Source organism: Phyllobates terribilis, unplaced genomic scaffold, assembly GCF_046119375.1.
Source record: "Phyllobates terribilis strain yellow unplaced genomic scaffold, ASM4611937v1 Scaffold_5__5_contigs__length_657084704, whole genome shotgun sequence".
Taxonomy (NCBI): Eukaryota; Metazoa; Chordata; class Amphibia; order Anura; family Dendrobatidae; genus Phyllobates; species Phyllobates terribilis.
Window position 1 is genome coordinate 399,855,889 of NW_027362765.1, and position 72,089 is coordinate 399,927,977.

At 45.5% G+C, this 72,089-nt stretch overlaps 1 protein-coding gene across 1 annotated transcript; it reads left to right on the forward strand.

The window, feature by feature from the left end:
- Positions 1-14,469: 14,469 nt before the first annotated feature.
- LOC141271592 (forkhead box protein I2-B-like) lies at positions 14,470-15,912 on the forward strand. The gene is made up of 2 exons (XM_073681637.1): positions 14,470-14,965; positions 15,443-15,912. Exons 1-2 carry the CDS (start codon positions 14,470-14,472, stop codon positions 15,910-15,912), a joined length of 966 nt encoding a protein of 321 aa, XP_073537738.1.
- Positions 15,913-72,089: the final 56,177 nt, after the last annotated feature.

Genomic DNA, 72,089 nt, shown 5'->3' on the forward strand with positions numbered 1-72,089 from the left:
TTTACACTCAGTAGGGATAACCAGAATCCCAGGAGGACTACAAGTCCCTGGCAAACCTGAAGCTAGACACCTACGGGACCAGGAACCACGAAGGCCCCGACGTCCAGGGAAAGTGGTTACCAGCCAGAGGTCCTACTTCTGGGCAACAGGTGAAGTAAAGCAGGACACATAGTCTAGGCTCAGTGGCAGGCTGGCCAGGAACATACACAGAGACAGCAACGGATCAGTAGGCCCTATACCCTCTCACTGGGGAGAGTCCAAAAGTGCGCCCTTCACCTGGAGTACCCTGGATCATACCTAACAACAACATCAGTAAAGGTAATGAAGCAAATCCCCTGTCTCTGTCCGTTACTTCTGCTGCGCCATCACTCCCCCTGCACCACAGCGCCCAGCGCAACCTGCATCGTTTTCACTGCCCTGAGGCCTGCTCCACCTGTGGGGAGCCGTTCCATCTCAAGCTGCCCTAACACCTGCCTCAGAGGACTGTCGCAGCACTGGTGATCCTCACCAAACACCACAGGTGGCGTCACGACAAATCCCCTATAAATATCCCCTTTTTGCACTGACCGCCCTGGGTCACGGACCGGGCCAGCCACCATGATCTTCCCCAAACGCAGCCATAAGGCCCGGCTGCCGAGTACCCCACGGCCCTGGGGGCGCGTCACCTGCTCCCCTCCTGGGCCTCTACACTAGGCCCTAGTTGTGGAGCAGAGCTCCTAGTGAGACTCTGCTCCCGGACTGTTCTTCTGAACTGCTCTCCTCTACTAACCTGCCACCCTAAGATGTCTTCCCTATATAAACTCCTACCAAAGTGCTCCCCCTAACTACTTCCTCCACCCACACCCACTACTGGTTCCCCCTACCTCTGGGTCCCCCCCCCACTCCTGCCAGGGTCAAGGTTCAGCAGAAACATACATTGCGTCTTGCCCTTCCAGCCGGCCTGGAGCAGTGTAGTGTTGGATGCAGGTGTTGGGGTTCCAGGCAGCACTCCCTCCTTACCTGAGAGAAGGAGACACCACAACTCTGGGTGAGGTGCAGTACCTCTGTGGCGAGTGAACCCTCAGGGGCGCCACAGCCGCATTCCACAGGTGGCGTCACGAACACTTTCCCAAATCCCCCAATATCTTCCCCTTTTTACTGACCGCCCTGGGTCACGGACCGGGCCTGCCACCGTGATATCCCCCACCGGCATACACCGAGGCCCGGCTGCCGAGTACCCCACGGCCCAGGGGGCGCGTCAAGTGGAGTGGCCATGTGATGACTGCAAGCAGAGCTGAATCCACACAGTGAGTATATTACACGCTGTTCTGATTGGCTACAGGTCAATTCTCCCAGCGCATGCACTGCGCACTTTTAGAATTGTCCCTTGTACAAGTATACAATCTGTATACTTCTGGCCACATTCCGACTAGACGTGTCCAACCTCACTCCATTCATTTTCATCGAGTGAAGCCACGCATGTCTACTCGGCCTGTGACCGCATGTATGCAAATCACCAGCACCAGAGAATCCTGACAGCGTGCAGTGTGCACTGTGAGAATTCAGAAGTCTGCAGTCACATAGAATGACTGCAGACTCATCACAAACGTGGACAACATGTTTACTGCTCCTAACATAAACAAAAATATGAGAATTAGTCAGTATCACAAAAAACATTAACACCCTGGTACCTGATAGATGACATTGTGACTGGAGTCGTTCCCTTTCACACGTGTCACACGTGTCAATTATACACGTGTCTTTCAGATTTGAGTACAATTGAACACTGGGAACTGCTGACTCATGCTAGGTCAATGCTCCGCTGGCGCATACTAGGTCAGTGCTCCGTTGGCGCATGCTAGGTCAGTGCTCCGCTGGCGCATGCTAGGTCAGTGCTCCGCTGGCGCATGCTAGGTCAGTGCTCCGCTGGTCTTTTTGAAGAGTGGAGGGGGGGGGATCTCAGGATAGATCATGCACACCGCGCATACAGCAGTCTGGTAACCTACACCTGCTCTAAAATGGACCAACCAAGAGCTGGGAAAGTGTCTCAGACTCCCATAGCTCAGTGTGCATGAAGAAGTCTGGCAGCTGGCCGACAGCAATTTTATCAAAATGAAAAGGGGACTGGGAATTGGATTAACCGTGCCAAAAAGGGCAATTTATATTTTAACTCTTCATTTTGCATTCATTGTGAATTTTTTTATTGTTACATGAGGATCCTTTTAAGTGGCAGAATACAATTGGACATTGTCTATAATAAGACCATTGACAAGTAAGTAGCCAAGTGTCTGATGCGTAAGTGCATACGAAGAAGAAATTCTATTTGATTGCTGCTATTAACCACAGCACGCAATAAAGTGATTTGGATTCAGCCACCTAATCCCAAAATGAGAAATGATTTTAGATTTTGAACTATTATGATGGATTTAGGAAAGACTTTGAAAAATTGTCAGGTTGTTGTGGGTATGATCCGAGAGCATGAAATAAAATGTAAAAAAAAAAAAATATTCTGAAGGGGAAAGTAAAGCATTGAAAGTATAACATGAAAATCGCCATGACCTTGCTTATTGCCAGACAGACAGCATTCAGGCATATAACCGCCAATAGTGTACATGCCATAGAGGCAGATCATGTAGCCCATGAAGACGGGGGAACAGCCATGATTGATTTATTTTCCCATTCCTATTAGGTGGAGAGAACATGTGCAGCACTTACCTCCCCAGAGAAACGGTCCAAGTTTCTTCTGTGTTTTTGATCAGAATGTCATCAGAGTTTGATCAATGTATCCGTTTTCTCCATCAGAGTTTGGCCAGAGTTTCAACAGTTTCTCCTATCAGTTGGTAAAAAGCGGAGAGCACACAGATGGCATCCGAGCGCGCCTTGATTTTTTTCACTTACCCATAGACTTGTATTGGCAATTTTGATCCGACTCTCGGATCAATATTAGACATTTCCATGTGCTTTTGTGTCACCCTGGCCTGGATGCCACAAAATGTAATAAAGCTGTGTCTGAGAGCAGGGGGGAGGTTCTCTAGTCAGGGGAACATTAGCATGCAGTACCTCCTGTCTCAGGCCAGTAGGGGGAGCAGGCTGCCCCTATAAAAGCTGGTGCTGGAGGCAGGGTTGGGGAGAACTGGATGGCCTGTCTCAGCACTGAGACGTGTCCCGGAGCAGAGCAGGGACAGAAAGTTGTATTGCACCTAAGAGGAAGTGTGGCAGGAGGAGAGCCACAAGCCAGAGACAAGAGGCGAAGTGAGCCTGTCTTGGCAGATAAAGGACTTAATTTACCAGACTTTGGTGTCTGAGGCTGGGAGGATTCCACATTCTCCAGCAGATAACCAGTCCGCAGGGGACTGTATATTCCTTGGCCTAAGAAGCCTGGAGGCCCTGCCACAACAGAAGGGACCAGCAAAGCCGTACAAGGCTGGGAGCAGAAAGGAACCCACGTCGCAGGCCATACAGGTGAGAATACACGGAGAGCTCGGAAACGTGGGCTGTTACCCTATAAGGAGGAGATAGCCAGAAGGAGCACAGAAAGCACGGTAGGCCTACACCCTCACCCTGACCAGGGACAATTTCCCCATTGCTCTCAGACATCCAGGTCCCCTCCTAGCCGGGACTGTTTGTGGGTCAATTTACCTGTTCTAGTAAAGACCCTGGACTGCAACCTGTTGTCTGCGTGCTCCTTGCTCCTCCAGCACTATCAGCACTGGGACTCTCACCACCATCACTCCCACCATCCATTATACTGCCCTGGGGCCGCACTCTTCCCGTGGGGAGTCACACTACCCTAGCTGCACACCTCATCAGCCCCAGCGGTCTGCATGCAGAGGCGGTTCCTAATAACCGCAATCCACGGGTGGCGTAGTCGGACATAATCATCAGCGCATAACGGACTACCACTGGCCTGACCACCCTGAGCCACGGAACCGGGTTGCCACTACTACTCCCATCGTTCCCCTACTGCCCGGATCCGAGTGCCCCACGGCCCAGGGGGCGAGTCAGCTTTGGCGTAGTCGGCAGGATTTTGTGCCCGCAACCACCAGGTACTGCATGTCTGAAAGAGACTTTTGTACTTACCTGTGGTGAAGTTTCCCGCCGTCCGGAGTCGTTTCCCGCCATCGGACGCCATCTTGGGTCATTTCCTGCCATCTTCTGCCGTCTTCCCGCCATCCGCAGCCGCTTCCCGCCATCGGACGCCATCTTCGGGACGCCGCACGGGAAGAAGAGGGGCATGGACGCCGAAAGCGCGCGAGATCCGAAGCTCCGCCCCACGCACTGACGCTGCGCAAGGTCCTGGAAGGGAGGAAGAGCGACCCTGACGTCATCGGAGCGCGACGCCAGGTCCTCTACCCCGACGATTGACTGCGGAGCCGCGGCCTACGGAGCATCGCAAGGTAGGCCACGGTCAATTAGGGGGGTAGAAAGATGTCGAATACAGAGGCGCCCACTACCACCAACGCAGCTGCAGCAGCAGTGATGCCATTTTCCCTGCCCTACATCCCTGGAGCGGCCTGGCTGCCCAAGTATTCAGGTGAGCCCCATGCCCTAACTGACTTTAAGGAAAGGCTGTACAGTTTGTTCCAAGTCTACCCCCTGACGGAGGAACAGACGGTCAGCATATTAACAGGGCAGTTAACTGGCGCTGCCCAAACAGAGGTAAAATCATGGCCCACTGAGGAGAAAAGGACCGTGAAGGGTATTCTGGCCTGGCTGCGGGGTACCTTTGACACACGTACCTCCGCTGAAATTAAAATGAGGTTCTATGGATGTAAGCAGCGGGCACAGGACAGCATCAGAGACTATGCCCTAAATCTGCAGGAAGCCTTGAGGGCTATCCAACAAACTGACCCTGGCAGTGTGCAGGAAACGGATAAGCTACTAACAGAACAATTCATAGAAGGTCTGCTGTCTAGCGCCCACAGGGCCCAACTGCGCCTCATGTTCTTTCAGAACCCTGATCTGACCTTTGCCCTATTCAAGGACAGGGCCATAAGGGTGCTCAGTGAATCCGCAACAAGTGGCGCTATAAACCCCCGGCGCCCTGCTCTCACCTACCACCAGGAGGCGGCGCCCTCCTCTATGGACTCCGTGGGGGCTGATGCACAGGCCCTGAACCAAGCCCCGTCGAAAGATCTGCACCACCAAGTCCAGGAGCTGACCAGGAGCGTCGCGGCGTTGACCAGGACCATCCAGGCGTTACAAGTCGACCCGTCAAGACCCATCGAGCTGGCTTCAAGTCCGGAGGATGTCCCGTGGCATCGACAGAGGAGGATCCCGTCGTTCCGAGGGAGGCCCACAGACCGCTACGCAGAGGATGGACAGCCCATTTGCCGTCGATGCAACCAGCCCGGACACATTTCCAGGTACTGTAATTTAAACGGGTCCAACCTGGGGCAGAGGGCCAACCCCCAGGCATAAGATCACCAGGCCCTTATAATTGGCGTGATAAGTACGTTGGGGGGCGCCCGGTTTTACCCGTGGTGCTGGATGGTATCCCCATGAGCGCCTTGCTGGATACTGGGTCGCAAGTAACCACTATCCCTTATGTACTTTTTAAGCAGTATTGGACTGATGCTGATATCACACGGTATCCAGACAGTAACTTGAGCATCATCGCCAGTAATGGCTTACCCGTGCCGCAGATGGGGTTCAAGGAGATGACCATTAAAATTGGTAAAGTTGAACTGCCGGCACAGGGAGTGATTATTGTGGACATTGACCGTCGTGAAAGTCACCCTAAAATAACTGTGGGTACTAATGTAATTGAAAATTGTATTTCAGAGGTAATTATAATTCTACAACAGGTGGCGGTGAATGCTAGTTCCAGCCAACAGAGAGTCCTCAACAAGGAGATAAAAGCCCTGATGAGACGGCAGCAGGTAGAACTGTCTGGTGGTGAGATCGGTAGCGTAAGACTGAGTGACCCATTCCCCATTTCCATGCCTCCCAAAAGCGAAATGATGATCTGGTGTCGGACAGCAATCGGGTTGAGAGGTAGAGACTACCAAGCCATGGTAGAACCCGTGTACTCAGACAGCAGGCCCACCATTTTGACAGCCAGGGGGTGGTTGATGTCTGTCATGGGAGGGTGCCCGTTTGCATTCTCAACATTGGGGAGAGAGAGGTACACTTACCCAGGTACGCTACACTTGCCAAACTGTTTGTTGTCCAACACAAAGCTATCAGGGCCGTGGAACCCTTGCCTCCATCTCCACAGGCGGAGGGTAATGGCTCCCAGAAACAAAGGGAGGACTGGTGCCAGAAACTCCATGTGGGTGCTGACTCCACTCCCCTGCACCAAAAACACGGAGTCTACCGGGTGGTCCAGGAGTACGAGAGAAATTTTAGTAAGCACCCGCTAGACTTCGGCAGAGTAAAGGGGATAGAACACCACATCCCCACGGGGAGCCACCCACCAATAAAAGAGAGACACAGGCCTGTACCCCCTGCACATTATCAGAACGCCAAGGGTATGCTGTGGGAAATGAAAGAAGCTGGGGTCATTAGAGATAGCTGTAGCCCCTGGGCAGCCCCCCTGGTTCTGGTAAAAAAGAAAGACGGCACCATGAGAATGTGCGTGGACTATAGACAAATCAACCGTATCACCCACAAAGACGCATATCCGCTGCCTAGAATAGAGGAGTCTTTAGCCGCACTAAAATCAGCTAACTTCTTTTCTACTTTGGACCTTACTAGCTGGTACTGGCAGGTTCCTGTGGCAGAGGCTGACAAGGAGAAGACCGCCTTGACCACCCCGATGGGACTGAGCGAGTTCAACTGTATGCCTTTCGGGCTCTGCAACGCACCAGGGACTTTCCAGCGGCTGATGGAATGCTGTCTAGGGCACCGAAACTTCGAGACGGTCCTCCTTTACCTGGACGACGTGATCGTCTATTCGAAAACCTACGAGGACCATCTAAAGCACCTGGCCGAGGTGTTCGAAGCCCTGGCAGGCTATGGCCTGAAGGTGAAACCATCGAAGTGTTACCTGCTGAAACCAAAGGTCCAGTACCTAGGGCACGTGGTAAGCGCGGAAGGAGTGGCCCCCGACCCTGACAAGGTCACGGCAATCAAGAGCTGGCCAAGCCCCTCGAACATCAAAGAGGTGAGACAGTTCCTCGGGTTGGTGGGCTACTACCGAAGGTTCATCCCCGGGTTCACTAGGATGGCAGCTCCTATGCAGGACCTCCTAATCGGACAGTCTAAGTCCAAGAGCCAAAAGCCACCCTTCAAGTGGGATAAACCGGAAGAGGAGTCCTTCCGCCAATTGAAGATGTCCCTCACGGGGGATGAGATCCTGGCCTACCCTGATTATGGTCAGCCTTTTATTCTCCACACGGATGCCAGTAATGTGGGACTGGGAGCTGTACTGTCCCAAAACCAGCAGGGCAGAGAAAGGGTGATCATGTACGCCAGCCGGAAGCTGAGGCCCACCGAGAGGAACCCGGAGAATTACAGCTCCTTCAAGCTAGAATTCTTGGCGGTGGTGTGGGCCGTGACAGAACGCTTCAAGCATTACCTGGCCTCCGCAAAGTTCACCGTGTACACGGACAACAACCCGTTGACACACCTGGACAATGCAAGACTGGGTGCCCTAGAACAGCGGTGGATGGCCCGTCTCTCCAATTATGACTTCGTGATCAAGTACCGGGCCGGCAAAAGCAATGCCAACGCTGACGCCCTATCGAGGATGCCTCACTTACCTGAAGGTGACGAAGACCCAGAAGAGCTGGAGGAGGTAGAACTCCCCGCGTTTAACCGGTATGGAGCCGCTCAATACTCCCACCGCGTGAAGGAGGAGGATCTAACAACCGTGATGATCAATCCCCTACCTCACCACAAGCTGGGCCGAGACCCAAGATAGTGACCCTGCCATCCGCCTGGTGAAAGATCTGCTGACCCAGGAGGACGCCCGCATGGATCCGGATGCTCCAGAGGAAGCCAAGCAGCTGTGGAAGGAGAAGAGCAAGCTGTTCCTCTACGAAGGCAAGCTGTGCAGAAGGATTGTCAACCACCGGACGCACGAGCTGACCTGGCAAGTCGTAGTCCCAAGGTGGGATGCAGCTATGGTCCTGGGGGCTTACCATGACAGAGCGGGGCACTTCGGTTGGAAGAAACTGGAGTTCCTGCTAAGAGGACGGTTCTTTTGGGTCGGCATGAGAGGAGCTGTAGAAAAGTGGTGCAGAGACTGTGGCCCTTGTCACCTAAGGAGGAAGGACCGCACCAGCCAGAAGACACCCTTGAGGCCCATCGTCACCAAGAAGCCTCTTGAGCTGGTAGCTCTAGACCACGTCAAGTTGGCTCAAAGCCGGTCAGGGTACATCTACGCCCTGACAATCGTTGACCACTATTCCCGTTTTCTCGTGGTGGTCCCGGTAAAGGACTTGACAGCCCAAACAGCGGCCAGAGCCTTCCAGCAATACTTCTGCCGTCCACACGGGTATCCGGAACAGGTCCTGACAGACCAGGGTCCAGCGTTCGAGGCTGAAATCTTCCAGGAGTTCTGCAACCTCTATGGCTGTAAGAAGATTCGGACAACGCCTTACCATCCACAAACCAACGGGATGTGTGAGAAGATGAACAATATAGTTATCGATCTCCTGAAGACGTTGCCCCTGGAGGAACGCAGCCTGTGGCCAGAAAAACTGCCGGACCTGATAGACTTATACAATCATATCCCGGTGAATGCTACCAACTGCACCCCGGCTTACCTGATGCGAGCCAGACCAGGTAAGCTGCCCGTAGACCTGGAGATGGGAGTCCTAACACCTGAGGACACCTCCCCGGATGCAGACTGGGATACGGAAAGGCAACTGCAGTACAAGAAGGTACAGGAGAGTGTGGAGAGGAGCCTGGCCCAGGTGAGAGAAAGGCAAGAAAGACTCTTCAACCAACACGCCCCTGCTGGTCCCCTAGAACCTGGTGAGCAAGTCCTAAAGCGAAAAAGAAGGCTACATAAGTTGGACGACCAGTGGGAAAGGGAACCCTACACCGTACTGCAGTCTGATCACGACAACCCGCAGGTGTGCGTGATCACCAAGGACGGAAGAGAAACCACTAGCACCGTCTCCAGAGACCACCTCAAAAGATGCCCCGAGCAACTCCGTAGTGCAGAAGAGGATCAGAGTGACCTTGAACCCGCAGAGGACAAGGACGAAATGATCCGCACCGTTCTCGGAGAGTTCCCTCAGTACTGGACTCGAATAAATGATGCCATAGTGGTACCCGTCCTGCATTTCCTGCAACCGGCACAGCAACAACCAACACCAGAGCGGGAAGGTGAAGATGAGCAAGCGGATCCAGAGGCAGAAGAGCCTGTACCAGCAGCCCAGGAGAGTCAACCCTCTGCTGACAGTGAGCCTGCCATGCCTGCGGTAAGCCAAAGGACCCGCAGACAGCTGCCTGCCCTACCTGTACACCCAGCTGGTAGCTGTACCCCTAACGCTAGTGGGGAAAGCCAGGTCGGTCCACCACCAGACAGTGGGTTAAGGAGATCAACCAGGAGCACAAAGGGACAGATACCCGCTCGCTGGAAAATATAGAGTGTACTAAAATTGTAAATAACCCTGTTGCCAAATGTTGAAATGTTTGCCAAGTTACACGCATGTTTGGTAATTCTATGTTTCAGTTTCTTGCAGCTACCGTAAGGACTCAAAGGTTATGGACTTTTTATAACCGGGACCTTGTATGGACTGCGTTCGGAGCCTAACCAAGGAATGAACTAAGACTGTAAAGGACTTGGGGTAGGACAGACCCCAAACTGGTTAAGGCTCCCCGTTGTATTGGTGATATGGACACCCGGTCACAGACCACACTGTGACCTTAAGAACTCAATTTGTGTGTCACTTTCCTGATAATGTTTTATTGTTATGCATGTTATTCTTTATTTACTGTTTAGTCCCGGAGTACTAAATTTTACTAGGGGGGAATGTGTCACCCTGGCCTGGATGCCACAAAATGTAATAAAGCTGTGTCTGAGAGCAAGGGGGAGGTTCTCTAGTCAGGGGAACATTAGCATGCAGTACCTCCTGTCTCAGGCCAGTAGGGGGAGCAGGTTGCCCCTATAAAAGCTGGTGCTGGGGGCAGGGTTGGGGAGAACTGGATGGCCTGTCTCAGCACTGAGACGTGTCCTGGAGCAGAGCAGGGACAGAAAGTTGTATTGCACCTAAGAGGAAGTGTGGCAGGAGGAGAGCCACAAGCCAGAGACAAGAGGCGAAGTGAGCCTGTCTTGGCAGATAAAGGACTTAATTTACCAGACTTTGGTGTCTGAGGCTGGGAGGATTCCACATTCTCCAGCAGATAACCAGTCCGCAGGGGACTGTATATTCCTTGGCCTAAGAAGCCTGGAGGCCCTGCCACAACAGAAGGGACCAGCAAAGCCGTACAAGGCTGGGAGCAGAAAGGAACCCACGTCGCAGGCCATACAGGCGAGAATACACGGAGAGCTCGGAAACGTGGGCTGTTACCCTATAAGGAGGAGATAGCCAGAAGGAGCACAGAAAGCACGGTAGGCCTACACCCTCACCCTGACCAGGGACAATTTCTCCGTTGCTCTCAGACATCCAGGTCCCCTCCTAGCCGGGACTGTTTGTGGGTCAATTTACCTGTTCTAGTAAAGACCCTGGACTGCAACCTGTTGTCTGTGTGCTCCTTGCTCCTCCAGCACTATCAGCACTGGGACTCTCACCACCATCACTCCCACCATCCATTATACTGCCCTGGGGCCGCACTCTTCCCATGGGGAGTCACACTACCCTAGCTGCACACCTCATCAGCCCCAGCGGTCTGCATGCAGCGGCGGTTCCTAATAACCGCAATCCACAGGTGGCGTAGTCAGATATAATCATCAGCGCATAACGGACTACCACTGGCCTGACCACCCTGAGCCACGGAACCGGGTTGCCACTACTGCTCCCATAGTTCCCCTACTGCCCGGATCCGAGTGCCCCACGGCCCAGGGGGCGAGTCACTTTCATTCTGAGGAATAGAATTGGACATGCTAACTACCCCATAGACTATCATAGGTATGAGTGCAATTCATTAAAAACTGAATAAGCCCCCTTAAGGACATATGAAACTTTCCATTATATAGCAGGAGCATACTTCAGGCGAGCCTAAGGCTATGTTCACACATCATGATTTTTTCAGCGTTTTTTGATGCCTTTTTTTAGGGCTCTTTCCACACGTCAGTATCTCCAGTACATGTAGTGACAGTTTCCACACGTACTCGAGACACTGACACACGTAGACACATTCAAATCTATGAGCCTGCGCACCTGCCAGTGTGTTTCCACGGACCGTGTGTCCATGTGCTCCATACCCTGACATGTCCTTTTTTTGCGGATGCATGGTCCGCAAAAGTGTCTCCCACTGAACACACACGGATGACATCTGTGTATCATCATTGTGACATGTACTGGTGCTTGGGAATCAGTGTACAGTTAGTGCTGTTCCCAAGCGCTGGGTGCTAAACACTGCCCTTATCATGGGTTCCTGCCGCCGCTGCGATCAGCACCTGCAGGGACTATGATAAGGGTAGTAGTGTCTGCTCCCGCAGTGTCCCTGTGTAAAAATACTAATAAAATCCATGTATTCACCTGTCCGGAGATGTCCCCCGCTGTAATCCTCTGAGCGCTGATGCCGAGGAGCTGGGGAGAATGAGCCGCTCCAGCGAGTAGCTCCGGAGCTGGGCGGAGCTCACTGAGTGACAGGACACTGCTCCTGAGCTCAGCGCTGCTCCAGGCCCCGCTCGCTGGAGCAGCTCATTTTCCCTGGCTCCTCCGCGTCACCGGTCAGAGGGTTACAGCGGGGGACACCTAGGACAGGTGAGTATATGGATTTTAATATTTTATTCTTATTTTTACCCAGGGACACTGCGGGAGCAGACACTACTACCCTCATCATTGTACCTTGCTCCTGCTGATCGCAGCGCCGGCAGGGAACCATGGTGAGGACAGCATTCAGCACCCGGCGATTGGGAACAGCGCTAACTGTACCACTGATTCCCAGGTGCCGGTACGTGTGATCCTGATGTGGCACACGTTTGCCATACACGGACACACGGATATCTCCGGTACCGGTTTTTCCAGTACCAGAAATATACGATCTTGTGAAACTGGCCTGATGCAAATTTTCAGCTGTGTTTTACAGTACCAGCAAGGTCTATGAGATTCCAGAAATCTCATGCACACATCATGTTTTTTTTTGGTTCAGGATTTTGTGCTTTGCATGGCTTTTTGCAAGACAGAGCCTGTCACTTCTTTCAGCATTGTTTCAACCATTGGAAGTTTTTTGTGCATAAACCAGAATGAGCTTTTTTTTTCAAAAGGACAGTGAAAAAAAAAATACTGAAAACACGCACCCAAAAAAACAGCAACAAAAATCCTGAACAACCTCCTGGCAAGAGATTAGGTTTTGCTGCAGAAAAAAAAAACGATGAAAAAAACCATAATGTGTGAACATGGCAGAAAATATAAGGTAAGCTTCTATATTTCCACTAGGTGGTGATGAATCTGAATTCATGAACTTGCGTGCAGACAAAAAACTAAAAATTTTTTTTACAAATAACACCAACAATGTTAACATAATAAATCAAAAAATCAACAGGGAAGAAAAGGGGTGAATATATGCACAAAGGTGAGATCTGAAGCAGAATTTTCCATCTGGATTTTCAGGCTGGAAAATATTTGCATTTTATAGCACCAACGTTGTGGCTGAGATTTTACCAAAAATCTGCAGCGGAAATCAACCTTTGGTGCGGATTTGACATTATGAATCTGTCACTTTTTGCTTTGGATCCTTATCACAGATTTCACACCTTTAGTGCAAAAGGTGAAATCTGCAGTGAATCCACAGCATTCTGATATCTGCACAATATGTCTCATGTGGACGTACGTACCTCAGGCCATCTTCTCAAATGTGAAAATGCGGCTTCTGTCCACTGCCATTTTTTTGCACCAAAATATGCAGCAGCAACCTATTCTAATTATTGCATTTTTGTGCAGATTTGATACCTTTTTATGCATTCTGTTACTGCAGAAGTGAGTAGATTCTGCACTCCTGCATTTTTTACATGCATTTTTTCAGGTTAACCCATAATAGCCTACTTAAAGGGATCCTGTCATGTAAAAAAAACAAAACAAAAAAAACACTATTAACCTGCCCAGAAGCCACTGGGGCGGCACCGATGCGGCATCAGTCCCAGCTTTGTACATAGAGAGCTGCGGCTGACAACGCGCCCCGGCACGGACTAAGCATGCAAAAGATTTTTCAAACAGATCACTTATGGTAACAAATACAATGATAAAAACCGGTCCCTTTTTTGTGCAAAACAAAAATCACTGACATCTAAAAGAGGCCTTTGGTTGTGTTTACACCGAGTTTTTTTGCGGAGTTTCCCACAGAGAGTAATTGGTGTGATTTTTTTTTCCCACTGGGTATCTTTGGGCACAAAAAACACAGTATATTATAGTGCCAAATCTCATTCACACTGTGCTTTTTTTTTTTGCGGAAACTAACCTGCAGTGTAAAGTGGTGTAAATAAACATTTTATTTGTAGACTTAAATGAGATGAGAAAAATCTGCAGCTAAAAAAAATTAAGTACATTTTTGTACCTTTCTGCAGCGGAAACGCTATAAAAAAAGATCACATACAGATCACACGACTATTAATAAAATTTTATCAAAGCGACGTAACAGGATGGTTCTAAAACAAAGAAGTTTTATTTAAAATATGGCATAGCAAAAACTACAGCTGGAAAAAAAATACATGTAAAAAAAACACAAACATGCAATAAAAAAAGTCACAAGTAACCTAATTTAGCTTATTAGTGCAGAAATGCTGCAACGTCAAAAAGGAACCAAATACTCAGTGTGGGAAAATGGCCAAACCCTTTGAAAAAAAAAAAAAATCACACAAAGTTAAAAAATAAGTTTTGGTTGTAAAGTTGGAGAGTTTCTGCTCTGAAAACTCAGCAAAAAAATTCAGTGTGAATATACCCTTAGATAGAATAGTGATTAACGGTGCAAGTCACTCCAGGGATGGGGAGGGGGATCAGTACTGGGACAAAAATTCCACTTTTAATTTCAAAGCACACAGGCCAACTTCTGTAATTATACTTTTCTAGGTAGTGGAATTACAGGTGACTAACCCAGGTATAGGATGAGCAGTACACACTGCATAGAAATAAGACCCTTGTAGACGGTGAATACTGGAGACGTGTCCTGATAAGAGGAGGGCTGGAGCAGCACTGGCTCCATTACTATAACCTCTTTCAGCTTCTTTGGGGCTTGATTGGAAATTGCCTGCAAGTTGTGCAGAAGGTCATTACTTCAATGCAAACTCCAGCATGGAGACCATTAGCAGGCTGGGGACAAATCCTGTTCCTGCTTCTTAGTCAGCAGCACTTGGGAATTAAAATGGATACCTTTGGGCAGCAAGCAGCCAGTTACTAGCTGGTATACTCCTATACACAGGATTTAATGGACATGGATGTCTACTCTGGAAACTGCTTTAATCTACATCAGCAGAAGCTCCACCAGCCTTGGAGGACGTCTTCAGTGTATGGCATATCCGATTATCCAGGGCAAAGCGTTAACCCATATTGGTGGTTTGGTGGCTCAGCAATTAGTCCTTCATACGTCAATGGCTCTAGATATTTGGCAAGTGGCTATGCCAACAGTCAAGCACAAGTTCTGGGTCCTTTAGCAGGGTACAGAGAGTCAGAGATGATTCACATGACTCCTCTAAACCATGATGACATCATTAAACCAGTGAGACCACCTTATTCCATCTCGACTTTAATAATCATGGCTCTTGAGAATGCACCAGAAAAGAAGCTGACCTTCCACCAGATCTGTAACTATGTGGTTGTCAACTTCCCCTTCTATAAGAGGAATGAAGCCGGCTGGAGGAAAGCCCTCAAATCCAACCTGTCCGTCAACAACTGCTTCAATAAGGTGGCCTGGGACGACCGTGACCCATGTGAGTGGTCCTTTAGGGGCTCCAGTATTTACTATAAATACTGTTTATACATAACTTGATGCTGCTGGAATGTGACTTTCATTATACTGCTGTCTTTGGTTTATTTTATCATTTGCAACTTTTTGAAATGTAGCAAAATGTTTATGCAATTGCACTCCAGGACCTAGTGGAGTACAAATATGTCAATCTTATTGTTTGCACACTAGCATGCAACATTTAAAAGCCCATTGGATAGATTTGCAATCTTGTGTGTAGTGTGGGTTTTTTTTTTATTTTATCGGGGCCAAGGATTTATATTAAGAAGAGGTTGTCCTAGGAGTGGACAACCCCTTTTAAAAGAAGCTCTGGATTCTGAACATGTGAACAGCAAGTTGTTTTTACGTATAAATGAATATTTTTACTTTGTTTCAAAGAAAAAAACAATGGAAACTTTTTGTGGTTTTCTCACAAAGTTCCTTGTCATTTTTGTTTCCACAGGGAAAGGAAATTGCTGGACTCTCGATCCAAGTTACAGAAAGATGTTGAACAACGGCCATTTCAAATGGCAGCGGAGAAAGTACAACAGTGAGAATAAACCATCTAAAGAGCTGGATCACAAAAGCAATATGAAGTATCTGAAGTCTGACTGCTCTGCGGAATCTCCAGAGAGTAAAATTAAGTCTTCTCCAGCTTCGTACACCAGTCCTTGTTTTCTCAACTTCCCATCCGCCATATATGAAATGAGGAGTAATTGGGCGTCCATTCAGCTCATGAAGGACTTCTCCTCCTACAAACAATATGCCGCTGAACTCTCTACTTACCGCACTGACAACATCGAGAAGTCCTCTCTGCCTGGACAACCTATTGCACAAGCCAACCTACCTCAAGGCTTGACATTACCCAACCAATTGGGGGAGTCTGTGCTCTTCTCTCATCAGCCATCTACATGCGAACCAAATGCTTTATAACTGGGATGTTGAGGCAAGTGATAATTCATGAGTAAAATAAAGTTCTTATCACTTGCCTCAACATCCCTTAGGATGGGTAACCGTCCTGTAAAGGAGACACTTGTGGCCAATACATAAGGGAGTGGTTGTCCCTCTACAGACACGATTGATCAGAGTAAGCAGCTTAATGGTCCAAGTGGCATAAACTTGTCCTGTAGGGTCAACTGGTGCCCACGTTCTGATAAGTGGTTTCTATAATTGGGGCTCATAATAACAATGTAGTAGTCATACTTTCTGCTGTAATATGGCTCCTAAAATAATTCCCAATTGACCCTACAAGTTTTTTCTCTACCCAGGACATCCTGTGAGCACTTACCCAGACATGGACAGTTGGTCTGCGCTCTGCTCTCGTGGTATTTCTGCGAGACTTTTAACTTGTATATTGTAGGTTTTTATTTAGTTTTTGGCTGTAGTAAAAAAAACTATTTTTGCGTTCTAAATATCTTGTATTATACAGAGGATAAAAGTAGATTTTTCTGAATTGATTTGTTACATTTGTCCTTAATTGGAAAAAAAAAAAAGTCACTTTTTTTCTCAACATCACTTAAGGCTGTGTTCACATGCCCAGTAACCATCCATTAGAACAGATCCAGCAGCAATCTGTCGGCAAAAACAGAACTTTTTTTTTTTTTTTACCGAACACAGCAAAAATGCAGGTGTGTCTTCTGCTGCAGAAACGCTGAAAGTAGTGACATGCTCTGTTTTCCAAATACGCAAGCAATGCAGCAAACAAAAAGCAACATGTGTGAACAGAGAATTCTGGTTTCTCATAGAGAAATTCTCTGCTGGTACTGCTAGACGCAGCTGAAAATTTGCATAAAAATCTGCTGCAAAATACTCAGCACAACACAATGTGTGTGAACATAGCCTAAGCAAAATGGATCTTTTAAATAACCATCAATTTTCTTCCATTTGAAAGGGATCCAATTTTTTGCTTACTGGATTCATTTCAAAAGGAAGAAACTGGATGGCTATTTAATGGATCCATTTTCCATAGACTTCAATGTTAAAAAAACAAATCCAGCGGAAATCAGATTTTTTTTTTTTTTTTTTGCAGACAAAGAAGTCTGCACAAACTTTTTGCCAAAGGATTGTTGCTGTATCTGTTCTAAAGGATGATTACTGCATATGTGAAAATAGCCTTACAAAACTGTGCAGCACAGAATCAAATGTACCCCATGTTATCGAAAGGGCCAGACTGTACAGCAAAGGTTCAAAAGTTGTGGGATTCCACAACCTTCCACGGCCCCTCTTGCAGTGAAAATCGTGTGTGTGTGTGTGTCTCTCTTGCACACGTCTGTGTTTCCAGTACGTGTGGTTACACTGACACGCGTAGACCCATTCAAATCTATGGGTCTGCGCACATGTCAGGGTGTTTCCATGGACCTTGTGTCCATGTGCTCTACTCGCTGATATGTCAGGTTTTTTTATGTGTGGATGCATGGTCCGCAAAAGTGTTTCATGCTGAACACACACGGATGATATCCGTGTGTCATCAGTGTGACACGGATCGGAGCCTTGAAATCAGCGTACAGCTCGTGCTAGCAAAGATTGACTAGTGCTCATTTCCTTCCACCCCCATCTATAGCCTTACGCAAGGGATAGTAGGGCGAGGCACGTGATCGGCGACAGCTGCGGAGGCTGTATAGGGATGTTAGTGGGAGACAGGGTGCTGCTCGTCCAGGTTAGGAGGTCACCTCTTCTCCCTTTTCCCTCTGTGTTGCACTCACTCCTGGCGTGACAGAGCCTCTGCAGCAAGCGGGCCCCGGAGCTGAGCTCATGTGTCTTGGCACTCACTGAGAGCAGCTACGGAGTTGATCGCATGATTACAGCAGGGGACATCTCTGGGCAGGTGAGTATAAGGATTTTACTTTTATACAGGGACACTGCGGGAACAGACACAACTACCCTCATCATTGTCCCTACTTGTGTTGATTGCAGCGCCGGCAGGGAAACCATGATGAGGGCAGCGTTCAGCACCCGACTCTTGGGAATCAGTGTACAGTTAGCGCTGTTCCCAAGCGTCGGTACGTGTGATCCTGATGCGGCAAACAGTTGCCACATGTGTGACACACACGGGACATGGTTATCTCGGGTACCGGAAATATACGAACATGTGAAACCAGCCTACGGCTGGAATCACGCTAGCGTATAGCATCAGTTGAGATATGCTAACGACCCTCGGCTCCAGCTCTGCTGCGATGGTGAGCCAAGTCTCAGCTGCGGAGGAGACAGAGAAAGTAATTTCTCAATCTCCTCCATTGCCTGACTCGACGTATATCGGACTGAATTGGGATATCAGGGTGCCGTCCGATGTTTCACTCGCACTCATAGACTGGTATGTTTGTGAGTGAGCCGAGTCTCACTGTCAGTCGAAGGATGCTGCGATTCTTCTTTCATGCCAAATCGGCATGAGAAAATGATCGCCGATCTGCACTGTACCATAGAATAACATGGGGTCGAGTGCTTTCTGATAAAACATTGGATAGCACTCGGCCGTGCTATATGTGACGCTCTAGCCCTCCTTGGGATCTTGGGGTACTCGGAGCCGGGTCAGTGTAGGGGTCGAGGGGGGGGATGCAGTCATGGCCTAGACCCATTCCGTGCCCAGGGCTGTCACAAAAAAAAGATATAATGGGCTTTCAAGTAAGAGTGGTATTTTCGACTATGCCACCTGCGGTTTCCGGTGATGTACACCAGCGCTGCTACAGTCCACTGAGGCCGGTGTTACGGGCAGCTAAGATGGGATGGCTCCCCGCAGGCGGAGCAGGCCTAAGGGCAATGTGAGGAGGAATGGTGGGTGCAGTGCTGATCAGGAAATAACGAGCGACGACGGTGTATGAAGTCATCCGGGTCTTTACTCACTTGGGATGAACTTTCAGCCGCAAAGCTTCTCTCTGCTACTCACGGTGTACTGCGGCCACTGGGAAGGGGGTCCAGCACTTCCCAGGTAGATCAGGAGCACCTGTCGAGACCCCGCTGGTGTGTGTTCCTCTCCTTTGTAAGTTCTCCCACTAAGTCTTCTCCTGACTGTGTGTGGTATGAACGTGGTGTAAGGCTGGGTCCCACTGGATGAACGCAGTGTAAGAGATATAGGTGGCGACTCCGCTCCGTCCGTATCCCCCTGGGATCCACTAGGCCTCCGGGCTTTTCTGACTGAGACGTGAAGTAACAAAGTCAGATGTCGGGGGCCGGTCACCCCTCTTGCAGCAGGAATCCCTCTGACATGTACTGACCCGGTTATTTAGGAGAAGAAGATGCTGTTTGCTGAGGAGGACAGGTGAGAAGGATTTTTATTTTTTTTATTTTTGTGTGTATGTGAAGAGCGGCACATATGAAAAAAATATTTTGCCACTGAAAATGCTGTTTTTATGTACAGACATGTCAAAGCCAAATATCAGAAAGTATCAAAAACAAAGCAGCTTTATTTAAAACCTGACATAGCAACAAGACACAAAAATGCAGCGTTAAAAGAAAAATAAAAACATTAGTAACCTAATCTACTTCATAGGTGCAGAAAATATGCAACATCAAAACTCATAGTGGGAACATAGCCGTAAGGTGTTTGTCCGGTCTAAAATAAGTCAGCAATAACTCTGTGACTGCAGACTTGTGAATCCTCACATAGCATTATCCAGTGTCAGTGCCGGGAACGGCGGTCACGTGGCCTGCTATAATCCGACTAGAATGTTTCCAATGTGCTCAATGTATTGCGCAAGGCTGGAAACAGTCTAGTTGGGTTCTGGCCAGGAGTGTGAATATCGCATATTTGCAGTTACGTGATCGCTTACACCAGAGAATCCTCACTGTGTGTAGTGCGCTCCATGAGAAGATTCCCAAGTCTGCAGTCACACAGAGAGACTGCAGACTTATCATTTTAGACAGGACCACCCCTTTAAAATGCTGATGGCACAGAAAAGCTTTCATAAGAATGTATTTTTCTGATCAGCCGTTGATGTAAATCAGCCAGCGCCCAACAAATATGCAAAAATGCTTGTTAATTGAGTAAATTGTTTATGCTGGCAAACTAAGTAATCTGACGCATTTTTAAGAAAAACATGATCATTTTTTTAAAGGATTCTGACACTGAATAGTCACAAACTAGTTAAAGACAAAAATAAAGAACATTTTAGATTTTGTGCCAAATTCATGAAACGTGTGGTCAATCTTGAAAAAGTGAATCCCAAAATCGACATTTTTTTTTTTTCCAAGCATGATGGTGTGGCTCCCTGCTGCACATTGGTGCCACAGAACCCAGAAGGGTGCATGGATGGACTTCTCCACAAGAGGCCCTCACACATTCACACACCTCCACCCTACCACCTCAGACCAGCAGAGGGAGCCCTGATAGGGATATATATATAGGGAGGGTGGAGACAGGAAGTTAGTTGAGTCTGGGAGTTTAGAGTCAGTCAGAAGTGAGTTGTGCAGTTAGTCTCTCTGTCAGAGAGAGAGCGTGCTGACTCTCAGAGAGCAGCAAGCTGGCGGCTGTACTTAGGCGAGCCGAGGCCACAAGCACGTGTGAAGGCCTAGTGAGGGCCCTGCGTGGCCGAAGGCGAGAGGAGAAGGAAGAAGTAGCGAGGGGGCAGAGGAGCATACCAGGCTCACCCCGATATATATGGGGAGAATGACTCGCTCCAGTGAGCTGTGTCCAGTCACTCATTGAGCGCAGCTCTGGAGCCTGCTCGCTGCAGCAAGTCATTATCCCCTGCTGGGCGATCACGTGTGCCCGCTATTAAAGATCATGAATATTCACTACTCCTCACACCCATGGGAGTGGGGAATAGTGAATATTCATGTGCTTTAATAGTGGGCATAAGTGACTATCGAGCTGCTGCAGGTAGCTGACGGCTAAGCTGACACTGCGTGCTATTATGGAGAATGAATATTTAGTGCTCCACACGCCCATTAGTGTTGGGAGCAGTGAATATTTATTTTCTTTTAACAGCAGGCACACTCAAGAGCTGCAGCCACCGGCTCCTGCCTCCTGTGCACCACTCCTCTGCCCCTGACGCTCTCCCATTCACAGCCACAGCAACAAGTATATATTCGGACCACGAGACGCACCCTCCACTTTCCTCCAAAATTTGAGGGAAAAAAGTGTGTCTTCTAGTCAGAAAAATACAGTAATTAATTATTTTTTTTTTAAAAAAGTGGCGCAGTTAAAATGACATTATTGTAATTGTTTTTCATTATTTTTTAGTAATTTTATAGGAAGTAAAAAAAATTTGTTTTATTCTCCCTCTAGAATACAGAGACATAGAAATACATTGAATATAACAGTGTATCAGTATAATCTGCCTGTAGAGTCATAGCATGCAATACAGATCAAGTACACAAAATTTCCCAGTGACAGTACTGGAGCCTGTGGGTCAATAACTTTAGTTTGTGCTTACAATGATCGAGGTTGAAGTCCTGGGGAAACTCACAAAAGAAAAAAAAATTGTAATTGCTTTTCATTATTTTTAGTAGTTTTATGGGAACAAAAAAATCTGACTTTTTCTTCACCTGTAGAATAAAGTTACATTGTACATAGTGTATTTCTATGTATCTGTATGCACCTGTATCATGTGCTGCTGGGGTTACTGCCTGCAATACAGCTGAAGATTACCAAATTCTCCTATGTTTATCATTGTAGGCTGTGGCTCATAGATAGAGCTGCTGCCTGTGAATATGAAGTTGTGAGTTTGAGTCCTGGTGAGACCTGAACACAGGAGAAGGGAATTGTTTATTTATGTCAGAGCAGAGAGATGCGGCCTCGCCCACGAGGAGGAGAAGCTATGGAGCGATGAAGACTTTGGAGAGGTGAGTTATTAGAAGCCAGGACAAAAGCTCTGACATTCAATGGGACAGTCCAGCTAAATCTGGAATGTTGGGAACCATAGACGTCAGTAGGGAGGTATAACAGCGCAAGGCAATACATGTAATGGCTGATTCACAGCTGACACCACTTCTGGCCAAATTATTTTTTTTCTGACACCTCTTACTATATATCAATAGATTTTTTTTTTTTTGTTTGTTTATACCTCACACAATCTATACTATATACACAATGCGCTTTTGCTGGTACATATATCTAGCATAGGCACTTTGTGGTTGTAAATTGTGTGTTTTTACATTGCATAGATGCTGTGTACGCATATATAAGAAGCACTGTGTGTGTATAGCATAGCCTGTGTGAGCAGTCCGGTAGCACCAAAATCTCTTAACCCCTTCATGACCAGTCGATTTTCTGTGTTTTAGTTTTTTTTCTCCCCTTTATCCAAGAGCCATAACTTTTATTTTTCCATCTACATAACCGTATGAGAGCTTGTATTTTGCAGGATGAGTTGTACTTGTGAACTACACCATTCATTATATCCCACAATTTACTGTAAAGCAGGAAATTTTGTTTTAAAAAAGTGCAATTCCACAATTTTTTTTTTGTATTTTATTTACCATGTTTACTATATGGTAAAACGGACCTGCCAATATGATTCTCCAGGTCAGAACAATTCCTCAGATAACAAATTTGTATAGTTGTTTTTTTTTTAAAGTGGTCAAAAATTTTTAGGATATTTATTTAAAAAAAAAAAAAAAAAAAAAAAAAAAAAAAAAGCCTAGCTTTTGTCATTTAAATTTTCGGGACTGGGGTTGTGTGAGAGCTTATTTTTTGCTCTCTGAGCAGACGTTTTTACGGATACCATTTTGGATTTTACGGATCTGATGGCTTGATCGTCTTATGTTGCATTGGCTGTAAAAAAATTAATTCTGATATTTCGATTTTTTTCTTTTTTTCTTGTTCTGTCGCCGATCGATCAAAATATAAAATAAATTAATCTGGACTTTTACGAACGCAGCGATACAAAATGTGTATTTTTTTAATGCCTTTTTTTTTTAAACATTATTTTTTCTGTACTTTTTAGTCACTTTAGGGACTTGAAGATGTGATTGTCCAATTGCTTGTACTTTACATTGCAGTGCATCAGCCCCTTATTTGATGGCCAAATAATATAAGAATAATAAAAAAACACCAAAATCTTATGCTCCACTAATCCAGGCTCCCTGTACGCCATAGCCGCCGTCTTCTCTTCTATCTTGAAGAGCAGTGGGCGCTGGATGGAGGTATTAGAGATTATATATTTGGTTTTATAGAATTTGGATTTCATAAAGGCTGCTGTGGTGATATATTTCCACGTCACTCAGTGTAATGTTTTTATTCTTATTGCCGAAGACATTTTCAACACCAAAATCATGGACGAGCGCAGCAGCTGCCTGATATTTACATGTACTGGTCTTATCTGTAAATCGGACAAGACCAGGGCATGCTGAAATTTTTTTTCACAGGGACATGAGATCTACCTGGAGGATAGCCAACCTGCACTAGCACATAGGCTAACATTGGGTCCATCTGCTCCCTGTTTCCCACACGGACCGTAAATTCGTTCTCCTAAATGTACCCTAAAAGGGGTTTTTCCCCATGAACAAAAGTTGCTTTTAATCTATAGATATTGGAAAAATAATATCTTCCACAATTGGATGTGTTAAATAAAATGTTCCTGTGCTGAGATAATCTTATAAATGTGTACTGTGTAATGGCTGTGTCTGACAGTGCAGGAACATGGTCTGATCATACCACATCTCCTGGGCAGGGGAGGAAGCAAAAGAGTATACAGACAATACAGCAGGGGATCACAGCTGATTCTTTTTGCGAGGTAAAACATTTCCCTGTTTGTTTTTACTTCAAGGAAAGAATTATTTGTGAACCCCTGCTGTAATGTCTGTATACTCTTTTGCTTCCTCCCCTCCCCAGGAGCTGTGGTATGATCAGACCATGTTCCTGTATGGTCAGACACAGCCATTACACAGTACACAGCAGGGGCACAGTTATAAGATTATCTCAGCACAGGAACATTTTATTTAAACATATTCAAATGTGGAAGTTATTATTATTCCAAGATCTATTGATTAACTTTTGCTCCTGGGAAAATCCCTTTAAATCTTATTCAGACGTACGTATTGACATATAGAGCATTATAATCTACATGGCTGTTCACATGTCCGTGTTTTGTTTTACAGATCAAAAAAAAAAAAGTTTCAATTTTTCATCCAAGTTACTGATTAAACTCACCAATACAAGTCTGTGTCCGTGAAAATTGCAGATAGCGCACAGATTTCATCATTGTTCTACTTGTTTTTAACATTGTAATGAGTAGAAGAAACTTTAAGCTTTTTTTTTTTAAAGCAGACGAGAAAATCAAACAGACGAGCAGATGAGAAGACGAGAAAACTCAGATTATCTGATTTTTTGCGGATGAGAAAAATGACTCACATCTGAATGAATCCTTAAAGGGAACAGTGATAAACCACACAGCAGTCACTTTAGAACAGTGGTTCTCAACTCCAAGTCCTCAAGACCCACCAACAGATCATGTTTTCAGGATTTCCTTAGTATTGCACAGGTGATGGAATTATTGCCTGTGCAGGTGATGGAATTATTACCTGTGCAATACTAAGGAAATCCTGAAAACATGATCTGTTGGTGGGTCTTGAGGACTGGAGTTGAGAACCACTGCTTTAGAAGGACCCGTATGTGACAGTCACAACCGGGCAAATCTATAGTAAACCTTGTCAGCCGGGTTCACACACTGAGTATTTGGTACCAATTTTATGCATGTAAAATCCACAGTATCTTCCAGTATCAGCCAAGTGGATAAGTTTTAGCTTAATCTCATCCACATGCTGCATTTTTTTGTGCAGAATCAGTACAGAAATTGTCTTTGTTGCCTTTTATTTTAATACTTATTTTTAATCTGCAGCATGTCAATTTTTATTGCAGAAATGCACCTTTTTGGTATAGATTTTTCCTTTTCATTTCAATGGGAAAACTAAATCTGCAGATTAAACGGATCTGGTGCTTTGTTGCTTTTCCGCAAGAAAAAGGCGCACATAAAAATGCATGGATAAATGTGAGGAATATGCATGGACTTCAGAAGTAGGAGGAGGGCTGGGGCAGCACTGGCTCCATTACTATAACTTCTTTTAGCTACTTTGGGGCTTGATTGGAAATTGCCTGCAAGTTGTACAGAAGGTCATTATATCAATGCAAACCCGAGCATGGAGCTCAGTAAAAGGCTGAGGACAAGTCTTATTTCCTCTTCTAATACAGCAGCACTTAGGAAGTAGTATGGATACCTTTGGGCAGGATGCATCCAGTTCCCAGCCGGGACACTCCTATACACTGGCTTTAAAAGACACGGAGGTCTTCTCCTGCTACTACTTTAATCAATATCCGCAGAACCTGCACCAGCCTTGGAGGTCGTCTTCAGTGTATGGTATAACTGACTATCCAAGGACTAATGGCAATCCATATTGGTGGTTTGGTGGCTCTACCATTAATCCTTCATACCTCAATGGGAATGGCTCTAGATATTGGCCAGTTGACTATTCCAAAAGACAATTCTTGACTCCTTCTGCAGGGTACATTGTACCAGGGATTTCCCGATTGACCTATCTATCCCATGATGATCCAACTGACAGGAGACCACCTTTCACCTATTCAACTTTAATAACCACAGCTCTTGAGAATGCACCAGAGAAGAAGTTAACCAGCAGCCAGATCTTTACCTATATTCATGACATGTTCCCCTCTTCTATAGGAAGCGCAAGACTAGGTTGCACAAAGCCATCAGTTACAGCCTGCTGAAGTATGACTGCTTCAAGAAGGTAGCCAAGGAGGAATGCGACGTAGGTGAGTGGTTCTTTAGGGGCCCAAGCTTCTATAAGTAATTTGGCATGTATATGTGACTTGATGCTGCTGGAGCCTGACTTCCATTTTTCAGATGTTTTTGGCTAATTCATAATTTGCTAATTTTTTAAATGTTGCAGAATTCTTGTAATTGTCCCCGAATACATTTTATTTATATATTCCACACATGTTTGTAACATATTGAAAAACTAAGCAAGTTTTAGTTGTGTTTTTTGTTTCTTTTTTAAATAAACCCATTAGGCAATTAAGAAAAGATGTGTTTGCAGCCAAAATAACAAAAAAAGTGCTTTCCACCCCCTTCACCTTAATATTTTAAGCATGCTGCCTAATTTCAGATAGGGGCGAGACCGGTGACATGAATTCATTGGAATCCTGGGGGAACTGTTACTCAAGGCAACCATAAGCTGCAGCTTCTCTCAGGCACACGATAGATTCAGTTGCTGACCAGACACATCTGACAAGAGATTTCATAAACAGTAGAACAGTAACATTTAATGAGGTACGATCCGCGCAATTCAAATGTCTCTTTGAGGAACAGGCTCCAGTAATAGCAGTACAGTCTTCTTTGCAGCACAGCAGTACACAGTCTATTATCTGATAGCACAGTTTTAATGCATACACAACCACAGGCTTTTCCTTCACAAGGACTCAATAGTACACAGCATTCTTTATCCTGCATGGAGACGGAGGGGGTGGAAGGATGTGATGAGGGAGATGATCTCTGACAGGCTTCCTTCCAGTCCTTATGTTCCTGGACGATAATACTCCACACTGTTAGCTCAGGGAGTCTAACTGACCTTTGTTTAGCTTCCCTCCTGACCTGAATTCTGTTCACTTGCCTTCTGTGAGATGCAGATCATAAGCTACCTTTCTCTTTGGCTCCAGCCAGACAGTAAACAACTTCCCCACAATCCTCCTGGGGCTCTGCTAAAACACTCCCCTTCTCTTGTGACTGTATTAACCCCTCTAGTTGCTGGATGCTTCTGGAGCACAACACTTCCTGTGTCATCTGCTTCTGTTACTTCTAATACAACCCCTGGCAAAAATTATGGAATAACTGGGTCTGGAAGAGGAGGTTCATTCAGTTGTTTAATGTTGTTAAAAAAAAGCAGATCACAGACATGGCACAAAACTAAAGTCATTTCAAATGGCAACTTTCGGGCTTTAAGAAACACTAAAAGAAATCAAGATTAAAAATGTAGTACTCCGTTAGGTAATTTTTTTCAGACCAAGCAGAGGGAAAAAATTTATGGAATCACTCAATTGAGGAAAAAATTATGGAATCATGAAAAACCAGCACACAAAAGAACACTCCAATACATCACTAGTATTTTGTTGCACCACCTCTGCCTTTAATAACAGCTTGTGTGACACCCCAGGGGTCTGGTTGTCACAGTGATAGAGATATTACGTCTGAGAGCAGGTGGGAGGTCCTTTGGTCAGGGATCCTGTGCATGCCACACCTCCTGCCCAGCCTTGGGAGGGGAAGAACTTCCCCTGTATAAACCCGGGGCTGAGGCAGGGTAGGGAGTCCAGGAAGAGTAGAGACAAGAGCAGCATAGGAAGCAGCAGAGTCACAAGGAGTCAGGGGCTGGCAGCTAAAGAGCTCGCCCTGACTAAGAAGATTCTTTACCGGACCCGGAGTCCGAGGCTGTGGGGACTAACTTCTACCCAGCAGCAGAATCCGTCAGGCAGGGGATTTCAGGTCCCATGGCCCAGAAGCCCGAAGGCCCGGTCACACGCGTGGGACCAGCACCGCCATCGTGGAGCGGAAGCCATTAGAAGGCCCCGAGTCACCGGCCATACGGGTGAGCACCACACGGTACACTCAGGGACGTGGGCTACTTACATCAGCTTCTAGCAAGGTAGCCAGAAGAGTACAGTCAGCTTGGGAGGCCTACAACTACGCCTGGCCAGGGGAGATCCCATCTGCTCAAGGACTGACCAGGCCCCGTTCGCTAGCAAGTACTCCGGGAGGGTCTATCGTTGTTACCAGTAAAGACCCTGAACGCTACCATACCGTCTCTGAGTGGTTCCTGCTACCCCCATCATCCACGTCGGCTGCCCTGAGGCCATACCCCTCCCGTTGGGGGTTATACTATCACGCTGCACCATCCTTCCACCGGCCTCAGCGGTCTGCCCTGCAGCAGCAGCCCCCTGGCTGCATTCAACGGGTGGCGTAGTCATCAACCATTTTCTACCGCTAACAGACTGCCGTCCAGTTTGACTCCCTGGGCACGGACCGGGTCACCGCCACGAGACTACAACCCTAAACAGATCCGGCTCCGGGTAAGCTCCCGCGTGCGCAACGCAGCGCGACACAGGCCCAGGGGCGCGTCAACTTTGGCGTAGTCGGCAGGATCACGTGCCCGCAACCACCGGGTACTGCGTGCCTGAAAAGCAAAGACTGTTCAAACTTACCAGTGGTGAAGATTCCCGCCATCGGTGAAGATTCCCGCCATCCGGCGCCATCTTCAGCCTTCTTCCCGCCATCGGTGAAGTTTCCCGCCATCCGGCGCCATCTTCAGCCTTCTTCCCGCCATCCGTGGAGTTTTCCCGCCATTGGACGCCATCTTGAGGACGCCGCGCGGGAAGAAGAGGGGCGTGGACTCCGAAAGCGCGCGAGAACTGAAGCCCCGCCTCACGTCCGGACGTTGCGTAAGGTCCTGGAAGGAGCCCAGCAGACGCCGACGTCACAGGAGCGCGACGGAAGGTCCTCAACCCTGACGATCCACTGCGGAGCCGCGGCCTACGGAACAGGATCATCGCAAGGTAGGCCACGGTCCACTAGGGGGGAGGAAGATGTCGGATACGGAGGAGAGCTCCACTGCCTCAACCCCCGCCAGCGCTACCGCTGTTGCAGTTATGCCCTTCACCATGCCCTATATCCCGGGAGCAGCTTGGCTACCCCAGTACTCAGGGGAGTCACATACCCTGCATGACTTTAGAGAAAAGCTGGATAGCCTCTTCCAGGTGTACCCCCTCACAGAAGAGCAAAAAGTGAGCATCCTGGTGGCCCAACTAACTGGGGCAGCCAAAAGGGAAGTAAAATCCTGGCCACCTGGGAGGAAGACTGTCGCAGGGATACTAACCCGGCTGAAGGACACCTTTGATACCCGCACCTCAGCCGAGATTAAACTTAGATTCTACGGGTGCAAGCAGCGAGCGCATGAGAGTATAAGGGACTATGCACTCAACCTACAAGAGGCCCTGAGGGCCATTAAGCAGACCGACCCTAATGGAGTGGGAAACGAGGACAGGCTGTTGACCGAACAATTTATAGAGGGTTTATATTGCAATGCCCACCGCACCCAGTTGCGGGCAATGGCCTTACAGGACCCTCATCTAGAATTTGCACAGTTCAAGGACAGAGCCATCCGGGTGCTCCGAGAACCGGCACCAGGTGGCGTTGTGACCCACAGACGCCCCACTACCACTTACTACCAGGAGGCGGCGCCCTTGTCAGCAGGGCCTGTGGGAGCTGATGCGCAGGCTTTGGACAATGACCCGGCTCCAGACCTACACCATCAGGTCCAAGAGCTAGCTAAAAGCGTTGCTGCGCTAACCCGAACTGTGCAGTCTTTACAGGTTTCCACTCCAGGGAAGATCCAGCTGGCATCCGGACCGGAGGACATCCCGTGGCGTCGACCAAGGAGGACCCCACCGGCCAGAGGAAGACCCAGTGACCGATACAGCGAGGACGGACGACCCATCTGCCGCCGCTGCAATCAACCCGGACATATGGAAAGGTACTGTTCTTTAAACGGGCACAACCTGGGGTAGAGGGCCAACCCCCAGGAAAAAGATCACCAGGCCCATCGAACTGGCGCGACAGATATGTGGGAGGACGTCCAGTCTTGCCTGTGGTACTGGATGGCATTCCCATGAGTGCCCTACTGGACACCGGGTCACAGGTCACCACCATCCCGTACGTGCTCTTCAAGCAGTACTGGAATGACTCGGATATTACCCGCTACCCTGACGACGACTTGAGTATCATCGCCAGCAATGGTCAGCCCGTGCCACAGATCGGATTTAAAGAGGTGACCATCAAAATTGGTAGAGTTGAACTGGCCGCACAGGGACTGATCATTGTAGATATTGACAAACATGAGAGTCACCCAAAAATAACTCTAGGAACTAATGTAATTGAAAATTGTCTTGCAGAGGTGATTTTCCTTTTACAGCAGGTTGCCAAGAATGCCAGCTCCGGCGAGCAGCGGGTGCTCCAGAAAGAGATCCGGGCACTGATGCAACGGCAACAAGTGGAACTCTCCGGCGGTGAGATTGGTAGCGTAAGAATGTGTGACCCTTTTCCTATTGCCATGCCCCCAAAAAGTGAAATGATGATTTGGTGCCGGGCAGCTATTGGTCTGAGAGGTAGAGATTACCAGGCAATGGTAGAACCAGTTTACTCAGACAGTAGGCCCACCATTTTGACAGCACGGGGGGTGGTCAATGTACGCCATGGGAGGGTGCCCGTTCGCATAATAAATATCGGGGAGAGGGAAGTGTACCTGCCCCGGTATGCCACGCTAGCCAAATTATATACCACTAATCAAAATTCTATACAATCTGTGGAACCCTTGCCTCCATCTCACCCGGAGGAAGGTAACGGCTCTAAGAAAGACATGGAGGACTGGTGTCAGCAACTACATCTGGGTACTGACTCCACTCCCTCACACCAGAAACAAGGAGTCTATCGGGTGGTTCAAGAGTATGAGAGAGTGTTTAGTAAACACCCGTTAGACTTCGGGCGAGTCAAGGGGGTAGAACACCGCATCCCCACGGGAGATCATCCTCCCATAAAAGAGAGGTATCGACCCGTACCCCCTGCACATTACCAACACGCCAAGGGGATGCTTAGAGACATGAAGGAGGCTGGGGTAATCCGGGATAGCTGTAGCCCCTGGGCAGCCCCACTAGTTTTAGTCAAAAAGAAAGACAACACCATGAGGATGTGTGTAGATTACCGGAAAATCAACCGTATCACACACAAGGATGCGTACCCCTTACCAAGGATAGAGGAGTCATTGGCTGCTTTAAGATCTGCTAACTTCTTCTCTACCTTGGATCTCACTAGCGGGTACTGGCAGGTTCCTGTAGCAGAGGCGGACCGGGAGAAGACCGCATTCACCACCCCGATGGGACTTAGCGAGTTCACCTGCATGCCGTTCGGACTCTGCAACGCCCCAGGAACCTTCCAACGATTAATGGAGTGCTGTCTGGGCCACAGAAACTTCGAGACGGTCCTGTTGTACCTGGACGATGTCATCGTATACTCCAAAACTTATGAGGACCACCTGAAACACCTGGCGGAGGTGTTCGAAGCTCTGGCGAGTTACGGCCTAAAGGTGAAACCCTCCAAGTGTCACCTCCTGAAACCAAAGGTGCAATACCTGGGACACGTGGTGAGCGCTGACGGAGTGGCTCCTGACCCCGATAAGATCACCGCAATTAAGGGATGGCCAAGCCCCTCCAGCGTAAAAGAAGTGCGGCAGTTCCTAGGGTTGGTAGGCTACTACCGAAGGTTTATTCCCGGTTTCACCAAAAAGGCAGCACCTATGCAGGACCTCCTGATAGGCCAGTCCCGGAAGGCCAAGAACCAGAAGCCGCCCTTCAAATGGGAAAAGCTAGAAGAAGAGTCCTTCCGCCAGCTGAAGATGGCCCTCACGGGGGATGAAATCTTGGCGTACCCGGACTATAGCCAGCCCTTCATCCTCTACACCGACGCCAGTAACATCGGGCTAGGAGCCGTACTGTCCCAGATTCAGCAGGGGAGAGAACGAGTAATCTCCTATGCCAGCCGAAAACTGCGACCCACCGAAAGGAACCCCGAAAATTACAGCTCATTTAAGCTAGAGTTCCTGGCCGTGGTATGGGCAGTCACCGAGCGCTTTAGGCATTACCTCGCTTCTTCCCGGTTCACCGTATACACGGATAACAACCCGCTGACACACCTGGACACGGCAAGACTCGGTGCCCTGGAGCAGAGGTGGATGGCCCGTCTGTCCAACTACGAGTTCACAATTAAATACCGGGCAGGGCGCTCCAATACCAACGCGGACGCCCTGTCCAGGATGCCCAACCTGCCGGACGGAGGAGAAGATCCGGAGGGACTGGAAGAAGTTGAACTCCCTGCGTTCCACCGTCATGGGACTATCCAGTATTCCCACCGGGTAAGGAGTAAGCAGGCTGCTACGTTGAACCCCTTACCTCACTACAACTGGGCGGAAACGCAAGACAGCGACCCTGCCGTCCGACTGGTGAAGGAGATGCTGACTCGCCCGGAGGCTAGCCTGGAATCAGACGCTCCAGAGGAAGCCAAACAACTATGGGCAGAGAAGAGTCGACTGTTCCTTTACAAGGGGAAGTTGTGCCGCAGAATGGTTAACTCCAGGACGCATGAACTACTCTGGCAAGTAGTGGTGCCACGAAGAGACGCAGCCATGGTGATGGAGGCATACCACGACGGAGCTGGACACTTCGGGTGGAAAAAGCTGGAGTTCCTGCTGCGCGAGCGGTTCCACTGGGTAGGCATGAGGGGAACCATCGAGAAGTGGTGCAGAGACTGTGGCCCGTGCAATCTGAGAAGGAAGGACCGGGCCAGCCAGAAGACTCCCCTGCAGTCCATCGTCACCCGGCAACCGTTGGAACTGGTAGCCTTGGATCATGTAAAACTGACCCCCAGCAGAAGTGGCTACGTCTACGCGTTAACCATCGTGGATCATTACTCCCGGTTTCTGGTTGTCGTCCCCGTCAAGGACTTAACGGCTCGAACAGCAGCTAGAGCCTTCCAGCAGCACTTTTGCCGTCCACACGGGTACCCGGACCAAGTGCTGACGGACCAGGGACCTGCCTTTGAAGCGGAGGTCTTCCAGGAATTCTGCAATCTGTATGGCTGCCGGAAGATAAGGACGACACCCTACCATTCGCAAACTAATGGACTTTGTGAGAAAATGAACCAGGTGGTAATGGATCTTCTAAAAACGTTGCCCCTGGAAGAACGCAGTCTGTGGCCTGAGAAGTTGCCCGATCTGGTGGACCTATACAACCACATCCCGGTAGGTTCCACCAACTGTACCCCGGCTTACCTAATGAGGGCAAGACCTGGTAAGTTACCTGTTGACCTGGAAATGGGAGTCCTGACGCCCGAGGACACTTCACCAGAAACGGACTGGGACACAGAGAGGCAGCAGCAGTACCGGAAAGTACAGGAGAGCGTGGAGCGAAGTCTCTGTCAGGCTAGGGAAAGACAAGAGAAGACTTACAACCAGTATGCTCCCGCTGTTCCCCTGGTACCCGGAGAGCAGGTCTTGAAGAGGAAGAGACGGCTCCACAAGTTGGACGACCAGTGGGAGAAGGACCCGTACACCGTACTGCCCTCAAGCCACGAGAACCCGAAGGTCTGTACCATCAGTAAAGACGGAGGGGAAACCACAGCCATTGTATCCCGGGACCACCTGAAGAAGTGCCCCGAACAACTGAGGAACCCTGAGGAGGAACAGGAAGACCATCGACCCGTGGAAGAAAGGGAAGATATGGTTAGTACCGTGCTCGGGGACTTCCCTCGGTCTTGGACTCAAGTCAATGGTGCAGTTGTGGTACCCGTACTCACCTTCCTCCAACCATCATCCCAAGAACCTACGGAGCAACGGGTAGAGCTGGAAGAGCAGCCGGTCCAGGAGGCAGAAGACTCCACCCAAGCGGAACAGGAGAATCCACCCTCTGCTTATAGTGAGCCTGCCGTACCCCTAGTGAGACAAAGAGCCGGTAGACAGCTGCCCAGTTTACCCTTGACAGCTCCTACACCCTGTAGTTCAGGGCCAGACAGTCAGCTCCGTAGGTCCACTAGGGCCACTAGAGGCCAGTTACCCGCACGTTGGAGGATCTAAATGTTTAAGTTGTTTTACAATGTTTACCTGTTTATTGTTGCTTGTGTGTAATTTTGTGTTTCTAGTTGTTTTTAGGAGTCTTCGGTGGATTTACCGGGAATCCTTTGTATATAGTTGGAGCGTAACCCAGGATGGACTAGAGACTGTTAAGGACTCGGGGTAGGACAGACCCCTACCTGGTTACGTCTCCCTGTGTTGGTGAAATGGACACCTTTGCTTTTCTTCAAAGACTGCACCCGGTTGCGGACATCCGTGACCATCTTATTGTGTTCCCTTATTGTATTTTATTGTTCTTTGATATACCTTGTTATATTTTTCTAAAAAGTGTTTAGTCCCGGAGTACTAAATTTCACTAGGGGGGAGTGTGACACCCCAGGGGTCTGGTTGTCACAGTGATAGAGATATTACGTCTGAGAGCAGGTGGGAGGTCCTTTGGTCAGGGATCCTGTGCATGCCACACCTCCTGCCCAGCCTTGGGAGGGGAAGAACTTCCCCTGTATAAACCCGGGGCTGAGGCAGGGTAGGGAGTCCAGGAAGAGTAGAGACAAGAGCAGCATAGGAAGCAGCAGAGTCACAAGGAGTCAGGGGCTGGCAGCTAAAGAGCTCGCCCTGACTAAGAAGATTCTTTACCGGACCCGGAGTCCGAGGCTGTGGGGACTAACTTCTACCCAGCAGCAGAATCCGTCAGGCAGGGGATTTCAGGTCCCCTGGCCCAGAAGCCCGAAGGCCCGGTCACACGCGTGGGACCAGCACCGCCATCGTGGAGCGGAAGCCATTAGAAGGCCCCGAGTCACCGGCCATACGGGTGAGCACCACACGGTACACTCAGGGACGTGGGCTACTTACATCAGCTTCTAGCAAGGTAGCCAGAAGAGTACAGTCAGCTTGGGAGGCCTACAACTACGCCTGGCCAGGGGAGATCCCATCTGCCCCGTTCGCTAGCAAGTACTCCGGGAGGGTCTATCGTTGTTACCAGTAAAGACCCTGAACGCTACCATACCGTCTCTGAGTGGTTCCTGCTACCCCCATCATCCACGTCGGCTGCCCTGAGGCCATACCCCTCCCGTTGGGGGTTATACTATCACGCTGCACCATCCTTCCACCGGCCTCAGCGGTCTGCCCTGCAGCAGCAGCCCCCTGGCTGCATTCAACGGGTGGCGTAGTCATCAACCATTTTCTACCGCTAACAGACTGCCGTCCAGTTTGACTCCCTGGGCACGGACCGGGTCACCGCCACGAGACTACAACCCTAAACAGATCCGGCTCCGGGTAAGCTCCCGCGTGCGCAACGCAGCGCGACACAGGCCCAGGGGCGCGTCACTTGCAGTCTCTGAGGCATGGACTTAATGAATGACAAACAGTACTCTTCATCAATCTGGCTCCATATTTCTCTGATTGCTGTTGCCAGATCAGCTTTGCAGGTTGGAGCCTTGTCATGGACCATTTTCTTCAACTTCCACCAAAGATTTTCAATTGGATTGCGATCCGGACTGTTTGCAGGCCATGGCATTGACCTTATGTGTCTTCTTTCAAGGAATGTTTTCACAGTTTTTGCTCTATGGCAGGATGCATTATCACCTTGAAAAATGATGTCATCATCCCCAAACTTCCTTTCAATTGATGGGATAAGAAAACTGTCCAAAATATCAATGTAAACTTGGGCATTTATTGAAGATGTAAACATCTCCCCAGTGCCTTTACCTGACATGCAGCACCAATATCGTCAATGACTGTGGAAATTTGCATGTTCTCTTCATGCAGTCATCTTTATAAATCTCATTGGAACGGCACCAAACAAAAGTTCCAGAATCATCACCTTGCCCAATGCAGATTCGCGATTCATCACTGAATATGACTTTCATCCAGTCATCCAGAGTCCACGATTACTTTTTCTTAGCCCATTATAACCTTGTTTTTTTCTGTTTTAGGTATTAATGATGGCTTATGCTTAGCTTTTCTGTATGTAAACCCCATAGAGTTACAGTTCGGTCACAGACATTGACTCCAGGTTCCTCATTTATTTTGTTGTGCATTTCCTGTTTTGGAGACATATTGCTTTAAGTTTCCGATCTTGACGCTTTGATGTCTTCCTTGGTCTACCAGTATGTTTGCCTTTAACAACCTTCCCATGTTGTTTGTATTTGGTCCAGATTTTAGACACAGCTGACTGTGAACAACCAACATGTTTTGCAACATTGCGTGATGGTTTACCTTCTTTTAAGAGTTTGATAATCCTCTCCTTTGTTTCAATTGACATCTCTTGTGTTGGAGCCATGATTCATGTCAGTCCACTTGGTACAACAGCTCTCCAAGGTGTGATCACTCCTTTTTAGATGCAGACTAACGAACAGATCTAATTTGATGCAGGTGTTAGTTTTGGAAATGAAAATTTACAGGGTGATTCCATAATTTTTTTTTCTCAGAATTGAGTGATTTCATAATTATTTCCCTCTGCTTGGTCTGAAAAAAATTACCCTTACTGAGTACCACATTTTTAATCTTGATTTCTTTTAGTGTTTCTTAAAGCCATAAAGTTGCCATTTGAAATGACTTTAGTTTTGTGCCATGTCTGTGATCTGCTTTTTTTTCAACAACACTAAACGACTGAATGAACATCCTCTGAGCCCGGTGATTCCATAATTTTTGCCAGGGGTTGAAGTTGCTGAATGCTTTTAAAGCAACAGCACTACTTCTGCATGTCACACTCTGCAATACCACTACTTCTGCATGTCACAATAACTTATTGAGGGGGAAACTGTTTGGTTTGTGGAGACTTATTGTGCTTTTTTCTTTTTCAAAGTTTCTTTTTTTTCTGTTTCCACAGGGAAAGATAAGTACTGGACTCTCAGTCTAAACAAAACTGCAAGAAGATCTTCTGTAGCGACAAATTCAAATGGCAGTGGAAAGTGCAGCAATAAAAGTAAAGAGACCAAAAAGCTGGATCACAAAATGAAGGCTGATGTGTGAGCGCCTTGCAGTATCTCCATAGACTGAAATAATGACGTCTTCACCTTCTACTCCAGCTTTGGACACGAGTCTTTGTTTTGCTAACTTCACATCTGCCATAAATGTAATGGGGCATCCACTCTGCTCACAGAGGACTTTTCGTCCCTCAAACCCTATCTCGCTGAACTCTCTACTTGCCCCACTAACAGCAACCACAACTCCTCGCTGCCTGGAGAATCTATTGCCCAATTCAACCCACCTCAAGCCTTGGCATTAGCCCAACCAATCTCTTGCCCACCCTCCACATGCTTTATAACTGGTAAGCGGAGGTGTGATGAGGACTTTATTTTATTTAATCTGGTCAAGCCTTTTTAGTATACATTTAATCAATGGACCTGAACCATGAGTTGGCAAAATATCACTTACCTCAATGTCCCTTCGGGTGGGGAATAGTTCTTTAACATTATCTGTAAGCTGCTCTTCTGGCTATTGGGGGTTGTTGTCCCATCTGTGGATGTATATAGTAGTAATCCTGCTTACTGGTGTAATATGGCTCTGTACACACTCACCTGGAATATGCCTCCTATATATCCTAATATACTTACATGGCTTTTCTCTGCCCAGAAGATTCTATGAGCACTTATCCAGATATGGATAGTTTGCCAGCGCTCTGCTCTGCTATTTCTACAAGATTTTTAACTTGTATGTTGTGTTTGTTTTTTTTCTGCATTTTTAGCATCCTTATGAAGGATAAAAGTATTTTTTTTCTTAATTGTTGCATTTGTCCTTTTTACTGTAGTATTTCTGTACATGTGACCTGTATGTCACCAGCTGATCACAGGTTCCCAAGGGGGACTAATAAAGTAAAAGGTAAAAAAAAAATTAGAAAATTTCCCCCATTTAAAATAATAGAAATAAATACAAATGGTATTACCGCATCCATAAAGGTTCTACGAGGGTCAGTCAATAAGTAATGCCTCCTATTTTTTTCTCCTTTTAATTGGCAAAAAATTCAAATGCAATTACATAGGTTGAAAACCACAACATTAACGATTAATTTGTCACTTTTGAATATAATCTCCATCCATTTCCACAGTCTTGGTCCACCGTTTAACAAGGGCATGTATTCCAGCATGGTAAAAAGCATTCTTGGGACCCATCGTGCACAAACTTTTCTGTATCCCAGTTGTCCAATAATTTTCATCACACTGCCTTTACTGAGGCAGATAATGCCACACAATTCATCTGAAGTCACCCGGCGGTCACCACGAATGAGGTCATCGACTCGCTGAATGTTGCTTGGAGTCACTGCGGTTACTGGCCTGCCACTCCGCATTTTGTCAGCCAACGGTGATGGCCCTTCAGCTGTGTTACAGCGACGAACCCATCGTCTACCAGTACTGACATCCACTGTTGCATCACCGTACACATTTTTCAGTCTCTCATGAATTCGAATGGGCGTTTCACCTTCTGCATGCAAGAATTCAATCGCAGAACGTTGTCTAATACGAACATCGATGTCAGCCATTTTGCAAATGGATACAGTCCTGCCACCTGTTAGTGCAGGAAGTTGCAATTGCTGTGGATTGGAGAAGAAGGTTTGAGGAATTGTGCCAAATTCGAATATTTAACATAACTACCTTATTTAAGGAGAAAAAAAATAGGAGGCATTACTTATTGACTAACTCTCGTATTTATCAAAATATAAAATTAATGAGCCTGATAGGTAAGTACTGTAAAGTCTCAAAAGACTTTGAAATGGTAGAACTGCATTTTTTATTTTTTTTGTAGCTACAATAAAAAGTGCTCAAAAGTCGTATCGACCTACAAAATGGTATCCATAAAAACATCAGCTCACCCTAAAAAAAAATCCATAGCTTTATTAACTGCAAAAAAAATGTTCCTTGTCTCAGAAAATAGACATTTTTTTTTTCACTTTCATAGTTACATAGCTTGAAAAGACCTAGGTCCATCAAGTTCAACCTTCCTCCATCAATTATACATTTTCATTGCTTATCGAGGAAATCATCCAGCCCTTTTTTAAAAGGTGTTCTAATGTCGGCCTTTACTACCTCTTGTGGTCGGCATTCCACAGTCTGACTGCTCTGACTGTAAAGAATACTTTCCTATTTAGCTGCTGGAATTGTGGCGCCCCTGAGGGTTCAGTCGCGACAGAGGTACTGCACCTCAACCAGAGGTGTGGCATCTCCTTCTCTCAGGTAAGGATGGAGTACTGCCTGGGACCCCAACACCTGCACTCAACACTACACTACTCCAGGCCGGCTGGAAGGGCATTATGCACTTCATTTGCTGCCCTGCCCCTGGCTGGAGTGGGGGGAACCAAGAGTGAGGGGGAACCAGTAGTGGGTGTGGGTGGAGGACGCAGGACAGGGGAGCACTTGAATAGGAGGTATATATAAAGGGGTGCCATCTTAGTTAGTGAGTTCAGTTCAGAGAGTGAGTAGTAAGAGAAGGAGGAGAGGAGGGGAGCAGAGTCTCTTCAGGAGCTCTGCTCCAGATGGGGGCCAGGTAAGAGAGGCCCAGGAGTGAGAGGGGAGTCAGGGAGGAAGGCTCCAGTAACAGAAGGGATCCCAGGGGTTACCGTGAGCGCAGGACGGCACCCGTACGCCTGAATCTGCCAAGAGTCAGAGGGATCAGGCCGCAAGAAGGGAACCGGTCCCTGGACTAGCCGAGTTACTCCAGGTCTCGACTGGAAAACCGGAGGCTTCTGCACTTCCATGGTGCAGTTACCACAACCGCACCTAAGCCGCCGTGAAGGGCACCAAGTAAGGTCCGGGAACTTCAAGTTGCCCAGAGGGATCTCAGAGTACCCGATCGGGACTTTGTGTGGCGCCCCGCAGGGCAGGAGGGAGAAGACCCAGCACGGGAAGTCGGCTAAGGAAGGAACATAAAGAAAGGGGGTCCCGTTAAGAGTTTCTGATATACTTGAGGGAGTGCTGAACCCCTGCCTGGCAAACGCAGTGCGACGTGGGAGGCTGACACCCGTACAGTGTACCTGAGGAACCTAAAAAGAACTGTGAGTAAACTCGGATGACTGTGACTCGCCCCCTGGGCCGTGGGGCACTCGGATCCGGGCAATAGGGGAAAGATGGGGGTAGTAGTGGCGACCCGGTCCGTGGCTCAGGGTGGTCAGACCAGTGGTAGTCCCTTTATAAGTTTTAAGTGATGTCCGACTACGCCACCCGTGGATTCCGGTCAGTGCGGACCGCCGCTGCCAGGTAGACTGCTGGGGCTGATGATGTATGCAGCTGGGATAGTGTGACTCCCCACGGGAAGAGTGCGGCCCCAGGCCAGTATAATGGAAGATGGGGGTGATGGTGTAGGGCGTCCCAGTACCGTTAGTGCTGGAGGAGCAAGGAGCACACAGACAACAGATTGCAGTCCAGGGTCTTTACTAGAACAGGTGAACTGACGCACAAACAGTCCCGGCTAGGAGGGGACCTGGATGTCTGAGAGCAATTGGGAAATTGGCCCTGGTCAGGGTGAGGGTGTAGGCCTACCGTGCTCTCTGCGCTCCTTCTGGCTATCTCCTCCTGGTAGGGTAACAGCCCACGGTTCCGAGCTCTCCGTGTATTCTCGCCTGTATGGCCTGCAAGGTGGGTCCCTTTCTACTCCCGGCCTGGTACGGCTTTGCTGGTCCCTTCTGTTGTGGCAAGGCCTCAGGGCTTCTTAGGCCAAGGAACATACAGTCCCCTGCGGACTGGTTATCTGCTGCAGGACGTGGAATCCTCACAGCCTCAGACACCAAAGTCTGGTAAAATGGAGTTCTTTGCCAAGACAGGCTCACTTCGCCTCTTGTCTCTGGCTTGTGGCTCTCCTCCTGCCACACTTCCTCTTAGGTGCAATACAACTTTCTGTCCCTGCTCTGCTCCGGGACAAGTCTCAGTACTGAGACAGGTCATCCAGTTCTCCCTAACCCTGCCCCCAGTTCCAGCTTTTATAGGGGCAGCCTGCTCCCCCTACTGGCCCGAGACAGGAGGTATTGCATGCTAATGTTCCCCTGACTAGAGAACCTCCCCCTTGCTCTCAGACACAGCTTTATTATATTTGTGGCATCCAGGCCAGGGTGACACAACTGCACTCCACTGTTTCTGTCAGTTATTTCTACCCCGCTACCGCTCCTGCACTACAACGCCCAGCATCACCATCTGCACCTACACTGCCGTGGAGCTGTGCTCTGCCTGTGGAGAGCTGCACCAACCCAGCTGCCCTAACATCTGCTCCAGAGGTCTGCCGCAGCGCCGGTACCCATTACCGGGAACCACAGGTGGCGTCACGAGACAAAAGCTGTTAACAAACCCCTTTTAAAGAGTGACCCCAGGGTACGGGCCCAGGAGCCGACTGCCGTGACATCCCATAGAAGGTCAAGGCCTGGGTACCGAGTCCCCCATATCCCCCTGGGCGAGTCAGAATCGCCTTTCTTCCACCAGTAATGAGTGGTCCTTAGTATAGTCTTTGGAAGGAATAAGTCATGTGCTAGTCCTTTGTACTGACCACACATTTATACATATAAAGAAGATCCCCTCTGAGGCGTCTTTTTTTTTTTTTTTTCTAAACTAAACAAGCTCAACTTTTCCAACCTCTCATCATATAAGAGGCCTTCCATCCCTTGTAATAATCTAGTTGCCGCATTTGAACTGACTCTAACTTCTGAATATCCTCTTTAGGTTATGTGCACACGATCAGTATTTGCTTGCAGAAATTTATGCCGCGTTTCTGAAAGGTTCTGCACCTCTTGGCATCAAAAATGCTGTGGAAACTCTGCTCAATTTTGATGCGTTTTTGCCTGCGGATTTGCCATGTGCTTTTTCCAATCCATTGTATAGGAAAAACGCTGGCAAATCCGTACACAGAATGGGCATGCTGCTTATTTAAATGCACATGAAATCCTCTCAGGAAAATTCCAGATCATGTGCACAGATCTTCCAAATCCTCATAGAAAATGCTCGGATAAGGTTTGCAATGCATTTTTGGGGCCAATTCCGCTCGGATTTACTGCATCAAAAATGCAATGTATGCACATACCCTTCAAATGTGGAGCCCAAAACTGGATCCCATTTTCTAGATGTGGCCTCACCAGTGATTTATAGGAGAGTAACAATATGTTGGGATCATGGGATTTTATATCTTTTTTTTTTTTTTTTTTTTTTAAATACACCTTGCTTTTGTGGCTGCTGCTTGACATTGAGTACTGCTGCTCAGCTTACTTGTAACCAGAATTCCCAAGTCCTTTTCCTGTTCTGTAGACTTTGAGTGTATATTTTTTTATTTTACTCACTTATATAGTGTCATTAATTCCACAGCACTTTACAGACATTATGGGCACAGTCCCCATGGGGCTCACAATCTAAATTCCCTATCAGTATGTCTTTGGAGTGTGGGAGGAAATCCATGCAAACATGGGGAGAACATACAAGCTCCTTGCAGATGTTGTCCTTGATGGGATTTGAACCCAGGACCCCAGTGCTGCAAGGCTGTAGTGCTAACCACTGAGCCACCATGCTGCCCCCGTATATTCCAATTTAATGTTTATGATTACTATCCTGAGTTTGTTTTTATTCTGTGCAGATTTTTCCCATAGACTTGCATTACATGCAGAAAATCCACGAGTAAAAAAAAGAATATGTGTTTTTAGTGGGTTTCCGCAGCAGAAGTGCATCAACAAAGCGTTGTGACGTGTTTCTATTATATGAATCTGATCTCTAAAAACCATATAAAATCAAAATGCCAGAATTGGGGTTTTTAGGTCACCACAACTCTAAAATAAGAAGCAATCAAAATGTTGTATCGACCTCAAATGGTATCAATAAAAACACCAGGCCACCCTTTTACAAAAAAAAAGCCCTCGCACAGCTTTATCAACTGCAAAATAAAACCATTACCGGTCTAGGGAAATACACACAGTCAAATTTTTTTTTTACCACTTAAAGTAGAAAAAATGCAAGTTTGGTATTGCTGTAATCATGCTGACCGGGAGAATTATATTTCATAGAATCCTAGAATGTTAGAGTTGGAGGGGACCTCCAGGGTCCTCGTGTCCAACCCCCTGCACAATGCAGGAGTCACTAAACCATCTCAGACAGATGTCTGTCCAGCCTCTGTTTGAAGACTTCCATTGAAGGAGAACTCACCACCTCTCGTGGCCGCCTGTTCCACTCATTAATCACCCTCACTGTCAAAAAGGTTTTTCTAATATCTAATCTGTATCTTCTCCCTTTGTTTCATCCCATTGCTTCTAGTCTTTCTTTGTGCAAATGAGAATAAGGATGATCCCTCTACACTGTGACATCCCTACATATATTTGTAGACAGCTATTAAGTCTTCTCTTTTGTAAGCTGAACATTCCCAAATCCTCAAAAATTTCCATATTTTTGTTGTACAATGAATGCCATAAAAACAAATGTCGCTGTCCGCTTTTATTTTTTTTCACAAGTTTTACTTCACTTGGAATTTTTTTAATGTTTTTTTCAGCACATTATATGGTAAAACTAGTGGTGTCAGAGACAAACTGCAGTATCAAAAACACGATAGAAACTCAATTAAATAACACAAGAAACCTAATTTAATTAATAGGTGCAGAAAATCTACAACTAAAACTCGCAAAAAGCTCATCTTGGGAACGTAGTCTAAGGCCACATTCAGATGTTGAGTATTTGAGGTTTTTTTTTACCTCAGTATTTATAAGCTAAAACCAGGAGTGGGTGAAAAATACAGAAGTGGTGACGTGTTTCTATTAGGCTATGTTCACACATGTTGAGTTTTTTTTATGTCATAAATCTGCAGCAAAACTGATCTCTGGCAGGAAATCGGCTGAGTCAAAAATGCAGGTTTTGCTGTGTTTTTTTCACAGTCCTTCTGTCTCTATTTATGCATGTACATAAAGTTCTGGGAAAAAAAAGAACCCCATTCTATTTTGCCATCAAAAATGCTGAAAAAACGCTGCTGTGTTTTTGGTGTGTTTTTGATGTGTTTTTTCAGCTTTTTTTTTCACCACCCATTACTTCCTTCTATTTTCCAAAAACCCAACCAAGGTCCAAAATACACAACAAAAAATAAGATGTGTGAACAGAGATTTCTCGTTTCTCATAGACTTTGCTGGTACTGCAAAATGCAGCTGAAAATTTGCATAAAAATCTGCAGCAACAAAACGCTGAAAAACCCAACATGTGTGAACATAGCCTTATACTTTTCCTCTGATTGTTTCACTCCTGGTTTTGGATTACAAATAATGAGGTAAAAAACTCTGTTTCAATAATTTTTATTGAGTTTTTACCTCAGTATTTGTAAGCCAAAACCAGGAGTGAAACAATCAGAGGAAAAGTATAATCGAAATGCTGTGTTTTTGACAGTCAAAATACGCAGCGCCAAAAACGCACCAAAACCCATTGTAGAAACGAAGCTTTAGGCTGCGTGCCAACTATGCATTTTTTAAGCATTTCCACAGCGCAATTCCGCCACAGAAACGCTTAAAAAACGCTTGGTAATACCTGCCCCATGGTCCCCAATGATAATCCGCATGTGCTGTGCACATCCTGCGGAAATTTCCGCTGCGGATTATCATTGTGGAAAAATACGCAGCATGTCCATTAATTTTGCGGACACGCAGCGTAATTGCCGCCATTGACTTGCATTGAAACGCTTGATATCCGCATGACTACATGTGCACATACGGATATTAAGCGATTCAATGTGCGGATGGTACCCGAGTCTGGATAAGAGGAGATTCTCCTCCAGACCCGGGTACCATGGTACCTGTAAAAAAAAGAATTTAAAATAAAAAATAAACATTATACTTACCTTCCGATGGCCCCCGGCCTCCTCAGCGATGCGTGCGGTGTGTTGGGCGGCTCGCGGTGGTGTGAGGACCTGACATGACGTCATTTAGTCATGTGACAGGTCACGAGATCGCTAACGTCGGCGGTCGTGTGACTTGTCACATAACTAAATGATGTCATGGCAGGTCCTTTTACACAACCGCGAGACACCGGGAGACCGGACGCATGGGAGAAGGAGACCGGGGGCCATCAGAAGGTAAGTATAATGTTTATTTTTTATTTTTTACCATTCTTATTCTTTTTTTTAACTATTACTTGGTCACACTATATATGCCAGTTTCATGGATTTATATAGTGTGACCAAGTTGTCAAGCACTTTCCAAGTGATGCTAAAATCGCTTGGAAAGCGCTTGATAACCTGCATGCGGAAATGCATGTGAAGAACGCTTCTACCTGGCAGGAAAAACGCATGTAAAATCCGCATGTGTTTTTTCTGCCAGGGAGAAGCGGAAAAAATATGCAACATTTCTGCATCGTGGGCACATAGCCTAAAGCTACTAAAAAGGAGCAAATTACTCCAAAAAATATCTAGATGGTATAATGGGAAAGATTTATTAATGTCTGTGCTCCACATGGATGCCAGCGTTACCTTTAAGCTGAGTAATTTGGAAAGTATTAAAACACCCTAAGGCCAAGTTCACACATTTAGTATTTTACATCAGTATTTGTAAGCCAAAACCAGGAGTGGGTGATAAATACAGAAGTGGTGACGTGTTTCTCTTATACTTTTCTTCTGATTGTTCCTCTCCTGGTTTTGGCTTACAAATACTGATGTAAAATACTGAACGTGTGGACATGGCCTAATAATGAGGGTAATAAGCCCAATTACAGACATGCCTCTGAAGACTCTAGTATTAATAACTATATCATTTTCAAAGCGCACAGCTGAGGTTATGTTCAGATGACCGTTATAAAAAAAAGCTTCCTGATATTTATATGTAAATCAGACTAGCGGTCTGGAGGTCTACAATGGGTCCATATTTCGTCCGTTTCCAACACAGAGAGCACATGGACCCATAAATATGTTCTTCTATATGTCCCCTTCGGCATCACTCAGAAGTCCGTTTTTCAAGTACGTGTTCTGTGTTTTCCATAAAATATGTACCCATTATAATCTACCCGGCTGTTCACATTGTGTTTTATGGATCAAGTGGTCTGCAAAAAAAATAAAATAAAAAAATAAAAAATTCTATTTTTTTTTTCATCTAAATCACAGATCAAACTCACCAATACAACTCTTTTGTGTTAGTGAAAATTGCGGAAAGTACAAGGACGGCGTACCTTTTTTGTTTGTTTTTAAACATTGAAATCGGTAGGAGAAGCTTTGCTAAGATTTTTTGAAAGCATATGAGAAAATCAGTCCGTTTCTTAAGTATGAATCACTGACATCTGAATTAGGACTTAGAGGGAAAAGTGTTAATCCTGTTAGACAGCCATCAACAGGACAAATCCACTGCAGACCTTGTAGGCTGGGTTCACACATTGAGTACTTGGTGCAGATTTTATGCACGCAGTTTTTTTTACTGCATCAGCTAAGTGAATACGTTTTTAGCTTAGTCTCATTCACATGCTGCATTTTTTATGTGTGCAAAATCAATACAGAAATTGGCTTTAGTTGCCTCTTTATTTTGCCATTTTATTTCAGAAATGGACCCTTCTGGTGTAGATTTTACCCTTTGGCTGCGTGCCCACTATGCGTTTTTCAAGCATTTTTGCTGCTGAATTTCCGCAGTGGAAACGCTTTAAAAATGCTTGGTAATACCTGCCCCATGGTCCCCAATGATAATCCGCATGTTCTGTGCACATGCTGCGGAATTTTCCGCAGCATGTCCATTATTTGTGTGTTTCCGCATGAGGATTTGCCTACTTAATGTATTTGAAAAGCACATGGCAAATCCGCATGTAAAAGCGCTTCAAAAACTCGTGTAAAATCCGCATGCAAGGACATCCAGAAATGCTGCGGAAATTTTCTGCTTCAATTCTGCATCGTGGGCACATAGCCTTTCAAAAGGAAAACTAAATCTGAAGGTTAAACCGTTGTTTGGTTGAGTTTCCGCAACAAAATACACATATGAAAACGCATGGATAAATGTGGAAATGAACGTCAGATGTAGAGATAGTAAAGTCCGCACTAAATACTCAATGGTTAATCACAGCTGTACAAATAAGTTATGCTTGTACGCATGCACAGGGCTTCGTTTATAAGATGCTCAATCCAAAAACTGTCATTAATACATTATTGAATCTACCCCCAAAGCACCGAATAGAAGATGAGTCTGGTTTTATGATGAACTGTATGTGCTACATGGAAATAACATATTTAGACTTTATTCACATATCAGTATTTTTGATCAGTATTTCTCAAAACACAGAACAGGTGTCAATCTTTCAGTTCTAGTTTTTCTGTATATGTTCCACTCCTGGTTGTGAAATATTGACGTGTGAATATTGGAGACAAATCCTAGTAAGGGGAGGGCTGGGGCGGCTTTATTACTATAATCTTTTTCAGCTGCTTTGGGGCTTGATTGAAAATTGCCTGCAAATTGTGCACAATGCACCCCTCCTACCCCCAGCATGGAGCTTATTAGTAGGCTGAGGATGAATTTTGTTCCCTTTCCTAAGCAAACATCTCTCAGGAGCTAGTTCCCAGCCGGGACACTCAGGAATTAGTAGACATGGAGGTCCCCTCTCAAGACCACCCTAAAGTACATAAGTATAAGCTGCACCAGCCTTGGAAATCGTCTTCAGTAGATGATGAATCTGACCATCCAGAGCCAAATGGGAATGGCTCCAAAAATTTGCCAAGTGTCAATGCCGACAACCAAGCTCAAGTCTTGGCTCCTCCTGCTAAGGTGGGAATGGTAATGAAGCCCTGTTGGCCTAAACTAAACCATAATGATCAGATCCAAACTGCGAGACCACCTCACTCCTTTTTGGCTTTAATTGCCATGGCTCTTCAGAATGCACCCAAGAAGAAGCTGACCTCTCGTCAGATCTTTGCCTATGTGGTCAACAAGTTTCCGTTCTATAGGATAGACCAGGCAGGCTGTCTGAACTCCCTCAGACACACCTTGTCAGTCAACGACTGTTTTAAGAAGGTGGTCAGGGACATCCGTGAGTCAGGTGAGTGGTCTGTCCGTTTGTTTTTTTTTTTTTTGTTTGTTTTTTTAGGAGCCTCAACATCTAGAAGTACTTTGGATTGTACTTGTGTATTGAATGGCGTTCATTATTCATATATTTTTAGTTGTCATAATTTTACGACGCTTTGGAATCTTGCCAATATTCTTGTGCAAGACTTGTAAAAATTGCTTTTTATTTTTGCACATTTGCAGATTGACATTTTAAAGCCTACTGAAAGAATCAAAGCTGAACTCTTAAAGCACAAAGAGGATGGGGGGAAAAAAGAGCATCTTTGAGTTTTTTGCTAATTCATCAAATAATGCCATCTTTCACACTTAATCATAAGAGCACAAGACAAAAAAAAAAACTTTTTGGAATCGGGGGCTATAGTATATCTTGACAAAATGCTACAATATTTACATTATGCTTATTGTCAGTGAATAAAGATGCCAGGTTTTTATCTAGAGCCTAAAATCTGTATTATAAAAAGTCACCTCTTAAAGGATGGCACTACAGCTCCAAGCATGCCGTGACAGACCCTGGGAGCTGTAGTGTCCTGTCATATGTTAAGCTTTGACGCTGAGGTCCACATTGGTATGTTACATTGTTCTACAGGAGATAGCAAATATTACATGGACATTGAAATCACTGGTTGTCAGTGTAATACATGGAGCTGTGTGGGGTCACAAAGGTGAGCGGTAATTTTAGTTAAAAGATGATTTCTTGTTCAGGATCCTACAAGTATGTTAAAGGGGTAATCCAATCCCGCTCGCTTCTGCATCAGGTGATGAGCCGGACTGATGACCTCACTGACTGGGCGCGAGCGGCAGGTAGAATACACCTCAGCTACTTATTAGAATTGTACGGGTGCGTGATAAAGGCAGGTTGCTCCTTCAAGGCTGACTGTATGTAGACGTGAAACCCTCAGCCCTGCGCCAAGCATCTGATGTGGCAGCGAGCATGGCTGGAAAACTCCTTTTAACTCTCAAATATTCTTAGGTCTCAATCAGACTTTAATGATTTTCACGTACTTTAAAATTTAAAAAAACAAAAACAAAAAAAAACTAGAAAACGGGGACATGTGAATATCCCCATAGACTATATACACGTAGGTGCAATACAGGATAAGAACTATTTTTTTTTTTTTTTTTTGTCAACAAAAATCTCCGTCCCTACAATCGCTATCTACTGTATTGTAGATCCCGTAACTCATATAAGTGGATTAAGGCTGCGTGCCCACGTAGCTTTTTTCAAGTGTTCTTGATGCGGAATTTCCGCAGCGGAAACGCTTGTAAAACGCTTGGTAACCCGCACCCCATGGTCCCCAATGGGATTCCGCAAGTTCTATGCACATGCTGCGGATTTTTCCGCAGCGTTTATGCTGCGTTCAAAAATCCGCAGCATGTCAATTAATTTTGCGTTTCCGTAAGCAGAATTGCCTTTGTCCAATGCATAAAAAACGCAAGGCAATTCCGCATGTGGAAAACGCGCGATAAACGTGTGCGGAATTCTGCATGCGTTTTTCCGGGAGAGGACTTGCAGAAATGAAGCAGAAATTTTCTGCTTCATTTCTGCAACATGGGCACATAGCCTAAGTGGCCCTGTGACATTTTATTCTTGTCCCAAATGTATTAAGCTCTTGGTATATTTTCACTCTAAGAAGAGGGCGGGGGGGACTTTTCAGCAGTTTGCTTGGCTTAGTCCTCATTTAGACATCTGTATTGCACCTACATGTTCTATCTGTGGCTTTCACAGATACTTGCCCATTAGTCTATGGGGATATTCACATGTCCCTGTTTTCTCGTATTAGTTTTTTTTTTTTTTTCTTTCATGTTTACACTTTTTTTTTTTGTTTAATATAAAGTCCTCAAACTCGCTGTGAGCATAGTCTATGGTATGTTCACATTGCATCTTTATCCAGCAGTCAACTTTTTTCCACTTTTTTTTTTCTTTAACTTTTTGAAGGGAGATAAATCATAAAAATGTAATTTTGTTCCTTCTGTTTTCACAGGGAGAGGGTGTTACTGGACTTTCGATTCAAGCAGCGTTAAGATGTCAAAAAATGGCAAAATCAAAGGGCAGCGGAAAAAGTTCAAAGAGGGTAAAACCGCTAGAAAGCTGAAAAAAACACAGGATATGAAGTTGCTTGGGTCTAACATCATTGCAGGATCTGCTATGAGTAAAATGAAGTCTTCTCCAGCTTTGGACACAAGCCCTGGTCTTACCAACGATCCATCTGCCATAAATGTAGTGAAGAGTAATGGGGCATCCACTAGTTCACAGAGGACTTCTCACTCTCCAAACCCTATTACAGAAAACTCTTAACTTGCCCCATTAACAACCACAGCTCCTTGCTGTCTAGACAATCTAGCCCAACCTCTCTCAAGCCTTGCCATTACCCAACAAATTGGAGTAGCTTGTTCTCTTCTCTGGTCATCCCACAACATGCGACCCACATGCTTTATAAGTGGGAAGCTGAGGTGTGATGAGAATTTTAATTTTTAAACCTTCTGGGTCCCGGTTTTACTCTTTTTAGTGTACTTTTATTTAATCAATCAATGGACCCAACGCATGATCTGGTAAATTGTCACTTGCCTCAATTGTCCTCGGCATGGTAAACCGTCTTTAAAAAGGAAATACTGGTTTGGAAGCTCCTCTCTACTGGTCATTACATTAGGGAGTGGTTTTTGACCCATCTCCGGACATATTTGATGATTTTCATGACCATATAGTAAGCATTAATGGTCACAATGGCATTATCCTGTCACGTAGAGTCAACTTGTGTCCATATTCTGGTTTGTAATTGTTGCTATACTGGGGACTCAAATTAACAAAATTGAAAGTAGTAGTCCTACTTACTGCTGTAATATGGCTCCTTTTTATATCCTTTAAACATCCTAATTGACCCTACAAGGCTTTTCTTTACCTAGGACAATCATATACCAAGATATGGACAACTTGCCAGTGCTCTGCTCTCATGGTATTTCTGAAAAATCTTTAACTTAAGCATGTTGGAGGTTTTTCAATAATTTGAGTTGTTAACTGTGGTAAGAAACTATTTTTATGTGCTGTATCCATTGTTTGCATTTTATGAAAGATAAAAGTAGAATTTTCTTAATGGATTGGTGTTTTGTCCTTAATTGAGAGTGATATGTTCCCCCTTTTCCTCCCTCTACCTTCTCGACTTTTTAGCAAACCTTGAGCCTGAACGTCTGGGTTTTGGAAACCCGCCATTCAGAGTGGGATCCCACAGCCTCTGTGGCAGTCACGATTTTGCTTTTTGCACTATTGTCATTTACTAAGTGGTGACCAAACCAAAAAATAACATCCTTAGAGGTATCACTGCTTGGTAAAGGATGTGGCAATTCTGGGTCTGTGCAAGAATGGCATCTCATGGCATTTGACTGCGAGAGGCTGTGGAGGGTTGTGGGATCCCACAACCTGGAAGTGTGGGTGTGTTCACTTTTATTTTTTTTATTTTTTTACTAGAAAGTTTTGGCTATTAGGGGAACATTTAAAGAGTGTTCTGCACGCCTTAATAATTTGCCAGATATCATCCATCTGGGGCTGAAATAATTCCGGGTGGTTCAAAAATAACATCTCTCCTACTGGACCAGTGCCGTGATGTTTCTGCTTGTGTCCCTTTCTGGGTTGGTCTTCTAGTGGAGGGGTGGGCATCGCATGACTGACAGCAGAGCAGCGCTTGTCCTGCAGTTTACTTTGTTTCTGAACCACCCGTTAGACTTCTGTAGACCAGTGTTAACTAGAAGTAACCTTTTCATGGAAAAGCCCAGTTCAGTCTTGCAGAAAACTACAGTGTGCGCTGAGCATGTTAGTAATGCAACAAACATTTCCAGAAATCTTTTCTAGGCCGGGTGTACACATTGTGAATTTGCTTATTTTTTCACTGCAAATCCATAGTGTTTCTGCCTCAAAATCTGCTCGTGTTCCATGCAGATTTTATTGATGAATTCACTTTATGTATTGCAAGCGTAAAGATTGCAATGAATTCTGCAAAAAATAATTGACATGCTTATTTAAATAAAAAATTGTAACCGTGTTAATCTGGTTTTAAATACAATGAAATAAAAGGGAACGTTCAAACCTTCTCAGAGGACTGCATCACGGGTCTTGGTCCCCTCCACACCCCACGAGCCTTAGGCAGGTGAATATTGTGTTTGTACCCACTATGTATTGCATGGTATGTTTCTATGTTTTGTTACTCTGTATAGGAAAGTTTAAGCTTGCTTCACTTTCCTATACAGTAAAACAAGCAGCATGCAACCAGGCAGAGACCAAAAAAAGAATGTTTATGCCAGATTCCCATTCATCAATGGTCATATTATTCGGGGCTGATGTGTGACTGGGCAGTTGCCCAGGACCCCCACCCCTTTTAGGCTCTCCTTATGAGACCCTACACCACTGGAGGTTTGCTGGGCTGGTTAGTCTCTTGACTACCTGTCTTAAAAAGCAGAAATTATACTTATAATGGCAGTCCTGCATTATCAGTACGATTTCAGAGATTAGAAGATTACTGGACCCTTTTGGAGACCTCAGTCACACAGCCAGAGGTCTCCCACCGTGAATGCCATCTTGTAGCTTGTGGTCATGGGAGACTGATTTTTGCTACATACAGCAATACTGTGGCTGTGCTATATATAACAATACTAATCAGATGATTGCAGGTTCAAATCCCCTATAGGTGACTAACAAGTACAGTGAAAAGTTTTTAAACATATGAAAAATTAACAGTACAAATCAGCTTTTATTCCCCCATTATATAAATAAAAAAAATACATGTATCGTTGTCATCCAATGTCTGATCATCAAAATATAAAATTTAACCTACCAGAATTAGTTTTTCGGCTGTCCCAACTCTACAAGAAAATCCAAGAAGACTATCAAAACATTGTATCTACCCCAAAATAATATCGATAGTCTGCTTAAGGCTATGTGCTCAAGATGCACTTCTTTAATGGAGTGTAGTGTTCCTTCTCTGAGGTAAGGCCAGTGTGATAGTCGTGACCTAACCTTTTGCATCCAACACCACACTTCTCCACAGAGGGAGTTAGTATGCACTAGGTGCTGCTCCCCTGGTTACAGGGAGACTGGGGAACCATGAGTTAGGGGAACCAGTTAGTGGGTGAGGGTGGAGGACTTACAAGTTAGTTACACTTCAGATTTCATATTTAATTCAAAGCTATCTTTGATCTGGGTCCTTTTGTCCTTCTGCTAGTTCTCACTAGTTAAGTAGTTGGGTCGTACTGTGCTGTCAAGACTGTGTGTAATGTGACTTCCCTCCGGGAGCGCAGATCCTGTGTGGGCCTGCACCGGCAAGGGACACAGCCCTTGTACCCTGGCCTTGGGACGAGAGGTAGGTTGTAGACAAGGAATGTCTCAACCCGGCCAAGGACCAGGATCACGAAGGCCCGGGAGCTTAAAAGTGTGGCTCCACAGCAAATGGATCCCAGGCAGGATGCAGACGGAGCGGTGTACGCCACCTGTCCTCGCCTTGCTGATATATTCAGAGGGACTCCGGCTGCAAGAGGGGTACAGACACCCGACCTTGCTACTCTACGTCCTGGACGGGAAAGCCCGATTAGGCCCAGAGGATCCCACCGGGTAACGGGCGGAGCTGCCACCCGTGCCCTTGTTCTGAGAGGAGTTCAGAGGGAGACCCGGCCTATTTGCACACACACGGACAGGAAAGGATTCGGTCTGTAGCTCAGGAACACTCTGGTGTATGGTCGCAACTGAATGCTGGACTTACTCGGAGGTTGTCGGACCCCCGTCCCTGGTGACCGGAGGACTCCGCGGGGGAGTCACCTTCCTTCTGCCATCTCTAAAGTGAGTAAAGCTTTGGAAGTTCACCCCTATGGCGTCTGGACTGTTTATTCTGTGGTGCCCGTCTCCCTCTACTACTACTACCCCCATCCATCCTGTCCCTCTGCCCTGAGGCCTTGCTCCGCCTGTGGGGAGCAGTGAGAACTTAGGCCGCCATGACATGCGGTGCTGATGGCCCTTCACCAGGCACCACAGGTGGCGTAGTTGTTAATCAGCCACTCAACCCGGACGAGCCCACAACATCTTCCTTTTCATGTGACGGCCCTGAGCACGGGTCGGGTCCGGGCTGCGGCTACATCCCATCTCTTCATTGCTGGACCCGACAGAGTCCCCCATCACCTAGGGTAAACTCAAAACTAAAAGGGCTCTTTTGAGAATGAGGACGTCACACTATATAAATCCATGCAAACGGCATGGATTTATATAGTGTGACCGAAAGAATGGTAAAAAAATCTATACTTACCTTCTGATGGCCCCCGGAGTCTTTATTCGCTCCATCCTGGCTTGCCGGCAGCTCGCGGTGCACTACACTGAAGGACCTTCCGTCACATGACTATGACATCAGCGCAGGTCCCTCAGACCACCGCGATCTGCCGGCAAGGGAAGACACCGCGGGCCACCAGAAAGTAAGTATCATACTTATTTTTTTTTATTTTATTTTTTTATTACAGGTTCTATAGTACCCGGGTCCGGAGGAGAGTCTCTTCTCCAAACCCGGGTACCATCCAAGCATTGAAACGCATGGATTCTGCATGTACAGATGCAGTGATGTGGATTCCATGCCTAAGGCTCAAAAAATGGCAAAAATGCACATAATTACATTCAAGTATATAGATAACTTTCTATTCCTGAGATTTGATCTTATCAAGATTCAAACCCCAAAAATGCATCATTGTAGGCAGCAGTAAAAGCTGAGAGCCACAGCCTGCACTGACAAGTGTGGGAGACTTTTCTATGAACATTACAGGCTGAGAAATCATTGTACTGCTGGAACATAGAGATACGTTGGTGTACAGCAATGCATTTTAGAGGGAAGATGATAAAAAAAAAAAAAGTTTTTTTCTTCCTATAAAATAATGGAAAACAAATTACAAAAAGGTAATTTTTAATTTCCTTATTTTAAAACCATCACAATCACAAATCTGCCAATATCAGATAAACTTGATATCCCTGTAATCATAACTCGTATAACAGTGAACAGATTATTTATAATTGATAAATAGCATGATTGTTTTTTCTTTTACTGCATTAAGCCCATAAATTTAAAGATACGACTGTGTTCACAGTGTAAATGCGTTTTTGTACTTTTTTTTTTTTTTTTTTTTTTTTTTTTTCCTGCAGGTGTCCGCACCAAACTACATAACAATCTACTGAGGTTTTGTTTTTTTTATGTATTTTCCCCCTTATTTGATGTGTTTTTGGTACAGACTCGATGCATTTTTTAATGCTTTTATTGTCCAGTAAAGCTATGATTCTACACTTAAAAAGGCAACAGAATTTTTTAACAGGTTTTTCAGGCTCCATAATAAGCTTACAGAGAAAAAAAACAAACTGCACAGTTTAGCAGCGTGTTCAGACGCACAGTGGGCAGAGTGCTCGTAAAATCTTGGACATTTGTGTTTTTTATACTGTGTTTTTTTTTTTTTTCCTTCTGAAATTCTGTACACCGCTCCTGAGCTAAGCAGAGGTCCGGAGCCTGCTTGCTGCAGTAGTCATTCTCCCCGGCTCCTCTGCTCTTCGGTCGCATAGATTACAGCAGGGGACACTTAGGGGACAGGTCAGTATAACGATTTTTTTATTTCATTCTTATGTTTACACAGGTGAACACGGAGGGAGCAGACACTACTACCCTCATCACTGTCCCTGCTGGTGCTGATCGCAGCACCAGCAGAAACCATGAGAAGGGCAGCACTCAGCACTGTTCCCAAACGCCGGGTGCTATCTGTAGTGCTGATTCCAAGGCGCCGATAAGTGTGCTCTTGACGTGGCACACGGTTACCACACGTATTACACAGTCGGACACATGGGACATGGATATCTCCGGTATTGTGTTTTTGTTCCGGTACTGGAGATATACGAATGTGTGAAACTGGCCTTCTAGTCTGAAAAATATGGTATGTAAAACTGAAATGGTTGTGGCTGCCAGAATAATGAATGAATGGGAAAAAAAAATGCAATAAATCCATAAAAAGCACACTGTCTGATTTTAGCTTTTTTTATATAATGTAAGCACCCCCCCCCCCCCCCCGAAACAAGAATAGAATGGGGGTCTCATGGTAACACAGACCCTGGCAGCTTGGTTTATAACTATTGGTCATCTTCATTAAATGATTATTGGTATTTTGTCATCTTTAACATCATAGGGTCAAAAGGTCACTTGGTAAGCTGTGAGCTGTCACGAGTAGGTTAAAACCAGTATCAGCCAGATGTTTAGGCGGTTCTTTAACCCCTTTCCGACCTGGTCAGTAATAGTACGCACCAGGTCGGAAAGCCCGGTTCAGCTGGGGCTCCGGCGCTGAGCCCGCACTGAACAGGGCACATGACAACTGATTCTTACAGCTGACATGTGCCCGCAACAGCCACGGGTGGAGTCGCGATCCACCAACGGCTGTTAACCAGTTAAATACCGCTGTCAATCTGACAGCGGCATTTAACTCGCGCTTCTGGGAAGCGCGTCCTAAGCCCTGCCCATCGGTGACCCCGTCACGTGATCGTGGGTCACCAATGGGTGGGCATGGCAACCTAGGGTCTGCAGCAGACGCCTGTGGTTGTCATGTCTCAATTGCTATGAGCGCCACCCAGTGGTCAGCGCTCATAGCAAGTGAGCATTTCTGCTGCATACAAGCGATCTGCTCATCGCCTGTATGCAGTAGAAGCAATCAGACAACTGCTACTTCTAGTCTCCTATGGAGACTATTGAAGCATGCAGAAAGTGTTAAAAAAAAAAAAGTTTTTAAAAACATTAAAAAAATATAAGTTTAAATCACCCCCCCCCCCCCCCTTTCGCCCCATTCAAAATAAAATAATTAAAAAAAACAAAAAAAACCCCACATACACATTTGGTATCGCCGCATTCAGAATCGCCCGATCAATCAATATAAAAGAAGAATTAATCCGATCGGTAAACGGCATAACGAGAAAAATTCTAAACGCCAGAATTACGTTTTTTTTGGTCGCTGCAACATTGCAATAAAATGCAATAACGCACGATCAAAACATCGGATCTACCCCATAATGGTATTAATAAAAACATCAGCTCGGCGCGCAAAAAATAAGACCTCACCTGGCACGAGATCCCAAAAAATGGAGACACTACGGGTCTCGGAAAATGGTGGCTTTTTTTTTTTTTTTTTTTTTTTTTTTTTTTTTTTTTTTAACCACTTCGCGCCAGAGCCTGTTTTTGCCTTCGTGACCGGGCCAATTTTTTCAATTCTGACCACTGTCACTTTATGAGGTAATTACTCTGGAACGCTTCAATGGATCCACCTGATTCTGAGATTGTTTTTTTGTGACATATTGTACTTCATGATAGTGGTAAAATTTCTTCGATATCACTTGCGTTTATTTGTGAAAAAATCGGAAATTTGGCGAAAATTTTGAAAATTTTTGCAATTTTCAAACTTTGAATTTTCATACCCTTTAATCAGAGAGATATGTCACACAAAATAGTTAATGAATAACATTTCCCACATGTCTACTTCACATCAGCACAATTTTGGAACCAAAATTTTTTTCTGTTAGGAAGCTATAAGGGTTAAAAGTTGACCAGCGATTTCTCATTTTTACAACAAAATTTAGAAAAACATTTTTTTAGGGACCACATCTTATTTGAAGTGACTTTGAGGAGCCTTTATGACAGAAAATACCCAAAAGTGATACCATTCTAAAAACTGCACCCCTCAAGGTGCTCAAAACCACATTCAAGAAGTTTATTAACCCTTCAGGTGCTTCACAGGAATTTTTGGAATGTGGAAGAAAACAATGAACATTTAACTTTTTTTCACAAAACTGCTACTTTAGCCTCAAATTTTTAATTTTCACAAGGGCAGCCAGAAAAAATGGACCCCAAAATGTGTTGTACAATTTCTCCTGAGCATGCTGATACCCCATATGTGGTGCAAAGCCACTGTTTGGGCGCACTGCATGGCTCGGAAGGTAAGGAGCGCCATTTGACTTTTGGAATGGAAATTTGACTGGAATCGATAGCGGACGCCATGTTGCATTTGGAGAGCCCCTGAGGTGCCTAAACAGAGGAAACCCCCAACAAGTCACCCCATTTTGGAAACTAGACCCCTCAAGGAACTTATCTAGATGTGTGGTGAGCACCTTGAACCCCCAGGGGCTTCACACAATTTTATAATGTTGAAGGGTGAAAATAAAAAAACACATTTTTAACACAAAACTGCTACTTTAGCCTCAAATTTTTAATTTTCACAAGGGCAGCCAGAAAAAATGGACCCCAAAATGTGTTGTGCAATTTCTCCTGAGCACGATGATACCCCATATGTGGTGCAAAGCCACTGTTTGGGCGCACGGCATGGCTCGGAAGGTAAGGAGCGCCATTTGACTTTTGGAATGGAAATTTGACTGGAATCGATAGCGGACGCCATGTTGCATTTGGAGAGCCCCTGAGGTGCCTAAACAGAGGAAACCCACAACAAGTGACCGAATTTTACAATCTACTCCTCTATATAAATTAATCTAGTGGTGGGAAAATAAGTAGGTAAATGGTCACTAAACCCATAGATGAATTCCCACAGAGGTGTCATTTCCATAATGGGGTCACTTCAGGGGGGATTATGCTGTTCTGGCACTTTTCAGAGTACCAGAGCTAAAGAATCCCCCCTGAAGTGACCCCATTTTGGAAATGACACCCCTCTGGGAATTCATCTATGGGTTTAGTGACCATTTTAACTCGATGGATGATTTCCAGAAACAAGCACGCAATGGAAGGTTTAGATTCTGGAGAACCCCCCCTGGAAATTAAGTGAGCTCTACTCGAATGTGTCATTCACTAAATGAACCAAATGTTTGAATGACAAATTGGGATACATTTTTACAGTTTAAAAACGTGGTTCTGTGTGGTAGATTTTAAAGCAGTCAGTGACGCATAAGGCTGGCAATGATGGGCATTGTGGGCAATAGTAGTGGGTATCACGCCTCATTCCTCTCTTAATACATACACGACATCTTTTCTTGGGGTTCCTTCTTGTTTCCGTTGCTGGAATAAGTGCAATAAAATGTCGCTCAGTGAGTCTTTTCACATCCTCAGATTCTAATGCATGAGCGGGGCTAACACTTTGGAAGACAAGATTTTCAATGACCTTTTCTTGATAATCAAGAAAAGGATCTGAATTTCCTGCTTTTTTGTACAACACAAAAGAATTGTATGTGGCCACCTGAAACAAATAGATAACCAACTTTTTATACCAGGTATAGGACTTTCTTGATACCTGGTATGGCTGTAGAACCTGGTCTGCAAGGTCCACACCCCCCATGTGTTTGTTGTAGTCAATGACTGACACAGGTTTTTGCTTCGGAGTGGTGGATCCTAGTTCTACAGTGGCCCTTGTGGCATCTGTGTGGATCGAGCTGAGGACAAAAATATCCCTCTTATCCCTATATTTCAGGGCAAGCAGCTCTCCGTTGCGTACAGCCCCTGACTGCCCCTTTTGGAACTTTTGGTTGACCAATGGTTGTGGAAACCCCTGACGGTTTTTACGGATGGTCCCACAAGCCCCGATGTTGTGTTCAACCAGACTTTTAAATAGGGGTATGCTGGTGTAATAATTGTCCACATATAGATTGTAGCCTTTTTGAAAAAATGGACTTATCAGCTCCCAAACAATTTTTGCAGATGTCTCCAGATAAGTAGGGCATCCTGGTGGGTTTAGTTGGCTGTCTTTCCCCTCATATATGCGGAAAGCGGATGTGTATCCGGTTGAACTTTCGCACATTTTATAGATCTTTATTCCAAACCTTGCCCTTTTAGATGGGATAAATTGCTTGAGGTGCAGTCTTCCTTTGAATTTTACAAGGGACTCATCTATAGAAATATTTTGTGTTGGGGTGTAGAGGCTTAAGAATTTTTCTGTCAAATTTTCAGTGATGGGTCTAATTTTATATAACCTGTCATGTTCTGGGGCATTTCTGGGCAGGCATTGACTATTGTCGTTAAAATGCCAAAACCGCATGAGCATTTCATAACGGGTCCTAGGCAGAATGACTGAAAACATAGGGGTGGCTTGAACAGGGTGGTTGGACCAGTAGGATCGAATGCTCGGTTTTTTAACAAGCCCCATGGCAAATGTAAGTCCTAAAAAATTTTTTATTTCCGGGACATTAGTTGGTGTCCATAAATTTGCCCTAGCATAGTAAGATCGGGGATTCTGGCTTATGAATTGGGATGCATATAAATTTGTTTGCACGACAATATGCTCTAGCAAGCTGTCTGTAAAAAACAAATTAAAAAAATGAATTAGTCCAAAATCTTCCACCTCCACATTTATACCAGGAGTGGCGTTGAAATCAGGGCTGAATGGAGCAGCCGAATCCGAAGCCTCCCATCTGGGAAATGCTAGATCATGTGGCAAAGCCCCTTGTACACTGGCGTGCGCCAATTCACTAGTAGCAGGGACAGCGCTTGTACTGGGCAGTGTTCCCTGATTTGGAGACGTTTCTCCAGTAGCGCTATTTGCCCCTATTGCTGTACTGGTCCTTGGGCTTGAGGATGGACCAGAATCACTGCTCATTTCTGGGCTCTCAGTGTCGCCGCTACTAAAGCCCTCAAAATCCACATCGCCATCTGAGATTGCGCTGTCATCAGTGTCAGAACACAGCAGGGCATACACCTCCTCTGCGGTATAAGTCTGACGGGCCATTTTATTTTTAGATTTTTTGACTGGACTGAACGGACCGGACTGAACGGACGGGACTGATCTGACAGGACTGACTGATCTGACAGGACTGACTGACTGACAAATCTGACGGGACTGACTGACTGGACTGACTGACTGGACTGATCTGACAGGACTGATCTGACAGGACTGATCTGACAGGACTGATCTGACAGGACTGACTGACTGACAGATCTGACAGATCTGACAGATCTGACAGGACTGACAGGACTGACAGGACTGACAGGACTGACAGGACTGACGGACTGACGGATCTGACTGACGGACTGACGGATCTGACTGACTGATCTGACAGGACTGACTGACTGACAGATCTGACTGGACTGACTGACTGACAGATCTGACTGGACTGATCTGACAGGACTGACTGATCTGACAGACTCACGAACCCTAACTCTTACTTTCTTTTTTATTTTATTTTTTTTTTACTTTCACAGTGGCAAGGCTGACACAGCTCTTGTCACACTGTTTCTCCTCTGCTTTCTCACTGAGATCGGAGGAGAAACAGTGTATTTATCAGGCAGATCGCCCGGGAAAGTTTGTTGCTAAAACAAACTTCCCTGGTGATCTCTCTGATTGGCTGGTGTGACGCTGACATCATCGAGACCTGAGCCAATCAGGTCTCAATGATGTCAGAGGTCACAGCACCGGGATCCCCGCCACTCCTGAGGTATGTGGGGGGTCCCGATCGCCGACCACCAGCTGTTACTATCTTTTAAATGCCGCGATCGCTATGGATCGCGGCATCTAGAAGATAGGAACAGGTTAACATCATGGGGACCTGATCCATTCAGGTCCCCATGATGCCACATGTCAGAGCTATCGCTCTGAACTGGTACCGCAGCGCTAGCAGGACCCTGGGGGTCCTGAGCGCTGCGGGACCACCCACCGTTTTTAAACGTCGGCGCTGCACAGAGCCCGGGCAGCGCCGACGTTTATGTACAGTGGGCGGTCCTGAACCGGTTAAGCAAACTTTGGATTTTTTTTTTCACCACTTAAATAAAGAACCTCTACATGTTTGGTGTCTACGAACTCGTAATGACCTGGAGAATAATTATGGCACGTCAGTTTTAGCAATCAGTGAATGTGGTAAAAGGACCCAAAAAACAACTGTGGAAATGCATTTTTTTTGCAATTTCACCGCACTTGGAATTTTTTTCCCATTTTCCAGCACACGATATGGTAAAACCAGTGATGACGTTTAAAAGTACAACTCGTCCCACAAAAAATAAGCCCTCACATGGCCATATTGAACGAAAATTAAAAAAGTTCTGGCTCTGGGAAGAAGAGGAGCAAAAAAATGAAAGCACAAAAACAGAAAGACCCAGGTCATTAAGGGGTTAACCAACCAGCTCCCTGGAAAATCTCCAAAAGTGCAGGAAGGTTTTGGAGGATAAAAGAGTGGCTGTTGTGGTATCCCTGTCATTCTGAGCTGCGCAAAAGAGTGAAGATCCCACCTGCCCTCTTCTCCCCCCCCCCCAAGCATTTTCTTTAGTCGTGATGTTCATTAGTGGGAAAATCAATGGATTCATTTTAGTTATAAATGTATATTTAATTGGTATTTATTGACTTGGTATCTTTATTAATTAAAATTCATGATACTCATAATAAACATCACTGCCTGTTTTTAGCTATACTTATTGTGTCTATTTCTTATAATTATTTTGCATGGGTTTTGTGCTACCAGTAGTGATGAGCAAGCATGCTCGCCACTGCTTGGTACTCGAGATGCTCGGGCGGGAGCTCGGGTCCCCGTCCTGCATGTTTGGCGCTATTTAGAGCGCCAATCATGCAGGGATTGTCTGCCACTCACTAATGTCACGGACATGGTGGTTGTGGCATTATAGTGACTGCCCAAATCGATGGGAACAGTGTTCACAGTGAAACATGAAAAGCCGTCAATTCATCAGTGGCATACACCTGTACCCGACAATTTAGAACAGAAAGAATAGAGCTTCACACATAGATTAGATAGATAGAAACATGTCAGTCACATATATTAGTACAGTGACAGTGTTGGTTACTGTACTTGTCATTTAGTGTTAAAATAAAGGATTTATTAAAAAAAAAAAATTGGCGTAGGGTTCCCCATAATTTTAGTCTCTAGCGGAGGTTAAGCAGACGGCTGGGGCAGATGTTTGAAGCCTGGGAAGGGGGTAATACCCACGGAGCTTCCCAGGCTACTAATATCAGCCCCCAGCTGAATACCTAGCCTTTACTAGCTATTAAAATGGGGGACCCAAAAAAAAATGACGTGGGGTCCCCCCTATTTTAATGGCTAGCAAAAGCTAGGCAGACAGCTGGGGGCTGATATTTATAGCCCAGGAAGGATGCCATAAATATTGGCCCCTCCCAGGCTAGAAACACCAGCCGTCAGCCGTCCCAGAAATGGCGCATCCATAGGATGCACCAGTTCTGGCACTTAGCCTCTCTCTTCCCACTGCCCTGTAGCGGTGGCAGGGGGTAATAGGGTTGGGGTTGATATCAGCTTATAATGCCAGCTGACATCAAGCCCAGGTTAGTAATGGAGAGGCGTCTATAAGACACCCCCATTACTAACCCCATAGTGAAAGTTAAAAAAAGCACAAACACTCAGAATAAAGTCCTTTAATTGAAATAAAGACACAATCCTTTAATGTTCTAAATTAAACTCTACTTACTGTATCGCCCATTCCAGCTGAAGCCAATGATCTCCTGCAATAAAAGTAAAATAATAAACCAACCTCATCCTTACCTTTCCATGGTTCCCAGGACGGCTTCAGCTCTGCTACATTGATATGACTGGCTGGATCGCAGCAGAACGCTGCCATCCAGCTTGCCATGCTGCAGACACTGAGAAGCTCCTCAGTGTCTGGCTGTGACGGCATCCAGATGAGCCGAGTTAATGTCCAATGAACTCAGCTCACCTCATGTACATCACTGACAGCGTGGGAAAATTCTCCTGCGCATGCGGTGCCGGCAAATGACATCACCGCTTGAGCAGGAGAATTCTCCCATGCTGGGACGGCATTGAGATGGCAGGCTGGATGGTAGCAGAACGCTGCCATCCAGCATGCCATCCTTCAGAGACATTGCCTGCGCTCCTCAGTGTCTCTGAAGGATGGAATGGGCGTGATGGTAAGTATGGTTTAATTTAGAACATTAAAGAATTGTGTCTTTATTTCAATTAAAGGACTTTATTCTGGGTGTTTTTGTTTTTTTTAACTTTGACTATGGGGTTAGTAATGGGGATGTCTTATAGACTCCTCTCCATTACTAACCTGGGCCAGAATTGGCGGATCCTATAGGGGGGACCCCACGTCTTTTTTTTTTTTTTTTTTTTTTTGGGTCCCCTATTTTAATAGCTAGTAAAGGCTAGTTATTCAGCTGGGGGCTGATATTAGTAGCCTGGGAAGCTCCGTGGGTATTACCCCCTTCCCAGGCTTCAAACATCAAACCCAGTCGTCTGCTTAACCTCCGCTAGAGACTAAAATTACGGGGAACCCCACGGCAATATTTTTAATAATAAATCCTTTATTTTAACACTAAATGACAAGTACAGTAACCAACACTTTCACTGTACTTATTGTATATGTGACAGATAGAAACATGTCAATCTAATCTATGTGTGATGCTCTATTCTTTCTGTTCTAAATTGTCTGGTACCGATGTATGCCGCTGATGAATTCCCGGCCGGCTTTTTTAAAGAGACGGGTGCATGAAAATCGGAGGGCACTAGTGTGTTCCAATTGCCCTGCTATGTTTTTCATGCACCCTCCTATATACCCTGCCTGCCTGCCTGTCTGCCTATATATTCTGCCTGCCTCACCTTTAATTGAGCACTGTTCCTATCGATTTGGGCAATTTTTGACCTTCTGCATAATGCCGGGGGGGACCGCCAGAAAAATGCTCGCGTTTCCCATAGACTTGCATTGGGCTCGTTGCTCGGGTCGAGCACCCGAGTATTCCAATATGCTCGACCCGAGCTTCGAGCACCCGAGTATTTTAGTGCTCGCTCATCACTAGTTACCATGTCTCTTTAAATGCAAAGTGTTATCCACAAAACTAAAGATAATTTGGTTTTGTATCCCATTGATTCAAAAGGAAGGTTGAAACCTTTTCCTAGGACTTTATCACTAATCACCCGGTTGCCTCCTCTTCCCACGAGCCTTGCATTGGTGCAGATGGCATTTGTGCCCGCGGTTGGGTGCATACACTTAGGAGGCATGTACCCAATGGTAGGCAGCCATAATAGCTGCTGAGGGACCCATTGTGGGGGGGGGGGGACTAAAAATCTAACCAGGATTTGGATTTGAAAATTTAATTTTGTCGATTGTTTCATCTCCAAGTTGACATGAAAACATCTAGTTGGAATAATGGGGAAGACTTATCTGTGTCGGTTCTTCACGTGAATGTTAAAGTTCCCATAGGCTATGTGATCTGGAAAGGAAAGAGTTAAAACACCCTAATAATGAGGTTAACACGGACTGGAGGTCTTCATGGAAAATAACCCATGTACACTATCACATAGACTAACATTGTGTTTGTGCTCTCCATTTTCCATGTGGCCCGACAATACCATTGTCGGTCTATAGCCCTCATACAGACATCCGTTTTTCACATATCTAGCACATTCCCATTATAATCTATGGGGCTATTAACCGGCCTGTGTGTTTTTCTGTTTTTTTTTTTTTTTTTGCGTGATCTGCAAAATAAAGAAATAAAAATGGAGACGTGGACATTTTTTATCTGAGTCGTGGATCAATCACGGAGACCACCCGGATGCCATCAGCGTTCAGTTTTGTTTTTAACATTGTAATGGGTAGAAGAGGCTTTGCAATTATTTTCTCGGTTTTTACCATCCGTGATTTAAAAAAAAAAAAAAAAAAAAAAAAGACACATTGGCCACTCTTAATAAATCTTGGTCAGTCTTATGGCTGCTTCAGATGTCCGTGCCGATCAGTCTGAGCACGGACCGGCCGTGGCTCTCCTGACCCGAGCGTCGTGGCCATATATGAAGCCGTCACACTCAGATCTGAAGACCTTCAGCCAGTCTGTGTTTTGTGGTACGTGCTTGGACTGATTTGTACTGATGTCTGAAGCAGCCCTTAATGATGGGCAGGAATGTAGCGCGCCTAATCATGAGGTGCACGCCCCTTAATGAATTTGGTGCATCTTATTGGTAGCGTGCACCTACATGTTCTTCACCAGAAATGTTACTCCAGTCAGGGATTGGAGTAACAATTTCTGGCGTAATGAACGCCGCACTTCTCAACACATTTTGGCAGATCTGCCCGAAACTGTCATGAAAACGTCTCAAAATATTCGCACAACTCTGTTGAGCACAACTCAAAAATTCGGTGATAGTCGTAGGCATTTTATGCTAAAAGTCTGGCATAAGCACCATGAAGAATCAGGGCCAGTATTTGGTGCAAATTTTCTGCATGTGAAATCTGCAGTATTTTATAGTACCAGCTGCTGCACTCTTTGTGCAGAATCTGTGCAAAAATTAAATTTCTTTTTTTTTTTTTTTAAAGCTGCAGGATGTAAATTTATACTTTAGAAATGCACTTTTTGGGCTGTGTGCCCACCATGAGTTTTTGAGTCTGCATATTTTCATTGCATCAGAAACGCAACGTCTTACAGTTTCACACAGTAGATGGGATTTATATAAATCTCCTGCCTGCTGTGCTTTTTTTTTTTTTTTACTCATCAGTGTATGGTACAAATCAGAGACCTGACAATTCCTCTTCCGGGTATGCTGAATTTTATTTGCAGATTTTGCATTAGATGAAGAAAATCTGCAGGTAAAAGATGCACATGACTATAATAAAGTTTTGTCAAAGTCAAATACCAGGAAGTATCAAAAACAAAGCAGCTTTATTTAAAACATGACATAAGAAGATAAAATAAAATGCATATAAAAAAAACACAAGTAACCTAATTTACTTCAATAATTGCAGAAAATCTGCAACATCAAAAACTCACCAAAAGCTCATGGTGGGAACGTCGCCTTACAGTTTAGATTTTAACATTTCGTTTCCATTGGAAAACTAAATCTGCAGGTTAAACCCTCTAACCTGGCATTGTGGCTTTTACGCAACAAAATGCACACATGAAAATGCCTGGATAAATGCGTAAAATATGTACGGACTTTAGATGCTGAATCCGAACCAAATACTCAACGTATAAACTCAGACACACACATAAGCTGCGCCGGCTCGTTTTTTCCAATACGCTTGTACGTGTTTGTGCACGCGGCTCCATTAATACATCGCTCTATATGAAAACTGGCATAAATACATTGTTGAATCTACACCAAACCACTATGTAAAATAGGAGTCAGGTTTTATGATGAACTGCATGTACTGCATGTAAATATCATCCTAAGGCCTTGTTCACATTGCGGTATTTTGGTCAGTATTTGTAAGTCGAAACGAGGAGTGCGTCAAAAATGCAGAAGTAGAAAAAAAGTATAAGTAGAAACTTTTGCTCCGATTGTTCAACTCCTTGTTTTGGCTTATAAGCGCTGATGTAAAATAGTGATGTGTGAACGTGGCCTTATAAATGGTGACTACCGGAGACGTGTCCTGATAAGAGGAGGGCTGGGGCGGCACTAGCTTCATTACTTTAACCTCTTTCAGCTAGTTTGGGGCTTGATTGGAAATTGCCTGCAAGTTGTGCAGAAGGTCATTACTTCAATGCAACCTCCCAGCTTGGACATAATTGGGAGGCTGAGTCTTGTTCCCATTCCTGAGCAAGCAGCACTCAGGTTGGTATGGATGAATTTTGGCAGCATACTGCCAGTTCCCAGCCGGGACTCATCAGCACACAGGATTTAGAGGACTTGGAGGTCTTCTTTGGAGATGTATCGGACCATCCAGTGCCAAATGTTGACCCAGATCAGTGGTTTGGTGACTCCATTACTCCTCCATGCCTCGATGGGAATGACTCCATAAGTTTGCCAAGTGGCAATGCCAACAGCCAAGCCCAAGTCTTGACTCCTTCTGCTGAGTTGGGAAAGGTAGAGGAGCCCTATTTGCCTCATCAAAACTATATTGACCTGATACAAACTGTGAAACCACCTTACTCCTTCTTGGATTTAATAATGATGGCTCTTGAGAGTGCACCTGAGAAGAAGCTGACTTCTCGCCAGATCTTTACCTATGTGGTCAACAAGTTTCCCTTCTATAAGATGAACCAGGTCGGTTGGAAGAGCTCCATCAGACACACCTTATCAGTCAACGACTGCTTTAAGAAGGTGGCCAGGGACGAGTGTGTCAAAGGTGAGCAGCATTCTAGGAGCCCCAACATCTATTTTATAAGTATTTTGGATTGTACTTGTGTATTGATGCTGATAGAGCGTGGCGTTCATTATTCATATATTTTTAATTCATTTATCACTTTGGCAACATTTCAAAAGAGTTGCAATTTTCTTGAGCAATTGGACTCCAGTATCAAGTGGAGTACAAAAGAATAAATAAAATCTTTGAAATTTTGCTAATTCATAAAATATTGTGTATTTTTGATTTGGTGCAAAAGATGACAAAAAAAAACTTTAATCAGGGCAATTGTATGTTATTTCCTGTGGGCTTTTTTTGTTTTTTTGTTTTTTTTTTTAAAAAACCTTCATAAAGATGCAGTGTGAATGTACCATAAGATTATGGTCCCGACTCACGGCAAGTTTAAAGACTTTGTTTAGTCTTGTGGCATGTTCACACTGCATCTTTAACCAGTGTTTTGTTGTTTTTTTTTTTTTTTCCCACTAAATGTTTTTCAAAGCTTGAGGTTGGGAAGCGAGCTAATTCATAAAAAAGGAATTGCTTTTTTTTTTTCTTTTTTTTTTCTTTTTCTTTTTCTTTTTTTTTCTCCAAGTTCCTTGTCACTTCTGTCTCCACAGGGCGGGGATGTTACTGGACACTCGATCAAAGCTGCGTTAAGAAACTAAATAATGGTAAACTCAGAGGGCAGCGGAAAAAGTACAACTATGACAATAATCGCCATAAAAAGCTGGATGACCAAAAGAATGTGGAGTCCCTGGGATCTTCTCCAACTTTGGACACAAGCTCTTGTATGATTACAGCCGCCATAAATGCAATGTTGAGTGATGGGTCGTCCACTGAGCTCGCGGAGGACATCTTACCCACCATGCAATATTACACCGAATTTTAAACTTGCCCCACTGACGACCACCATAAATCCTCTCTGCCTGGAGAAGAATCTATTGTCAAAGCCAACCTACCTCAAGTCTTGGCATTACCCAACACATGATTTATAGCTGGGAAATAGGGATGTGATGAGGACTTTATTTTAATTTTTAAACCTGCTGGAGCCTGGTTTTAACTCATTATTATTATTATTTTTATTTTTTTTATGTACGTTATTTAATCAACGGACCCGACCCATGCAGTGGTAAATTGTCACTTGCCTTAATTCCTCCTTAGCGTGGGGGAACAGTCATTTTAAAAAGGAGAGTCTTGTTTTGAAGCTGCTCTCTTCTGGCCATCACATTAGTGGTTGTCCCTTCTTCGGACATGTTTGATGCTTTTCATGACCATTCACTAAGCATTAATGGTCCAACTAGCATAAGATTGTCGTGTAGGGTTAACTGGTGTCCATGTTCTGATTTTGCAGTGGTTTCTATATTGGGAACTCAAACTAACAAAACGGAATGTAGTAGTCCTACTTACTGCTGTAACATGGTTCCTTTTAAATTTCTGAAAAAATCCCAATTGACCCTACAAGGCTTTTCTCTACCCAGGACAATCTGCGCCCAAACTCCGACATGCCAGCGATGTGCCCTTATGATATTTTTCCAAGACTTGTAACTTGTATATGTTGCAAGGTTTTTATAACCCTTTTTTTTTTTTTCTGTATTATGACTACTTGGCTATGTTAAAATGTATTTTTATACCTTGCATTTTTTTTTTTTGGGGGGGGGGGGGGATTTGATTGAATATATATATAAGTAGTTTTTATCTTAATGAATTGGTGTCCTCTCCTTAATTGAAATTGACTTTAACCCCCTCCCCACCAATCTAAATGTCATCTATTAACAAAAGTGGCCAGAACACATTCTAAGGCTACGTGCCCACATGGCGTTTTTACGGCCGCGAAAACGCTTGTAAAACAGTCTGCCATGCAAAGCAATGTGAATTCGGATGTGCTAATTTGCGCGCCGAGTTCATATTGCGTTGCAAAACGCAGCATGACCATTTCTACCGCAATTACGCTGCAAATTCTCGGCCATTGAGGAACATTGAAATGCAGCAAACCCGCAGGTATATGTGGATTTGCTGCGTTTCAATTAAATTCAATGGCTGCGAATTTGCAGCGTAATCGCGGTGCGTGTGGTACCTGGGATGAAGAGGAGACTACAACTCCTCTTCAACCCGGCTACCACGCGGTGAAAAAAAGAAATAAAAAGTTAAAAATAAACAACCTGTATATTCACCTCTTCAGCGTCCCGCAGTGTACTGTCAGGACCTGCGATGACGTAATTTAGTCACCTGATGGTCACGCGACCGCTGACGGCGGCGGTCAGGTGATGGTCGCGTGACCATCGGGTGACTAAATTACTATAGATGCTGCATTTAAAGCATCTAAGCTGTTCACACATTATAAATCCATGCCGGTTGCATGGATTTATATTGAGTGATCAACTTGTCAAGCACTTTCCAAGTGATGCTCAAAATCGCTTGGAAAAGTGCTTGAAAAAACGCATGTAAAAACGCTGAAAAAACACTTCTCTCTAGCAGAAAAAACACATGTAAATCTGCATGCGTTTTTTTTTTTCTGCCAGAGAGAGGTAAAAATGCTCTACATCAAATCTGCTATGTGGGCATATAGCCTTATGCCCCCTAAAAGAGTCTAACTCTTTTGAAAACATTTGAGCCTGAACTTCTTGCTTTTAGGAACCCACAACCCACCACAGTCCCTGTTGAAGGGAAGATTTTTGCTCTTTGCACTAGTGGTGACTAAACAGTAACATCCTTAGACAAGTGAGACTTCATGCTATTTTACTGTGAGAGAGGCGGTGGGTTCCAAAACAACGGAAGTTCAGGCCCAACCTTTACTAGCAAGCTGAGCCCTTTCGGGGGACATTAGAAGGTGTGAACCCATGGTACCCCATGAATCACGTGACATGTCACATCTTCCTTCCTCCTTCCCCTGGGCTGGGTCATGTGAGTAACACACATGTGGTCTGGGGCACATCCGTACACGGGGAAAACGAGAGAGATAGTGGCGTGCAATTTTTTTCTCTTATGTATGGCACTATACATTACATAGCACTAAGCAAAATAGAGCAGGGGTGGGAGATTAATTTTCCCCGAGGGGCCACATGAGAGACCATCACTACTGTGGAGGCTGCATCTATAGGCTGAAATTAATTTTGCTCACTTTTAATATAATAAATTTTTTTTTTAATTGTATGACTTAATATTGAGCAAAATTAAGTATGCTAACATCCCCTTATATACAGTATGAGCCCCCCCCCACATAGCCACCTCAAGCAACAACCAAAGCAATGGAACCCTTGTACATGTAAACCATAACAAAAAACCCTTAAAAAATGACACCCTGCACAGAAAAACTGATATAAAAAAGAGGGGAGAAGGGGGGAGGGGGGGCAGTTTTGCCCTTCAGAATTCCCTTCCTGAGAGCGGAGGTTGAATTGGTATGGTGCCCCCGCTCCTCGTCGACTACCTTTATGTAGCCCAACCACTAACCTAACTGACCAGGCCTCCTCTATAGGTGATCAGATAATATGTAATGAACATATATAGATACTAGAAGGGTGAGGGGTGTATGTGTGTAATTTTTTTCATCTAAAGCCCAGGAAGAAACATATATGATATTCTTGTCAAACAAAGAATAACCCTTCAGATTTATAAATGGAAGACAAGAATAGGTAACGATAAGCCGTACTGCAATGAGGATAACAGCTCACAGGCCCAGGCAATATGCCCCTGGCATACAGTATGAGCTCACACACAACTCCCTATAGCCCATTCCCTAGGCGCTCTGCTCGGGTCCCCGAGGCTCCACTTCTAGTCTGGCCAGCGCCTACACGCTAGTGCGAGGACACTGCTGGCACCAGCTGATGATGTCATAGTGCGTCTACATGTACGTGCTGGCACATCGCAGAGGCGACAGGTTGCGCCACTGGATCTGTGCTGCCAATCTGGCGAGGTGCCCCCCTACCCCACCTGAAGCCTTAGTCCTCGGGTGGTCGCCAATATTGCCCTCATTATAATCTGCCTATGTTAGGGAGTGTTCTGTACAACTTGTTCGTTTGTAACTCTTCTGGATCTCACCCATCTGAAGCTGTCCACTATATTTTATTAAAGAAAAAAGGCAACCCCAAACTGGTTTTGTCCTTCCCTTTTTTTTTAAAAAAGCTTCAGTGGGACGAGCATGTTCGTAAATGCAGTGATCAAAAATTTCCTAGAACCTTTTCTTATGCCGCTTGCACGCATTGTGGATTTGATGCTGATTTTTTTCCACTGCATATGCAGAGTGTTTCTGGATCAAAATCCACACATGTTACATGGAGATTTTAATTAATAATTTCATTGTTCCTCTATATAGGAAAGTGCGGTTTCCTACACAGTACAGCAAGCAGTATGCAATCAGACCAAGACTAAAAGGGCACATTTTGGCCTTAGCCAGGTTGCCATTCATCAATGACAACATTAAGTCCCTTTTTTCTTTTGTGTGAGATTGCCCAGAACCCCATCCCCTTAAAGGTGTCTTGTAAGACCCTACACCACTGCAGGTTTGGTGGGTTGGTTAGTCTCTGGACAACCGGTCTTAAAAAGCAGAAATTGCA

Bases quoted from the DNA above. Each gene is read 5' to 3' on its own strand.
- LOC141271592 (XM_073681637.1), top strand. From the start codon at position 14,470: ATGGATGTCTACTCTGGAAACTGCTTTAATCTACATCAGCAGAAGCTC. The intron at 14,966-15,442 runs GTGAGTGGTCCT...TTGTTTCCACAG, and splicing joins CTGGGACGACCGTGACCCAT to GGAAAGGAAATTGCTGGACT.